The sequence below is a fragment of the Brassica napus genome, chromosome C7, assembly GCF_020379485.1.
Source record: "Brassica napus cultivar Da-Ae chromosome C7, Da-Ae, whole genome shotgun sequence".
NCBI classification, from domain to species: Eukaryota; Viridiplantae; Streptophyta; class Magnoliopsida; order Brassicales; family Brassicaceae; genus Brassica; species Brassica napus.
The window spans coordinates 35754391-35825625 of record NC_063450.1 but is presented as its reverse complement, the minus strand read 5'-3'; the positions used below and the strand labels follow the sequence as shown (position 1 = coordinate 35825625).

General features: G+C 38.4%; 6 protein-coding genes and 1 long non-coding RNA gene across 13 annotated transcripts in view; 4 read left to right on the top strand and 3 right to left on the bottom strand.

Moving 5' to 3' along the window:
- Positions 1-12245: 12245 nt before the first annotated feature.
- On the bottom strand, positions 12246-16100 carry BNAC07G48790D (protein ESMERALDA 1). 3 transcript variants are annotated; one of them, XM_022706422.2, is made up of 11 exons: positions 15918-16064; positions 15407-15885; positions 15106-15175; positions 14903-14970; positions 14726-14814; positions 14438-14635; positions 14094-14298; positions 13800-13967; positions 13430-13597; positions 13159-13349; positions 12246-12984 (listed from the first exon to the last, which is right to left on the bottom strand). In XM_022706422.2, the coding sequence occupies exons 2-11, from the start codon at positions 15773-15775 to the stop codon at positions 12816-12818; spliced, it is 1695 nt and encodes a 564-aa protein (XP_022562143.2). In that variant the 5' UTR covers positions 15776-15885; positions 15918-16064; the 3' UTR covers positions 12246-12815. The 3 variants fall into 3 exon arrangements, with proteins under 3 accessions (XP_022562143.2, XP_048618225.1, XP_013652926.2); XM_048762268.1 differs by having other exon boundaries at positions 14726-14789; positions 15102-15175; positions 15407-16100; XM_013797472.3 differs by having other exon boundaries at positions 15407-16100.
- Positions 16101-28142: 12042 nt separating this feature from the next.
- Positions 28143-30492, top strand: LOC125590583. The gene is made up of 6 exons (XM_048764199.1): positions 28143-28518; positions 28605-28799; positions 28882-29210; positions 29319-29438; positions 29507-29615; positions 30395-30492. Exons 1-6 carry the CDS (start codon positions 28143-28145, stop codon positions 30490-30492), a joined length of 1227 nt encoding a protein of 408 aa, XP_048620156.1.
- Positions 30493-31114: 622 nt separating this feature from the next.
- On the bottom strand, positions 31115-31678 carry LOC125590582. The gene has a single exon (XM_048764198.1). It carries the CDS (start codon positions 31676-31678, stop codon positions 31115-31117), a length of 564 nt encoding a protein of 187 aa, XP_048620155.1.
- Positions 31679-53141: 21463 nt separating this feature from the next.
- On the top strand, positions 53142-54051 carry LOC111207695. The gene is made up of 3 exons (XR_002659930.2): positions 53142-53384; positions 53511-53628; positions 53756-54051. It is a non-coding gene; the product is annotated as an uncharacterized LOC111207695 (long non-coding RNA).
- Positions 54052-54326: 275 nt separating this feature from the next.
- On the top strand, positions 54327-55578 carry LOC106404658. Of its 5 annotated transcripts, XR_002661682.2 has the most exons (5): positions 54327-54576; positions 54703-54820; positions 54948-55148; positions 55418-55491; positions 55567-55578. XR_002661682.2 is itself a non-coding variant. In XM_022710673.2 (4 exons), exons 2-4 carry the CDS (start codon positions 54653-54655, stop codon positions 55418-55420), a joined length of 372 nt encoding a protein of 123 aa, XP_022566394.2. In that variant the 5' UTR covers positions 54327-54576; position 54652; the 3' UTR covers positions 55421-55552. The 5 variants fall into 5 exon arrangements, 1 of the variants encoding a protein (XP_022566394.2); XR_001281060.3 differs by having other exon boundaries at positions 54948-55491; XM_022710673.2 differs by lacking the exon at positions 55567-55578 and having other exon boundaries at positions 54652-54820; positions 55418-55552.
- A 3038-nt stretch (positions 55579-58616) lies between these two features.
- LOC106358681 (glutathione S-transferase T2-like) lies at positions 58617-59216 on the top strand. Its single transcript, XM_013798498.2, has one exon. It carries the CDS (start codon positions 58617-58619, stop codon positions 59214-59216), a length of 600 nt encoding a protein of 199 aa, XP_013653952.2.
- An 8920-nt stretch (positions 59217-68136) lies between these two features.
- Positions 68137-71235, bottom strand: part of LOC106404902 (subtilisin-like protease SBT4.2) — a 3119-nt gene continuing 20 nt past the window's right edge. Inside the window, exons 1-9 of the mRNA XM_013845549.3 lie at positions 71057-71235; positions 70868-70959; positions 70527-70773; positions 69961-70444; positions 69766-69860; positions 69417-69626; positions 69218-69329; positions 68917-69121; positions 68137-68828 (exon numbers count right to left, since the gene is read on the bottom strand). The exon at positions 71057-71235 is cut by the window's right edge and continues 20 nt beyond it. Of these exons, the coding sequence (XP_013701003.2) occupies positions 68296-68828; positions 68917-69121; positions 69218-69329; positions 69417-69626; positions 69766-69860; positions 69961-70444; positions 70527-70773; positions 70868-70959; positions 71057-71157 (2079 nt within the window). The 5' untranslated portion in view covers positions 71158-71235 and the 3' untranslated portion in view covers positions 68137-68295. The remainder of the gene's footprint in view (positions 68829-68916; positions 69122-69217; positions 69330-69416; positions 69627-69765; positions 69861-69960; positions 70445-70526; positions 70774-70867; positions 70960-71056) is intronic.

The window sequence follows — 71235 nt, the reverse complement described above, 5'->3', positions numbered from 1 at the left end:
CCAGGACCGAGCGAAGAAAACACTCTACTGCCACCTGCCTCAGATTGGCCTGACTGCTCTACTTTCAGAGGCTGCAGTTGAGTTCCTACCCCCTGCTACCGCACTAGTAGACAAGCCATCCTTCTTCACGCCAAAATATCAGACCAAAGGCAAGGCCGTGGTTGATGAAGAAGGAGAAGATGAGGCTGCACAAGCCATTCCAGATGATTCACAACCCCATCAGCTACTCCCATCAGACTCCAGCCAATATAAGCTGCAAGAGCTTCCACCGAACGCCACTTCGCGCCAGCAACAACATTGGAGAGATCAGAGCATAAAGACAAACAACGACATGCTACACAAGATCTGGGCTGCCATTTCACGTATCAGGCCGTGTCGTTGCCAAAAGGATGATGTAGTTCATCGGGACAACTCTCCATCCAGCTCTGGTTCGGGTTCGAGTGGTACACACAGGGTAAGAAAGAGGTCCAAGAGACCCAACGATGTAGGAACATCTGGAGCAGGAGACGAGGAGTAGGAGCTATCACCGGCCAGTATTGCCATTTGATTTCCGTTCGCGCTATTTTATTTTCTTTTTTATTCTAACGTTTTATGGTCTTATTTTCTGTTAATTTTGAACTTAGTTTTTTTTTCTTAATTATGAGTTCGTATTTCTTTTACATGGTTTCTTCGTTTTATTTGGTTGTGTTTTGAGTAGTTTTTAATTCGTATTCAGCTTTGCCTTGCTAGATAAACCAAATAACTAATATCCGAGGAAAGAAGTTATATCAAGTGTTCCTCAGAATTTCCTCGGTATTTCTTAAAAAAAAAAAAAAAAAAAAGTCAATGGTAGTCTGTTTCCGAGTCATCATCATCAGATAAATCTGAATTTGGATCTTGGTGAAACTCTCCAATCACTGGTTCATCCTCTACGTGAACGACGGCTTCCTCTCCAAAGTCGGTTAAATCGACTACAAGGCCAACTCCAGCTAAATCTTCTGCTGCACTTAAGTTGCCAGATGTGCTTGGTTGTAGTGGGTCTTCCAGCTCAGAACTTCCCTAAACTCGGCCTCTCGGGTTGAGTCTTGTAACAGTAACCCATGGATCATCTCTGTTCCTCACCCGGGGGTACTTGATATAACAAACATGTAACATTTAAAAAAATTATAAATTAATACACATGATGATGAATCATTCTGAATAATTAACATTTAAATACCTGATCGGCCTGAGAAGCAAGAATGAAAGGATCATAATATTGCAGCTTTCACCTCGAATTTACTGATGTAACACCAAATGCATCTGTTCTCACACCTCGATCTTGAGTGTTGTCGTGCCAATCAAAATAGAAAATAGTACAGTGCAATCCAACCATGCCCAAATACTTGATTTCCAAAATCTCATGTATGTGTCCGTAGTATACATCATCTCCTGATGCAGAACAAACGCCAGCATCATAAGTCGTACTCGAACGTCTCCTCTTCTGAGTTGTGAATGCATATCCTCGAGTACAAAATATCGGATATGACTTCACAACAAAGTTTGGTCCAACGACCATCTCACGTATCCAATCGTCAAATGTTTCACCTCTGGCCAAACCAACAGACACCTATTAATAGCACATATATATATGTTATATCAATAAATGTGAATTAGTATAAATATGTGATAAAATATATTTTAATTTGTTTAAAGCACTCACATAAGTAAACATCCATCCAGTAAATTCTCTCTGCTTCATTTCTTCTAGTTCATCCTCTGTGGCGTATCTATACTCGAACCGCTTTTCTGCCATGAAAATCCTGTATATGATGACAATAATGTAATTAATTAATATTTTAATTTCAACATGAAGTTCTGAACGAGCACATATATCGACTAAATCCAGTCTTGACTTCAAATTATCCTTTGTTTTACCTTGAACATTAAGGATCGTGTTCATGAGATTGTCAAAAAAGTTCTTCTCAATATGCATGACATCTAAATTATGCCTTAGCAGATGATCCTCCCAGTATGGCAGATCCCAGAAAATACTTTTTTTGTGCCAGTTATGTAGTTCTCCAACAGCATCTACCGGAAAACGCTCATGTCCACAGACGTCTGGCGTCCTTTCTGCACCAAAATCTCTTAGTTGTATCTTCAAATCTTTCCCACAAATTTCCGGAGGTGGACTGTCAAACACCCTCTTGTTCTTCGTAAACAAATTTCTACTCCTACGATATGGATGATCAGGTGGTAGGAATCTCCTGTGACAGTCAAACCAACACGTTTTCCTTCCGTGTTTTAGTTGGAAAGCATCAGTGTTATCTTGACAATATGGACATGATAGCCTTCCATGCGTTGTCCATCCAGACAACATACCATATGCTGGAAAATCACTTATTGTCCACATTAGTACTGCCCGCATTTGAAAGTTTTCTTTACACTAAACATCGTATGTTTCAGCACCTTGAGCCCATAGTTGTTGCAACTCATATATTAGTGGCTGAAGAAACACATCAAGTGATCTCTTAGGATGCTCTGGTCCGGGAACGAGAATCGAGAGAAACAAAAACTCTCGTCGCAAGCACAAGTTTGGGGGTAGGTTGTATGGTGTAAGAATGACGGGCCATAGAGAATACTGTCTTCCACTCTTGCCAAACGGACTGAAACCATCAGTACATAATCCAAGGTAGACATTTCTTCTCTCATACGCAAAGTCGGGATACTTTGATTGGAAATGCTTCCACGCTTTTGCATCTGAAGGATGTCTGATCTCACCATCTGTTGAGTGCTCCGCATGCCATCTCATTGGTTGCGCTGTCCGTTCAGACAGATACAACCTCTGCAACCTTTCCGTCAAAGGTAAATACCACATCCTTTTATATGGCACTGGAACTCTTCCACTCGTATCTTTATAACGAGGCTTTCCACAAAATTTGCATGTAACCCGCTGTTCATCCGCCCTCCAATAAATCATGCAGTTGTCGCTGCATACATCTATTACCTGATACGATAAACCAAGACCAGCTACGAGTTTCTGAACCTCGTAGTATGAACCAGGAGCTACATTATCCTCGGGTAGAATACCTTTTACAAAATCAGCAATCGCATCCACACAGTCTTCAGCCAAATTATAATATGTTTTAATGCCCATCAATCTTGTAGCAGATGATAAAGCTGAATGACCATCTCTGCAACCTTCGTACAATGGTTGCTTTCCAGCATCCAACATATCATAAAATCTCCTAGCTTTCTGCATTGGGTAAATCTTCCCCTCTAAAATGATCATTTACCATCTGCTCAGTACCTACACCATAATCTACATCTGTTCTAATTGGTTCTTCTAATCTAACCGTTGGCTGAGGTTCGCTAGTACTACCATGTTCATAATCAGTTTCCCCATGATGATACCAAATTTTGTAACTTCGTGTAAACCCACTCAAATATAGATGAGTCCAAACATCCCACTCTTTAATAACCTTTCTATTTTTACAATTAGAGCAAGGACATCTTAACATACCTGTTTTTTCTTCCGGTTGTCGGTGAACTAACCCCATGAATTCGGTTATACCTCGTTGGTATTCTTCCGTAAGCAATCTCGTGTTCGGATCCAAATAAGGTCGATCGATCCAAGAACGAAAATAATTTGAAGAAGACATATTTTTTATGAATCAAATTCGTGTGTAAATAGAGTAAGAGAGAGGATAAAGATATGGAGTGAATGAAGAGGAAGAGGAGTGCTTGTATTTATAGTTTAAATCCTGCCGACAGACCGAGGAAATTCCGACGGAATTCCGACGGAAAAGGCTAGTTCGTCAGAATTTCCTCGGAATTTTGTAAAATCCCCAACGGCTATAATATTTCCTCGGAATTCATCGGTTTTTTCTGAGGAACCCATTTTCCCTCGGAATTTCCTCGGAATATTCCGACGGATAGATATTTCCTTGGAATTCCGTCGGTATATTCCGAGGAAATTTCGAGGAAACCCAATTTTGCGCTTCCTCGGAATTTCCTCGGAAATTCCTCGGGATATTCCGAGGATTTTATTTTCCGTCGGAATGTCCGTCAGAATACCTTTGTTTTCTTGTAGTGCATGTGGGCCAGCCTCTAAGGCCCAAAGTGGACAATATCATACTAATCAGATAATATAGAGTTGGACATGGACTTAACAATTCCAACAATTGAAAGGTTCGATCACGTTCATTAGAAAAACAGGGGCGATAAGAGCACTCAAAGATATCTACTGTATTCCAAGTCTTAAACACAATATCATAAGTCTTGGACAAGCAACCGAGATGGGTTGTGAGGTTAATATGAAAGAAGACTTACTGATGCGGAAAGATCCCCATAGAAGGCTATTAGTACAAGTCGCAAGGCAACCAAACCGATTATACAAGACGCCAATGGAGGTTGAATATCCGAAGTGTCTTCAAATACAAGAAACTCATGTTACATGGACGTGGCATGCACGGTTAGGACATGTGAACTTCGGAGTCATGAAGAATATGGTAGACAAGGAGAAGGTAGTAGGGATGCCTCAGGTGATACACGAGAAAGATGTGTGCAGCGCCTGCTTAGTTGGGAAGCAAACTCGGAAGTCTTTCCCGCCTAAAGCAAAGTATTGAGCATCACACGCATTGGAGTTGGTACCTGTTCTCAGTTGTGCGGTTGTTTCTCGCGTATTTTTAAGTTGTTCTATTCAATATTAGTTGCTCCTCTTCTTCCTTAGATTTCAGCTGATGTTAGGAATTATAACTCCTTGGGTTGGATCAGAATTTAGTCGTCTTTGATGTTGTCTTTCTCGTTGTTGGCTTACCGTCAATAGTTCTGTTCGTCTTGGTTTTTAAGATATAGTTTTCTGTGATTTGACTTCTATATATGCTCTTTTTCATAGCTCGAGGACAGCACCAGTGTATTGTTGACTTTGTTGGTGTTTGATCAAGCGTCTTTGTGTTATGGGGATAACTTTGTTTCAGATTTTATCTTTCTATCCTTTTTTTACTTTTATTTGTTCTGGCCAAGACACTCTACGGTACGGTACTATAAGGTAAGTTAGTCTTCTGTCTTGTTCTCTTTTCAGCTCCAGACCTTTATTGAGTTAGTATTACTATGACATATTTTTTTTTCTCAGTGATTGTGAAGATTTTAGATTTAAATTTGGTTATTTGTGATTTTAATAGTTTAATAAGAAATATAGTTTGTAAATGAAATAATAGAAAATAGTAAAAATAATAAAATAGTGACAGTTCATGATACTTTTAGTTGTGCACAATTCAAAAATGCACTATTTTAGATAGTGCACAATTCGAAAATGATGAATTAAATTGCAATAATATTAAAAAAGAAGGATCTAAGATACCAGAATGAAATATGAGAACATGTGTCAAAATTCTTCTATGCCAAGAAGTCTACTTTATATATAAAGATTTTTTCAGAGATATACTCTATTAAAATAAATATATTTAAAGTTACCATAATAATATAAACAAGGGAAAATTTTATGTTTACCATTTTCATTGTACCACTTTTATATTTATCACCACTAAAATGTTTTCAAAAATATCTTTTTCATTAAGTGACAAAAGACTCTTATATCCTTGTTATCTATATATATATATAATAAATCATTATTTAACTAAATAAAAAATATAAAACATATATATTTATATATTTATATATTTATTTGAATCCTAAATTTCGCATTCCAAAAACCCTACCCCACCCCTCAACTCTAAACCCTAAGTCTAGATTAGTTAACCCTAGAGGTGTAAGTGTCTTTTACCCTTCATTAAAAGTGAGGGTAAAAGTGATTAGTGTAAACATGAAAGTGGTACTATGAATATGGTATTTGTGGCAATTTGCCTATAAAAAACTAAGAGTGAAAAAGTATATTACAAAATGATGATGAAAACGTTAATATCTTATGAGGAATTTTTATGTTTACCACTTTCTTGGTACCATTATTCATGTTTACCAGTACTAAAGAGACATTTTCAAAATACATTCTTCATTAAATGCAAAAACTTTTATACTCTTGTTCTTCATATATATAATAAATAATTATTTAAATAAATAAAAGATGAAAAAATAACTTTTTCTATGTTTTCGAATTATACTTTTTCAAATTCGAATTTGTTATAATTTTTTTTTGAATTTTTTTTTTTTTTGAATTTGTTTTTTTTTTGAAAATTTCTTTTTGAAAATCAAAAATTATTTTTGAAATTTTGTTTGATTTTTTTTAAATATTTTTTTATATATTTATTAGAATCCTAAATTTCACATTTCAAAAACCCTACTTCACCCGTCAATTCTAAACCCTAAATCTAGATTAGTTAACTCTAGGGTTATAAATGTTTTTTACCTTTCATTAAAAATGAGGTTAAAGTGGTTAGTGTGAACATGAAAAGGGATAGTATGAATGTGGTATTTTTAGCAATTTCCCATATCTTAGTTAGTTATAGCCAGGCATTTGTGGCCTCGTGATAATGAGCTCATGGTTGTGAGTTCCACCACCTAGTTTCAAGTCCCGGCCACCGTCGATAAAAATAGGGTGAAAAAGGCGGCCTCTAGATGCCTTCGGCGGGTTCCCCAACTCAACTCCAGTGGACGGTCATTAAACGCTAGTCGGGTCTCTTTCGAGGGCATTCGGATACAAGGATCATCAAAAAAACCAAAATCTTACTTATAGTTTCTAAGACAGTTATGATTATAAGTGAAAAATACAGATATATAAAAGACCTAACCTTTTAAAATAATGTTCAATTAATATTTTAAATAAATAATGAATATCTTAGTTAAACATGATAACTTTTAACTAATGATAAAATATTTTGTATGTTAAAATATTGGTTTAGAGAAGCAAATGATGATCATCTCAAAAAGCATAACATACATCTAATTTTAAAACCAAATATAAAGTATATATTTCACAACCAAATAAGAAAATATTTTACAACTTAAATATTTTTTACAAAAATATCAAATTACAAAATTTACAAATAATTATTCAAATCGAAATAAGATAAATAAAAAGTCTTTGAAAAAAATGAGTTTTTTATTTCTTTTCACTGGATCTAAAATGGTATGCAATTCTTAATTATTATAGAATATTTTTTACATTATAAAATGGTTCTCCTTATTATAATTTGAGATTATGCAACAAGAACCTACAAATGAAAAGATGTATGTAGTAAAATAAATAGAGTTAAGAGTTAAAAAGATAACTTTTCATTTAAATAAACGGTAATAACCTGAAAAATATAACCAAAACGAAATGCTAGCCCTAATAATATTTGTTTCTTTTTTATTTTTTTTATCTTTTCAATTCTAAGATTCACAGAAATTTTGAACCTCTGATTTCCTTATAAAAAACAAACAAAAAACCTGATAATTATAAATAAATTATTAAATTAGAGAGGATTTATAAATTTATAATTGCTAAATGAGACGAAATAGGCTGTTTGTGATGTGATGTTTAAAATGAACCAAAATTTTGTTATTAATTTGTTTACTAAAAATAAAATAAAACTTATTTTGCTAGATTTCACGTTGTGTACTAATACCAAAATACACATTTTCTGTATTTCTATAGGTTTTGATTCTCCCGAGGAGTCGGCACTCTAAGTTGGTAAAGGAGATAAGTTGCTATGAAACCGTAGAGCTTCAAAGACAAGGGATGTGGAGTCAATGGTTGCACATGAGGTTGATTCCCTGGATATGACGACCAAGACGAATCGGTTTGATCCCTTGAACATGACGCACCAAAAGAGATCGAAAAGATCAATGGATATTCACACCAGTGAAAGAAAGTGAGAATCCCTCTCAAGGTTCCAAAATAATACTCAGAGATTATTTTATTTCAATAGAGATTACAACTTATTTATAGGAAACTAAATTTGTTGAGCAAGCCAGATAATTAATACATAGGAAATCACAAAACATTATATGGAAGAGAGAGAAGGTTCTTGGAACAAGCATTATTTGCATTGCAGAAGAGAAAAACTTTCCATGCAATTTAGTTTTTGATTTTCCTCACTTTTCTTGAACATTAAAGGAACCATTTGTTTTTGAACTTTCTTCTTGTAACTTTATAAAAATGGGTTGGACATGTTAACATCATGGTTTGATTTCTGAATGTCTTCCATGTTCTTTACTTCATAATCAGCCCAAGTTTACATCATATCTAAACTATTAAAACATTTTGTATTTAACCATGAATTTTTCTCAAAAATTACCATATCTCATGCTACTGCATTTAACACAAATTATTAATTTAAATTACAACAATTATCTAATCAAAACCTTAACATTTACGTGAGCTATCTTATATACATTATATATGAGACATTAATTTGTTTAAGACACCAAATGTGTCTAATGTTATTGAGTCAGACCGGTTTAATAAAATAATTCAATTATGGTTACAATCTTCTCCAAATCGGTCAAATGTTAGTGAGTCAAACCAAAAAAATATATTACACTAAAATGTTTAGGATAGTACTAACTACTAACCAACGATTCTTTTATGTAAATCTTAACAATTCAAGAGTATAACAACTACAATTATTTGACTATAAACAGGTTAGTTCGGTTTACACCTATATAATGTTCTGGTCTTTCTAAATGTCAGTTAGATACGATCCAAATAACCAATTAGAAACTAATAATATAACCGTAATCATTCAGAGTAAACCATGTGGTTAATGAACATTTATTATATTCCAATTTTATCAAGTTTTACATATACACTAGGATAAGACCTGCGCCTTGCGCAGGGTAAATTCATACAAAAATTATTTAAGAAATATCGTATAGAAAATAAAATTTATATTATTGCTCGAATTAATATTTTTGACCTTTAAAAAAATTTTAAAAAACTTTTTTGTTAACTACATAATTTGTTTACTAATGAACGGTCCCATTTTTAAAAATATTTTAGGTCGAAAAATTATTTATCAAATAAAAACCTAACGTTTAGGTCGAAGAATCTCATGCCTACTATTTGGTTACAATGGAACTATGACAGCTCGGTTTTATATCATGATTTAGCAATTTGAAAGTTAATTATGGTTATGAGAGGTTTACGTTCACGTGTCAATCCTATCTATCTTCAATAGTTTTCTCAGTTTTCTGTCATTTTGGTTATTTGCTCGATATAAATATTAATTTTTGAGTCTATTCTCATTTCTTTATTTTATTTTGGCCTGAGATTTAGAAAGTGTTTAAGATTCAAAATTATTAAAGAGATACATACTTAAGTTAAGATCTGCACCTTGTGCAAAAAAAATATTTTATACTTTTTACTTATTTTATATTTTTGTGCATATTATGAAATAATAAAATAATAATTATATATTAAATAACTAAGAAATCAATTACTATTATTTAATAAATTGGTCTGCATATATAAATCAAATGACCGCTCTTGTATATTCGCAATCATTTTAGAATAAATAAATCTAAACAATTAATCTTATCTATCGTATATGATATATAATTAAATTTAAACGATATGAAATATATTAACATAAACACCTATTAAAATAAAATTATTTGGTTATATGATTTTATTATCATTGTATCTTATTATATAAAAAATTTAAACATTGATCACAAAAGTTTATGTGAGGCTTTTAATAGATTTAGTAATTTATACTCATTTTAAAAAATTCAAAATACAACATATACAAAAAAAATCTACATTTTTAATATATGATTAATGTAATTGTGTAATTTATTTTAATAATAAAGAATTAAACAAAAATGATAAAAAGTATACAGATTATTAGCAAATCTTCATTATTTAAAATCATTATTTATTATATATATCATAATCACATAAGGTACTTCTGTAGGTTTTATTTAAGGAAATAATATATAATAAATTTCAATTTGATAAATGAATGGTACATAATGGACATACTATATAATATAACATTCTTTAGCAATTTAATTTTATACTAACAAAATTCTCAATTGATTTTCAAGTCGCCACGTCAACAAATTAACATTCCAGTTACGTGACAACCTAGCACGAAATATTTTTAATTATTAACTACAAGTTCTAAACTTTTTAAATGTTTCCCTATTAATATATAGGGGATGTTAAACCATTGATCATTAATTTTTTACATAATAATTTTAATATTTTTAATAATTTTGTCGTTTTTAAAAATTCAAAATATAACTTATACGAAAAAATCTATATTTTAGTTTTATAGCTAATTTGATTGTTTAATTTATTTTAATAATATAAAATTAAACTAAAACAATGGACGGGATATAAATTGTTATCAAATCTTTATTATTATAATCATTAATTTTTTATATATATATTAGTCATGTTTGGTAATTCCGTAGACTTTATTTAAGGAAAGAAAAGAAAATAGTAATTGTACACTTTAATTAATTTTATGATTAGTTTAATGAAAAGTATAATATATACTTAATTGGACCAACATATTTTTTAAGGATTCTGAATTTCATTCTGGTGATGACACGTGGCTACACTTAAAGGTTGTAATGTTTCTCAATTAATATATAAGGGATACGATCTCCCAATATCTTAAAATTCCAAGCATATTCCAAAATATATATATTTTAATCATATTTTCGGATTTTGTTTTAATAAAAATATATTCCAATTTTAAAAACAAAATTCCTATAATAATAATGATGTCAGCAAGTAGGGAAAGTGTTTGCTATTATATATAGATTACCGGAATGTGAAGTCAGACAACCTTGGGGGTTGGGTTTGGACTTTGGAGCTCAGCCTATATATGTATGTATGTATGTCTGAAAATGAAAGCTTTCATTGATCCACTAATTGTCAATGTTGACTTGCATTTTTCTTCCTCTGCAATACTGTGTGAGAGAGACACTCGATGCTGACATTGCAATGTTTTTAGAATCATTTTACATTTTTCAGTGAATTTAGCATATATGTGGGTTTATTATCAGAAAAAGTGGGCTACAGTGAGAGAAATCTATATATCTATCTATATATATATATATATATATATAAAGTTAATTTTTTCTCTTCTAGTGACAAGTGGCAGAGATGTTTGATGACATGTGTTCCCATATATTTTTTGTTTTTACATTTTAGATCATTCTTTTACAATATTACAATTTGACTTAAATACTTTTTAATTGTGCACTACAATCTTTCTCACACTAACCATTAATATATTGTTTTTTGTATGTTTCTTCTAATGGATTTGGTAAAACAAAAACTTCGGTTCAATTGAGCCGTTTAAAAAAGGTAATTGAAAGATCTATTGCGGATGATGGCGACGGATCTTACGGGCTTCGATCGTTGATGGTTCTTCATTTGATGGTGATGGAGTTCTTGCTGTAAAATATGGTTACTTCGAAAGACAACATGAAATTCTGTAGAATGTTAATCTCTTTGACTCTATTATTTTCAATAGAGCAATATAAAAGTTGTCTTGTCTCAGTGCCTCCTACTGGAATATTAAAAAGAAAGTGGCAATCGTTTCCAATTCAGTTTGTAGCGGAGTGTTTTTGGATTAATACGAAGTTTATCTCCCTTGAGATTCAACTATTCCAGAAGCAATGAGATTTTTATATGAAAAATTTTTAGTCATCCTCACGAAAAATAGATGTGTGTTAGTTTACTACTGGTGTGTCCCTTTTCTATATTTGTTTCAATAGTTCTCATTGTTTAGAATTTTTTGTCTAGAACGCTTAATAATACAATCGACAACAAAAAAAATATGGAGAAAATATCTCTACCAGAAACATAAGATTGACCCATATTTTTGTTATTTAATAACATGAATGTACTATTGTACGAGTTTCAAAAAAAAGTGCTATTGATCTATAATGGTATGTAAAACTGTCTTTTGAGACAGACCAGGATGACGAACGCTGCCTAAAGACAACTACGCACAAAGCATTTATAACTTCGACAATAACTCTTTAATTGTGACTCGATTGTTTCTTTCTGCACCTAAAGAGATGAGTCCCCCCGTTTTATTTTGCTGGTGCAATTACGTCAGGACCGAGATAATGTCCAATTTCTCAAATTAACATGTTAAACGTCTTCGACAATTAGAGAAAAAAAAACTGTATCCAATGGTCAATTGTTTCTCAAATCTTTCTTCTACATCTGTTTATGATTTCTAGATACTTCTTATGACTTCCTCAACGTTTAATTACTGTGAACTCAAATCTGTAATCACTGTAACACTTTACTGAACTTTATCTAAAGAAAGAACCACAGCGACCAAGAAGAAACAAATTGGGAGTAAAAGAAAGAATTAAATCAATATTGGGAATTTATTTCCTAAACAATATTCTCCTCGCAAGAATATGATGTAGACAAATAAAACCCTGTGACAAAAGAATTTCAATAAACCCAAAAAAAGGACACGATGGTCTCTCTAACCAAACCAATGTACAAAACTTTCAAGGCAGCTTTCTGCTCTCCTCCTGCCTGTGACTATAAATCTCCTAACACCAAAGACTCTCACTTCTGCGTTTACACAATGTACAAAACGCAAACGCTTCAAATCACAAAACACCCAAGAAAACAATATCCAATCGCTGTCTAATCTTTTCCCACCAGCAGCAGTCAGGGATTGAACTAAACCTTCATTTTCTCTCCTGTTAGTGCATCAGCTTCAATGTGTCAAAACGTATCAAACAATGTTGTGGCTGTTACTCCTTCGCCACCCTTCCCGGAGATAAATAGACGATTTTGCAGCCCCTCCAGCTGCTTCCCCCTAAAACTATGGGCCGGCCAAGTCCCCAAGTCCACTCTGATTTGAAAGAATAAGAATTACAAGGAATGAACACCACTCTACCGGCAATTAAATGAACGTGTATTCTCAGGACGCAGAAGGTGGCCTAGTATCTGGGGTCGTTGTTTTGTTCCTACGGGACATGCAGTCAGGGCAAGGGAATGTGTAAATGGAGTCATTAGGTCTTTTAAGCTCAAACCCTTTTGAGTCACTATGAGATCTCATGTTCAGCATCTGACGTTTAAAACTCCGCCATCTGCCGGGACAAAACACAACAAGAACAGCGTTTCAGCATTAAAGGGATAATAATGCGACAGACTTTAACGTTTGCAGAAGAATATAAGAGCAAAACTGGTATGGTGAATGAAAAACGAAACAATGCAAATATAGAAACGTGGAGCTTGAAGGAGTAGAAGAAAGAGGTGAGTACCCAATGTTGGGATTGTCAAAGATGATTGCTAACTTTCGCTTGTCTGGTCTAATAGTTTTGGAATGCCCTCCGAACAAGTATCTTCGATGACCCATGAGAAAGTGAGGAAAGTTTCCACCTTGTGTGGTCACAAATACCTCACTGTGGAGACAGACCGTGTAATCTATTGCAGCCATTCTGGAAGAGAAGTTCTAAACACAGAGCTCAAGTCAGATAACTAATTGACCACGCAACTAATACTTTGGAACAAACAGCGGGGAAAAAGACAGACCTTATATGGAGCAAGTTCCTCCTCTGAGGCAAGCATCTCCTTTGTTTGTAAATTCGGGAACATCTCTAGTAGCGGGGCCATCGTTCTATTCGCATTATATATCTGACCAGATGCAAGGTATATATATGTGCTTTTGTTGAAACCCATTCCTCTAAGCATTAAACCCACCTGAAGGGTTTACAAGAAAAGTATAAACCAAACAGAACAAGTCACCCTACTGCTCACCCAACAGAACAAGTCACAATTAACACTATTGCTCAAAAGGATTTGTGGAACTATTCTGATGATGATTAATATTTGAAGATCCAAGAATGCTAATATATTGTAGATAGTAGGAGCAGTGTCCAGAAACAAACGAATAGATGAATACCTCTAAAGGAGTTAACGGGCATTTCCCATTTTGCCTGATAGCGCCAGGTCGAATAACACGGCCTGGTTTTGTGAATTTTCCTTTCCATCCTCGTTCTCTTGCTGCAATCATATCTTGTTTTTCTTGCTTGCCACCATCAAATACACAACAGGAGAAAGCTACCATGTCCTGCAACATGAATAAATGGCTTATTATATCTCTCACCTTAGACAAAAAGCTCATTCAGATTTTTTTATAGTCATGATAAAGACCAGTTGGGATTCTTGAGAAGTCTCTCCTTTACATGGAACAAACCTCTTCAAAGCGCAGATGTACAGATACGTACTTTGCTCCGTGGTTTGCGCTTTGCTCCTTCATTCTCTTCACCAGTGTTTCTCCTAGGGTTAGTATGGGTTCTGCAAACCTCAGAGCTTCGTAATTCGCCAAACATCTAAGTCTCTGGACAGGTTTAGGAGCATCAAACGAAAGTCTATTTGCAAATGGGGATATTCGTATAACCCTGCGCCATTAAAAGACGACAATTCTTCAATGACAGATGCTATACAAACCAAAACATATGGTTTACTGTCCTGTTAAGAACAATGCGTAACCAACACTAGCATGTGAAAACGATCTTCTAAAGAACAACTGCAACTTACTTCTCCTCAAGTAGCTTCGGCAAGATCGAGTCCCGATAATATTGAATAGGTGACCAAGCTTTGACTCTGAAGTTGTAGACATTTGTCATGTTATAGTCAAATCGCTCCATTAGATATTCAGGAATTGTGTCAACCACCCGCACATCATTTGCTAAGGTACTGACAAAGAACTCTTCATCGTAGATATCCCCAAATTTACTGAAAGAAATACCTCTGTTAGAAATCAGTCTTACAAAAGATAGGTTTTGCTTGAACAAACAACGTCAAGACAAGAAAGCACTATATAACCTTGGATCTCTCCATATGCTGTGATAGTGAAAGTTAGGAATCACTAGAGTTGCATTAAGATAGCCTGCGACAGCAACCGCATTGCATATCTGAGAAAAGTCAACAACTTTGACATTTTAACAAGATTGCTAGACATGATTGAGCGAAATGCATTCATGAAAAGATCAACAAACCTACCGATGTCCGTTGCTGATTCAAGCCCCCGTTTGCCTCCACATATATGTAACCGTTCGAGTCCGGCAAGGCTACAATTGTAAACAAAAATCAGATTATGATCCAACGAACAGGCTAACTCTGACAATAAATGATTCAAAAACTCTACAGCTTACTGCAAGCAAGAAGATTTATGAAGACATTAGAAAAAACAATGAAGTACCTACCTCCAGTGGACTTGTTCACGTACGGCTTCCACTCCACACCTTTATAGGAATGCTTCCAAATGGTTGATATCTGAGATGTATACCAATAACAACATTGATGATACATGAATAAGAATAGCATGTTGTAGTTGGTTTTTCTATCTAACCAATCAAATATTAAAACTCCCAATGCAGAATTGAAACCATATAACATGCTGGCACAAGCAGCACCAACCTATAACTAAAGAGTAAACCTTTTTTGTTCAATGGATTCAAAGGATGTGCCTTTCGAAAACCACGAGGAAGAGCCAGAGGAACTAACCGCATCAGCCGTGGAGTTATCAGCGTCCATCTCAGGGCGGAGCTTGGCGTAAAGCTGGGGGCTTTTGTAGACGGATCCAGGCGGAGACCGATGCCTTATGATGGGACCAACGTCGAACGAAACAGTTCCCATGTAAATCAGCATACACGAGATGTAGATTAGAGGAGCGAATAGGAAAACCCCCTGACGCCGGAGGAGAACCGATACGATGAGCCACGAGAGGCGATGAGCGAGGGTCCGATTTGGCTGAACAACGGTGGGAAAGCGACCGGAGGCTTTTGACCGACGGTAACGAGGAGAGCGGCGAGGAGACCCCGGAGGGGAGGGTGTAGTGTGGCCGCTTCCCGGCAGCCGATTTTTCGCTAGCATTTGAGGAAAAATCGACAGATCTCAATATCCTAATTTTCGTCAGAAGATTACATAATAAGTCCCCTGGCAGCTGCGGCGGAGATAAGGTCGCGAATCGTAGAGATTCGGCGAAGATTTGTCCCTCACGGCGAAGGCTGCGGCGGAGCACGGTTGCGAAATTTGAACTAAATCGCCGGAAGAGAGAGAGAGAGAGTCTCTGTGGAGGTCTTTGGCCTTCTCTTTTACGGTGGAGGCTTGATCACATGCGCCTTTTCCTCTCTCTCTCTCTCTCTCTCTCTCTCTCTCTCTCTCGTTTTATATTTCCCTTTAGATTTCAAATTTTATTTCTTTAATTGGAAAATTTGTAAAAGGATATTATGTTAAATATTCGGGATGAAAACAGGCTTTTGAGCTAAATTTCATTATTTTAAAATATTCTAAAAAAATATTTTATTTTATTTTAGTACTAAAGTAAATTCATTTTAGTTTTTAGGATGTTGTGAGTTGTGTGTCCTTGTTCTACTTTTGGTTATTCGCATAAGATATGGAAAACATCCAACAAGAAATCTGTTCTTGTCATGTTTTGGATTATGGGAAAATAAGTTGCCCAAAAAAAAAGGATTGTGGGAAAATATAAAATCTGATTTTATCTGATTCATATTTTCGTATATCTGTTACCATTTTCTAGATACAGAAAGGGTGTGATTAGAAAGAGCTGTGATTTTATTTTTGCTATAGAAATAGTGCTGTGACTTTTTTTGGTTTTGGTTCTAGATTTTCAATTTGTAAAAAATTTTAAATTTGGACTGTAATAATTTGTCTATGCAAAGCAATTATAAAGACATAAATTTAAAGAAATGCTATGAACTAAAAAAAATTGTGAGTTTTAAAAAAATATAAATCAAAATTACCGTACATTTAGAGCTGTGGGTATAATTGTAGCCGTGGAAAGCACCTAAGCAAATAGCCGATCACACCCACAGTTAACGTTTTGTCTAGCTATATTTGTGGACGACTCCTTTCAAAGAAAAAATAAACTACGAATATCCAGAATAATCTGCACGGTATTTTTGTTTTTGTCAACCATATCTTCTTTATATTTTCGTTTGAAATTATCAACATTTTATATCGTAGAAAACAAATAAATTTTTTTATGTATTTATAAATATATATTTTTAAATTAAAACATCAATAGTAAATGACACGATAGTTTAAAGTATTTAATTCAAAAACTAAACAATTCAGATGACAAAGCCAACACGACAAGCAATGTTGATTCCATGTTCTCTGTTTGAGCTAATATTTCTTCCCTAAACGGCACGTGCTCTGGTAAGGTGTAATTGTTTTCACAATAATATTATAATTTTAAAAAAGCATGATTGCTTCTTAATACACCACAGAAGTTCCGTATATTTTAGTCAACAAAACTTTTAAAATGCTCCGATTAAAATAGTTGACTTGTGAGTTTGATGTAGATTGGATGACATAATCCTCACATACTTATACAAATAATATATTAAAATACGTTGAAATTTGAATACGTTTAGAGCTTAAAATGTTGTATAACTGAATGAGGGAAGTTGTGTAATTCTACAAAAAAAAAATTATCTGGTGGAATATTTAACAAGTAATAATTACAAAATAGTTAGCAGTGTTAACTAATAACGTGAGTTTGGTCGGAGTTAACCTGTGGCTGCGTTTGCATGTGCAACTGAGATGGAGAGAGGGAGTGGTTGGCAACAGCGACAATTATTTATATATACAGGATATATGAGAAGATTCCAAATTTAATGAAATACTATATGCCATTTTCTAATGTTTTGATGAGATCTTAAAATTGAGAAATATGTCATGACACGTCAATAACTTAACCACAAGCTCGAATGTATAAGGTATGATATATAGATCCAAAGAATATGTATGTTTGAAAATCATCTGAATATTTTCCAAAACTCTAGATACATAATCTGTCTTGATATCTCAATCATTTAACTGATGACCACAAAACGATTAGCCAATAGATTAAGACAAGTTATAAAGCCAGAATTCATAGAGTCAATGATGAGAAAGTAAGGAAAGTTTCAATATATAATTTTTTGTTCAGTCACATTGTGACACCCGTCACTTTCGAGATATAATAATAAATAAAAGCGGAAATAAAATAATAATACAACTCAAATAATAATAATAATCTCCATCATAATATAAAAGTCAATACGATAGCATAAGGCCAAAAGGCCCGATAACGATAACATCCGAAATATAAAATACGACATAAACCAAAAGTTTGAAATGGGAAATAAACATAAGCGATAGATAGCAGCTCAAATGCCCAAAAGCGATAAAACGAAAAGAGTGATAGAAGTCCAAAGCCCGATAGTAGTAAAAGCCCAAAAGCCCCAAATAGCACCAAGAAGCCCAAGTCTGATAGGATCACTCCTGCTCATTGATCTCACCTAAAAGGGGAAAAGAGTGAGGGGTGAGCGACAGGGGAATCGCCCAATGAGGTATGGGATGCTATCCCGAAGTCCGGGAACACGGACATAACATTTCGAATAATTATAATTTAAATCTAATACATGTCAAACACGGTACCTAAAGTACCCAAGCAACAAACAATGGTCCTAGCGAGGTGTACACTCGCTGCCCACTAACAGGCCAAATGAAACACGCCGACCTAAGTGCTCGGTAACACCGCCCTTAGACGATTTATCTACCTCTCCAGAATACGGTCCAGACGGTCGACTGAATCTGGCCGTACCCTTACAAACAATCTGACATACAGGAACACCTTCCTGTAGCCGCCCCAAACATATCCATAACTAAGAATTATATCAAGTGAATCAATCATTGTTGAACCATCTACCACCCTAGTTCCGGTTTAAGCAAAGAACCTAATAACCAAACAAGCAATGACAGACTCGATTCAAGCAGACGGAACATATTAGAAATAAATTATATTTATTCGGAATCCTAAGCCGTGAACGAGAAGTTCGAAATAGACACTCACCTTAGCAAGGAAGAGGAGTGGTATCTATGAACTCCAACTGCTCAAATGGACTCCAAATCTGAAATCAGATCGAAATTCCGAGTCAGAACGCCTTTCGAACGGTTTAAAACGGGTATTTACGGGAAAGTCAACCCGCTGGTCAAAGATCAATTATTTAATTAATTATTTAATTAATTAATTAATCTGGTTTATCTTAACCGATTTCCAATTGATTTTAACCGACCGGTTTAACCTAACCGAATTGAAATCAATTTAAACCGGCTAACCAACCGGTTAACCGAGTCAACCGAGTTGACTCACTGAGTTGACTCGGCCGAGTTGACCGAGTCACCGGTGTCGGTCACCGGCGGCCGCGGCGGATGTCTATGACCGTTTCACGCGCGCGCGCATGGTGATCTTCTGGAGGCGCGTGAGGGCTCGTCCGGGCTCCAATCGCGACGCGGTTGGTGTCTATGGCTTCGTCTTGACGAGAGGAACACGATGATGGTCTTGAAGGCACGAAATTCTCAACGGTTAGGAAGTTATGGGCGATTTACTAAACGGAACCGAAACTGAACTTAAATCATGGGATTTTCGCGGTGGTTACCTGCGATTAACGGTGGTGGCGAGCTCAACACAGTCACGGGGTGCAGAGGCTATAACGAACTCCGGTGATGACCTCAACCTCTCCAAATCCTTCTTCTCACCTCCCCCTCTCTTCTTTTCTCTTCCCTTCTCTTCTCTACTCTTCTCTTCTCTCTGATTTTTTTTTTTCTTTTAATTGCAGGTGACATAGTGGAGAAGGTGGGTTTAATAGATGTGTTAATGGGTGGAGTTGGTGGAGTGGAGAAGTTAGGTCGTGACAATTCTCCCCCACTAATAAGGAATTCGTCCCGAATTCGAGTCAAGAACTTACTGCCCAACATCATCCCGAAAAAGTTCTGGATAATCAATCCTCATGTGCGGCTCAGACTCCCAGGTCTCCTCCAGAATCCCGTTTCTCTCCCAACGAACTTTGACCAACATGGTCATCATACCATTATCTGCTCTCACTTGGCGATCCAATATCTCCACTGGCTGACACGGCGCACGCAAATTTCTATCAAGGTCACTGGGCGGCTGTTGCAAAATGAGCTTTGGTTCTCTCACGACTTTCCTTAAAACCGAAACATGAAACACGTCATGGAAGTCTGATAACTCTTCCGATAAATCCAATCGGTAAGCAACTGCTCCAATTCGCTCCAAAATCGGGTATGGTCCCATATATCTTGGTTTAAGCTTCTTCAGCTTCCGAGTCTTAGATCCTCCTTGAAATGTCCTCATTTTCAGGTATACAAGGTCGCCAACCTGGAACTCCAAATCCTTACGCCGCTTATCTGCATAACTCTTCTGACGGTCATGGGCTTCCTTAAGCCGAACCTTGAGCATCTCAACTTGCTCTACCGTCTCTTGAACCATAGCTGGTTCTATCTCACGCCGCTCCCCCACTTCTGTCCAACAAAGTGGTGTGCGACAAGGCCTACCATATAGAGCCTCATATGGTGCCATCCCAATACTCGAATGATAGCTGTTGTTGTAGGCAAACTCGGCTAGAGGTAGATACTTCACCCAACTACCCTCCCAATCTAAGACGCAAGCCCTGAGCATATCCTCTAAGGTCTGAATAGTCCTCTCTGATTGACTGTTTGTCTGCGGGTGATAAGCCGTACTCATATGCACTTTCGTCCCAAGCGCCTTCTGGAAGGCTCTCCAAAATTTGGACGTAAACTTTGTATCTCGATCTGATACAATGCTGACAGGAATTCCATGCAATCTCATAATCTCGCTGATGTAAGTCTGTGCTAACTGATCAGCTATGTCCGTCTTCTTAATAGTTAGAAAATGGGCTGACTTGGTAAGTCTATCCACGATTACCCATATTGCATTCTTTCCTCCTAAGGTGGTCGGCAACCCCGTCACAAAATCCATAGTTACCATGTCCCATTTCCACTCTGGCAATGACAGGTTCTGCAATAACCCGCTAGGCACCTGATGCTCGGCCTTGACCATCTGACACGTCTGACACTGCGATATAAATGAAGCAACATCCCTCTTCATGCCAGGCCAATGATAATAACGCTTGAGATCCTTGTACATCTTGGTGTTTCCTGGATGGATAGAGAAACGCGAGTGGTGTGCCTGCTGCAAGATTTCCTTTTTTAACAACTCGTCATTAGGCACACAAACCATGTTCCGATACATGAACATCCCACTCGAAGCTGTATGATATCCAATACTCTCAATCTCGATCTGCTTACACAAAGCTTCATCAGCATCCTGAGCTTTGCGTATTTTACTCAGCAAATCTGCCTGCTCTACAGCCTCGAGACAAACGGTGTCTTCGTCCACAGTAGTAGCACACAATCTGAGGCTAGAGAGCATCCCAGTAAGCTCACGAACCTCTTTGGTTCTTGAAACATCGCTTCTGCGCCTACTCAAAGCATCTGCCACCTGATTAGCTTTTCCCGGATGATAAGTAATCTCCAAGTTGTAGTCTGCTAACAACTCCATCCATCTACGCTGCCTCAAATTCAAATCCGTCTGAGTAAATATGTACTTCAGACTCTGGTGGTCTGTGAAAATCTTCACCTTCTCTCCATACAAATATGACCTCCAGATCTTTATGGCAAAAACGACTCCTGCTAACTCCAAATCATGCGTAGGATAGTTGACCTCGTGAGGCCTCAACTGGCGTGATGCATATGCAATGACCTTACCCTCCTGCATCAATACACATCCCAATCCGGTTCCTGACGCATCAGTGTAGACCTCATATGGTATCCCTGGCCTCGGAAGTACCAAAACGGGCGTCTGTGTCAGTTGTCGCTTCAACTTAGCGAAACTCCTCGAGCAATCGCCTGACCAATCAAACTTAACATCTTTGCCCGTAAGCTTCGTCATTGGCTTCGCAATGCTAGAAAAATCTTTGACGTACTTCCTGTAGTACCCTGCCAAACCAAGAAAACTGCGAACCTCAGTCGCACTTTTGGGTGCTGGCCATTCGGAAATTGCAGCAATCTTTTCTGAATCCACAGCAACTCCTTCTTCTGAAACCACATGACCAAGAAATCCAATCTTCCTCTGCCAGAAGCTGCACTTACTCAACTTAGCAAACAGCCGATGCTCTCTAAGCTTCCCCAACACAATCCGTAAGTGCTCGGCATGCTCTTCTCTACTTCGAGAATAAACAAGGATATCGTCTATGAAAACAATCACACACTTATCCAAATGTTCGCGAAACACATCATTCATAAGCTTCATGAATGCTGCCGGTGCGTTCGTTAAACCAAATGGCATCACCACGAACTCATAATGTCCATAACGTGTACGGAAGGCCGTCTTCTGCACATCCCGATCAGCTATTGCAATCTGGTGGTATCCTGAGGTCAAGTCAATCTTAGAAAACCATGAAGCTCCCTGCAACTGATCCAACAACTCGTCGATGCGCGGAAGCGGATACTTATTCTTGATGGTGAGTTTGTTCAAACCTATGTAGTCGATACAGAGTCTAAAACTTCCATCCTTCTTCTTCACAAACAACACTGGTGCTCCCCACAGTGAAGTACTTGGTCTGATAAAACCCTTACTTGATAGTTCCTCCAGCTGCTTCTTCAACTCAGCCATCTCAGGTGGTGCTAGACGGTAAGGGGCTCGTGAAACCGGTGCTGCTCCTGGTTCCACCTCAATCGTAAGAACATCACTTCTAGCTGGTGGTGGCCCGTTTAAGGCCTCAAAAACATCTTCATACTCAGCAACCACTGGAATATCCTGCAGCTCAAGCTGTTGCCCATCATCCTTAACCATTGAAATGGTCGCCAAAAATCCCTCTGCTCCATTCTCCAATAATTCCTCAGCACGCAGCATATATACAATAGGAACTAATCGATGTGTTTGAATCCCTTGGAAAGTGATCTTCTCTTCGGCTCTAGGAACATTAACTCTTGCCTCGGGGCAATCCAAAATCACTCGATGTCGCGTCAACCAATCCATCCCAAGTATGACATCATAGAAACTCATCTCCATCTCCGTTAAATCTGCGAACAAATCTACTCCTCCAAGCATAACTGGTACGTCGCGATGAATACCAACTGTTCCCAATCTCTCTGTGCCGGCAGTCTGGATTTCCTTAGTCTTTGGTTCGAAGACTCCCCGAAAACACCAAGACTTAACTAAACGCGGACTCACAAAACTATGAGAAGCTCCCGTGTCGAATAACGTATGAGCTGACTCACCTCCAACCAAAACCGATCCCGCTATCGGCTCGGCTCCCTGGTGATCTCCAACTGTAAATACACGTGGAGCGATGGCTAGACGCTTTGGTGGTGGTGGAAGCGCCGCATTACTCCTCTTCGGGCAATCTCTGAAGATATGACCAGACTGGTTACAACCGTAACAAATCACGTTGGCCACTGCTGGGGCTGCAACCTGTCTGACTGGAGGCGTATCCACTGGCTTATCGTGACAATATCTCGAAGTGTGTCCCCACTGACCACAAACAAAACACTTGAAGCACTTTCCGCTATGACGGCGACGGCAACGGAAACAATCATGTGATTCAGACTGGTCCCCTGTTCTCTTCTGGGACTCGGGAGCTTTTCCAGACTTAACCTGAATTGCTTTCGTAAATTTCCGCTCTTCTTCCAGTCCTGCCTCCTGCTCAGAAGCTTTCTCCACCAAATCTCCCAATCTATGGTAAGTGACGACACGACACCTGTTACGAATATCGACCCGCATCCCATCCAAAAACTTCCTGATCAGGTCCTCCTCTGAAATTCCAGTCCCAGCAAATCTGCGAAGTTGGTTAAACTTCTGCTCATACTCCCTGACAGACATCTCACCCTGGCTTACATGATCAAAGTCTCTTTTCTGCTTATCCATAGCTTCCTTCGGGAAGTACTTCCTATCGAACTCGCGGATGAAATCTTCAAAGGTAAGCCTCTCTCGTCCAACATGGTTCAAACGAATTCCTTCCCACCACACTAGTGCATCTCCACGCAAATACTGCATAGTCAATCTAAGAGACATCTCCGGTGGACATTCAATAATCTCCAACTTCCGTACCAGATTTAGCTTCCAATCATATGCAGCTATAGCATCCACTGTCCCGCTAAAATGCTCCATATCCATATTCCTCATCTGGCATGTCAGCCTGTAAAACCTCTCATCATAAAATGGGTAAACATGTGGTCGAGGTGGTGGTGGCGGTAGATCCTGAGCACCCTGAGCAAACTGCTGAGCGGGAAACTGCTGAACTGGAGCCATCTGACGAGCAACCTCCTGAGCAATCTGCTGAACTGCCTCCTGAGCAGCCTGTCTAGCTGCATCCAAAACCATCTGCCTCATGGCCTCCTGATCAATCGGTGGAGCAACAGGCTGGGGAACTGCACGCTGCTCATGTTCAGCTCCTGCCTCTCTAGCATCTCTGTCGATCTGGGCACGGTTGGCTCTTTTCTTTGGCGGCATCTGAAATGGGGCACAAATAAGTCAACTTCCGATGAGCAATGAATTCTTTAATTAAAGGAGTAATATCGGACGAAACGGTGCTATTGGTTTTAATTTTTAAAATTCCCAAATCTCCACTAAGACTTCCAAAACCGTATAAAACCAAATTAAAACCGAGTCTCCACGAATCGCCATCCCGGGTCGGAGCCGGGACGGAACCCGCTCTGATACCAAAATGTGACACCCGTCACTTTCGAGATATAATAATAAATAAAAGCGGAAATAAAATAATAATACAACTCAAATAATAATAATAATCTCCATCATAATATAAAAGTCAATACGATAGCATAAGGCCAAAAGGCCCGATAACGATAACATCCGAAATATAAAATACGACATAAACCAAAAGTTTGAAATGGGAAATAAACATAAGCGATAGATAGCAGCTCAAATGCCCAAAAGCGATAAAACGAAAAGAGTGATAGAAGTCCAAAGCCCGATAGTAGTAAAAGCCCAAAAGCCCCAAATAGCACCAAGAAGCCCAAGTCTGATAGGATCACTCCTGCTCATTGATCTCACCTAAAAGGGGGAAAAAGTGAGGGGTGAGCGACAGGGGAATCGCCCAATGAGGTATGGGATGCTATCCCGAAGTCCGGGAACACGGACATAACATTTCGAATAATTATAATTTAAATCTAATACATGTCAAACACGGTACCTAAAGTACCCAAGCAACAAACAATGGTCCTAGCGAGGTGTACACTCGCTGCCCACTAACAGGCCAAATGAAACACGCCGACCTAAGTGCTCGGTAACACCGCCCTTAGACGATTTATCTACCTCTCCAGAATACGGTCCAGACGGTCGACTGAATCTGGCCGTACCCTTACAAACAATCTGACATACAGGAACACCTTCCTGTAGCCGCCCCAAACATATCCATAACTAAGAATTATATCAAGTGAATCAATCATTGTTGAACCATCTACCACCCTAGTTCCGGTTTAAGCAAAGAACCTAATAACCAAACAAGCAATGACAGACTCGATTCAAGCAGACGGAACATATTAGAAATAAATTATATTTATTCGGAATCCTAAGCCGTGAACGAGAAGTTCGGAATAGACACTCACCTTAGCAAGGAAGAGGAGTGGTATCTATGAACTCCAACTGCTCAAATGGACTCCAAATCTGAAATCAGATCGAAATTCCGAGTCAGAACGCCTTTCGAACGGTTTAAAACGGGTATTTACGGAAAAGTCAACCCGCTGGTCAAAGATCAATTATTTAATTAATTATTTAATTAATTAATTAATCCGGTTTATCTTAACCGATTTCCAATTGATTTTAACCGACCGGTTTAACCTAACCGAATTAAAATCAATTTAAACCGGTTAACCAACCGGTTAACCGAGTCAACCGAGTTGACTCGCTGAGTTGACTCGGCCGAGTTGACCGAGTCACCGGTGTCGGTCACCGGCGGCGGCGGCGGAGCTGCGGCGGCGTCTTACCGGAAAATTGGCCGGCGGCGACGGCGGAGGACGGCGGAGCTGCGGTGGCGGCGGCGGCGCGTGCGTTTCACGCGCGCGCGCAGGGTGATCTTCTGGAGGCGCGTGAGGGCTCGTCCGGGCTCCAATCGCGGCGCGGTTGGTGGCTATGGCTTCGTCGTGACGAGAAGAACACGATGATGGTCTTGAAGGCACCAAATTCTCAAGGGTTAGGAAGTTATGGGCGATTTACTAAACGGAACCGAAACTGAACTTAAATCATGGGATTTTCGCGGTGGTTACCTGCGATTAACGGTGGTAGCAAGCTCAACACGGTCACGGGGTGCAGAGGCTATAACGAACTCCGGTGACGACCTCAACCTCTCCAAATCCTTCTTCTCACCTCCCCCCTCTCTTCTTTTCTCTTCCCTTCTCTTCTCTACTCTTCTCTTCTTTCTGATTTTTTTTTTTTTTTAATTGCATGTGACATAGTGGAGAAGGTGGGTTTAATAGATGTGTTAATGGGTGGAGTTGGTGGAGTGGAGAAGTTAGGTCGTGACACACATTTTATCAGAAAAAAATGATTCTTACCACGAACACAAAAGCCAACAAGAGACCCACTTAGCATTTTCATAACTCGTGTAAATTTAGGATATTCTACATATGAATTGTTTCTGATGGTTCAACAGTATGAGAAACATCCTTTCAAAAAAAAACAGTATGAGAAACATTGACAGTGGAGTTTTTTTTTGGATGAAATCAATAGTATTGGGATAATGATGCAACAATCTAAAATAAGGAATCCCGTATATAATGTATTCGTTCTCGCCCGAATCTGACCAAGACCGGTAATAATTTCCCAGCATCGAACGAAATAGTGCACATACAAAGCAGCATACACGAATGTAGATTAGAGGAGCCAAGAAGAATGTTTAATCGGAATTTGGCAAGTACCGAAGGTATGCTTAAATTTGATGGTAGATATTTGATAGAGAGAGAACAGATTAAAAGAAGAGATGATAAGACTTTATAGCTTGTGTCAAATCGGTAAGAGAAGATTAAAGTATAATAAACCTTAGTTTTACCTCTCTGTGTGTATCAAAATTAAAACTTTATTTTTACAAAATTTGAAGACCCACCAAGGAGTGAGGACTTCAAGAGTGAATATCCGAGTTTTGTTGGAAGTCAGATTTCTAACCAAACTTGGATAGGAGTTCGATGTTGTCTATTCATGTTATATTTTCATTTCTTTGTTAGTAACTGTTATTTTGTCTATCCTTCTTCTATAGCCAATTAGTCATATGCTCCACATTTGGAATCCAACAAGAAGTTTTTGCGCAATCCATTGTTTTTCGCCAGCAGAAGCATATTGATGTACATTTAAAAAGGTCATTGCCTCAGACCCCCAAGAGATAATACGAATTATAGGGCCTCATTTTCATGAAATGTTATGTATCATACTGATTATAGCTATACAACATTAAATTATATCTGTCCTTGTCCCAAGTTTGACACCCTAAGTTAATTTTAGTTTTATTTGCTTTCCAAATAAGATTTTAGGAAAACAAAATTTTTTTTTTATCTCGTCAAGTTTGCAAATCAAAAATATGTATCTCCAAACATGAAATTTAAATATATAAATAAATAAAAATACAAATGTCAGTTAATTTTAAATATATTCTCTATTCAATTCGAAAATTAAGGATTTAAATATACTTTCTACAAGTTCCTGTAGAACCTAAAATCTACACTAAGGATTTGATAGTGATCGGAAGTTTGATTTAGGGAAGACAAATGATGTAGGCAACGATATCTTTAGAACACAACGGTGTAAACAATTTTGAGTAGGTAAAAATGGACTTTATTGATGAATAAGATCGAATACAATGAGTTGAACTAGATCGAATGATACAAATGAGATCGGTAAAGAAATGATCTAAGATTGGGATGAAAATAAGGTCGATTTATATGTGTAGCTCTCTCTAGGGTTTTCAACGTGTCCTTCTTCATGTCTTAGTCCGACGTCGTCGCGATTCTCGGGAAATGGGATACCACGCGCATCAGCTTGATTTGACTGGTCGGCCATTGTTTAAATCGTGTGGCTGAGATCGAAGGTTTGTGGCTGGCTTCAATTAACTACTTCGGGAACTGTTTTTTCTTCCTTTTTTTGTATATATACCGATTCTACAGAGTGCATCGTCTTCTCTAATAGCAGTTCTTCTTTCTCGTACTCTCTCCTTTGCGACATTTCTTCTCGATTCGAACCTATGCCAGTCGAGAAATTTAGTCCCCACCTTAAGACAATTCTCGAGGCGAAACACATCGAGGCTATCTACGAACTCTGGGGGTCGATTATGCCGTCGAAATTGAACTTCCTGAAGACGGTGAAACTCCGGAGACCGTGAGACCGGGGTACTGTGGAGCCTATATGTCGCAATTCGAGGACGACGGCTTATCATTTCCTCTTCCTCGTTTTCTTCTTGAGGCGTTGGCGGAGCTTAAGATGGCGTTTACCCAGATGGCGCCCAACTTTTTTCGCTATTACTTGGCCTCCTGGGTCCGAGCTCAGGAGGAAGGTCTTGAGTTCGGCCTCAGGGAGTTGAAGCAATTGTTCGCTATAAAGCGGAACAATGGCTTTCCTAGCACGATGATTCTTGCTCCTCGCTCTGGTCGTGTTATTATTGAAGGCATTCCCAATAAAGATGAACGATGGAGAGAAACGTTCTTTGTTTTTAAGGTTAACCCGGAGTCGGTCGGGGATTTTGACTTTGAGAGGATCCCTAGGGAATGGTCTGACGACATTGGTAATTTTTTTTTGCGAATAATGTCTGCTCCTGATCGTCTTTTAGCCTTTTCCCTTTTAAAAGTCTCCTCTCTTTTTTATCTGTAGAGCCCTTCGGCCCTGCGCCCATGACTCCTGAGCTTTGTGGGTTAATGGCTACTTTGAGACGTGGCAGTCCTCGATGGCTCGCTTTTACTCATGACCGAATTCGAACCGATTATGCTCTCCCGCCGGGTGTGAACCGTGCTGCTCATGTTGCCTTGGTAGCTCCCGTTCGGCCCAAGAAAGGTCGTGGCAACAAGAGTAAGTTCTCCTTCTCTTGACAAGATTTTAAGATACTTCATTAGCGCGATTCTAAATCCTTCTAGGTTCATTTTGTTTTTAGGGAAGAAGGAGAAGGAGGTGTTGCTCGATCGTTCTGATGAGTCTTCTGAGGTTGGGTCGTTAGAGCGAGCTCAGAAAGTTCAGCGCGGGCCGGTTCTTAGATCGAGGTCGCATGTTCAGTCTCCTGGCCTTCTGGCTAGGCCGGTGTCGATTGTTATCCCTGCCGGTGGGACTCGTAAGGCATCGGATAACTCGGCGAGTTCTGCTGGCGATCGAGCTCTTAACGACGAGGTCGATTCATTGACTCACCGGCGTCGACATCGGGTCTTGGAGGAGATTAGCACTGTGACTTCGGGGTCATCGAGCTCGGGACTTCCTCCACCGTTACGCGTTTCTAGTGAAGGTACTTCGCGGATTAACCCTAGCATCCATCTTTCGAGCGTGCCTGAAGCCTCTTCGTGGACGTTTTCATATGATAACGATATTCATATCCTTTAGAACCCCGATTCCCTCGCTGCAATCTGGCGTAAGATCAGAGCGGAAGGATGCGAGCTCCCTTCTCTGGAGCGTATGCGACAGCGTGATGCCTATGTTCCGATGGCAGTTGCGAATCCCAAGGTACGTTATCTTTCTTCGGTGCTTTATTGAATGGGATGACGATCTCTGATGTTATCGTTTTTGCTTAGGCTATGGAGGCGAGCAACGAATACGCCGCTTTGATGGAGGGGCGATTGGCTAATTTTCCATGTAAGGAAGAGATTGCGGGTCATCTTCCCACGATCCAACAACTTCGAGGTGAGTTGGAAGTTGCTTGGGAGGCGGAGAGGCAGCGCAAAGCGGAGATTCGGGTTTGCACTACTTGTAGTATTTCTTTAAGTTGTAGGCGTTCCATGGTCTCATTTCCGGAAGGCCAGTTTTGCATTTTCCTAGCTCCTAGACTCCGGTTCGGATTTCTTTGGTTACTTTGTATGGTCCTTCCCATCTTGTTCCTAGTTTTCCTGCTCCCGGTTCTTTCGTTCCGTCGAACACTTTTCGGAGAACTAGGTCACCTACGGAGAAAGCGCGGTTTCTTACGTTGGAGTCGTAATAATGTGCCACGGCTTGTTGGTAATTTTGCATGCGTATTGCTGCTTTTTCTAGTCGTTCCTCGATCATATCTAACTAGTGGATTAATAGCTCTTCGTTGAGTTCGGCGTCTTCTGGACATATTCCTCGTCGTTGGCTAGAGACCTCGATTTCGACGGGGATTACGGCTTCGATTCTGTAAGACAGCGAGAACGGTGTTTCTGGGGTTGCTGTGTGGGGGGGTCGTTCTGTAGGCCTATAGGACGCCGTGCAGTTCTTCGCTCCACCTCTCTTTCTTGAGGTCGAGGCTTTTCTTGAGGTCGAGGCTTTTCTTGAGGTTGTTCATTATAGTTTTATTTGCAGCTTCGGCATGACCGTTGCATTTTGGGTATCGGGGGCTCGCGGCCTTAATCTTGATTTTCCACTTTACGCAAAAATCGTTGAATATTTTTGAAATGATTTGTGGTCCATTATCGGTTACTATCTCGTATGGTAAACCGTGTCGACAGATGATGTTTTCCAAAATGAAGCTGGTTACCGTGGTAGAGGTGATGTTGGAGAATGCTTCCGCTTCGATCCACTTGGTGAAATAGTCGGTTCATACTAGAAGGAATCACAATTGGGCCGGCCCAGAAGGTACTCGCGGGCCTACTACGTCCATGGACCATTTCATAAAAGGATATGGTGAAGATATGGTAGATAGTTTTTGAGTTGGTTGATGTATCATCGGTGCGTGCCTTTGGCATTTGTCGCATTTTAGCGCGAATTGTTCGCTATCATCGGCGATCGTTGGCCAAAAGTAGCCTAGCTTCTTTATCCTGATTGCTAGGGACCGTCCGCCAGAATGGCTTCCGCACGATCCCCCGTGAGTTTACTTCAGGATTGTGAATGCGTCCTTAATTGATACGCCTAACAGATATGGCTCGTCTAGGCTTCTTTTGTATAGTTTTTCCTCCATAATACAATAGCGCGAGCTCCGGGCTTTTATTTTTCGAGCTTCCCATCTTTCGGCGGGGAGCCATTCCCGATGTTAACGCTTTTTTTCTGGGTAACTTTCGTCCAGAGGGATGACGCTCGATAGATCCTTGCATGATCTCTAACTGAGAGGTCGCGTGCGAGTGGGATATTCTCCTCCTTTTGTGGCATCTTTCGGAATTCGGACATGTAACAGGCTCGAGCTTGTTTTTGGCTTTCGAGTATGGTTTTCTCGCCAGTTGGACATAAAAACTTCACACATTGGTGATAAAACGAGGGGACCGCCTCATTTGGTGCAACCAGGGGCGCCCTACGATGGCATCAAAAGGCATAGGATGATCGACTACGGTGAATTCTGTTTTCAGTTTCAGATCGTAAACTCTGGTGGTTAATAATATGATCCCGAGCGAACTGACCGACTTTCCTCCGAAGCTAGCGAGGGGAGTTGTTTCTTGTCTAATCATTGGGATCGGTTGCTCGAGCGACTGTAACGTTTTTTGTAAGATGACGTCGACAGCGCTTCCGGTGTCAACGAGGATTTTCGAGAAGACGGCGCCTTCGACTTCCAATGCGATCACCAAGGCATCGTCGTGGGGAATATCGAGCTTTATAGTTTCGTGCTCGTGGAAAGTCACGATTTCTCCTTTTGGTATTGTATCCTCGAAGGCGATGATGGTGGAGCTATTAATCGCTTCTCGCGAAGCGCATGATCGTTTGTCAGGAATATTGACCTTTCTTGATGCGATCGGCCTCATCGATCTGAAGAGGTCGAGATCGATTGATTCGATGCAGTTGGATCTTATTGGGGAGGGATCCATAGTCGCGCTTAGGAAACTTAGATCAGTTTTTTAGCAAAGATGTTTTTCGTTTATCTACGACACAGTCGGCGCCAAAATGTAGAACCTAAAATCTACACTAAGTATTTGATAATGATCGGGAGTTTGATCTAGGGAAGACAAATGATGTAGGCAACGATATCTTTAGAAGACAAAGATGTAAACATTTTCCAGTAGGTAAAAATAGACTTTATTGATGAATAAGATCGAATACAGTGAGTTGAACTAGATCGAATGATACAAATGAGATCGGTCAAGAAAGGATCTAAGATTGGGATGAAAACAAGGTCGATGTATGTGTGTAACTCTCTCTAGGGTTTTCAACATGTCCTTCTTCATGTCTGTTCTCCTTCCTTTATAGTAAGTCGACCTCGTGACCTTCGTAACTGCTCCGCGATCTTCGTCTCTTGTTCCGCGATCTTCGGGACTTCGATGGCTCCGCCTCGAGCTCGCACGCTTGCTATGGGCTTTAGTTCCTCACGGTCCATATCTTTGGGCACGGCCCATTAATGTATTGACCGAAATTGGGTCCAACATACATGTACAAGTGGTTCAATCTAAGTGGAAATATATTTCATATGTGGAGATGATATACTTATGAAAGCCTACTTGAAAATATCATTTTAGTCATGACTTTGGTGTACACATGGATATCATAAGCTGTGGATATTACAAATCGGTGTACATGTGGATACGTACACGTGGATAATGAGGTTTATGTGTACATGTGGACACTAATGTTGGACATACATATGTTTCAATTTACAAATACAAAAACAAGATCTAACAAAGAAATATAAAATGTTGATAAAAACATTCCTAAACACATTTACATAGTCATAGCACAAAATAGTAGCATAGACAAATTTCTGAAATAATGCAATCACTGCATTTGTCTAAAACAAGTTTTTTCTCTGATTGCACTAACCTAGTAGAGAAAGAGGAAAATTAGTTGCTTAAATCTTATTTAGAATGGAAAGGTTTGTAAAGCATTTGTACGGTCAGTGGGAGGATTTGTGAAACATATGTACATTTGTTTAGTGTACATATGTACATGTGTTTAATTGTGATTATACATATTTTGTAGTTTTGCTTTGTATCAGCTTGGCTTGTACGCTCATTTTCTATATATATATACAAAATAAAAGTAAGGAGAAGATGAAACCAGACGTATTGATCAAGCTTCTAACTTCAGTACATTAGGATGATCAAGCCTTCTCGTTACAATGATTGCTCTAGCCTTCTCATTAAGATGATCAAGCCTTTTCATTATAGCCAAAGATAATCATATACTAGTTAACCAAAAGAAGTCACATCGTTCAGATTGTTAAACAAGATTTATATGTACAGTAAGATTACTATCCATATGTACACTGTTTATTTGCTGTCAGAGTGTACACATTTATAATATCCACATAAACTAAAGAGTCACGAAAAGTAAAACTGAGACAAAATAGGGTTCGTCGACCGATCCATTGCCTTCTCTTCTGCAGACACACCTATCTCATTGTTCAAATCATATTTCAGTGGCTTTGTAACTTCCAACAATCGGATGAACCATCAAAGCTATCATCTCCTCTGTTTCTGAGATGAATCTCCACCACGTTAATGCAACAGATGAATCTGCCACTAAGATTCTTCTTCTCCACCGTCTCCAGCATCATCTTCACATCCAACCTTCCTCTCAAGTTACCATGTATAGCAAAACCATGATCAGATTTCAACAAAAGTGAAACATGAGTCATCATTAACTCATGTTTAGTTTTTCAATTTGAGTTTGAAGAGAATCTTTCAAATTAACAACAAAAAAGCTGTAGAAATTACAGATAAGAACCTGACCTAGCAAGATAACACCAGCCAGACTTATAGTTTTCAAAGAAAATATAGATCTGTGTTGTTAAATTTTTATCTCTTAGCAAAACCTCTTCCATAACTAAAGAATCAGCGGAAAAAGAAATATGCAGAAGATTGGCTATGAGAAAATGACGAACCTTGGAAGATTCGAGACGAATGTAAAATGTCATCTTATTCTTCTTGTCTTGTGTCAACTCAACCTTTTGTATAAATTATTAAAGCCTCAAGCTTCTTACAAATTGAGGAAGAGAGAGAGAGAGAGAGAGAGAGAGAGAGAGAGAGAGAGAGAGAGAGAGAGAGAGAGAGAGAGAGAGAGAGAGAGAGAGAGAGAGAGAGAGAGAGAGAGAGAGAGAGAGAGAGAGAGAGAGAGAGAGAGAGAGAGAGAGAGAGAGAGAGAGAGTTTGAATTATTCATGTTTGCTACAGTTAATTCATATATTTATCATTTACAATATAATAATTACAAATTAATAATGTAATTTTAATTAACTTAAAAACTAAAATAACATAACTTTTAATAATTTTTATTTTATTTATATACCTATCTTATTTTTTTTAAATAATACTAAAATTAATATTACTTAAAACAATTAAAATAGTTGATTATAATGAAAAATATGTTTTTTTAATGTATCCAAATGAAATGAAAGTAGTCTCTATTTATAGATCATAAAAAAATCATAAATTTTAATATAAAAAAATTCTATTATAGAATAAATGAGTTTGAATTATTGGGTGGAAATAAAAATTTTAAATGAGTTTGAATTATTCATGTTATATTTTCATTTCTTTGTTAGTAACAGTTATTTTGTCTATATATCCTTTGTCTATGTCAATTAGTCACATGCTTCTTTTTTTTTTGAAAGAATGTTAAATTTATTCAAATCAAAAAAGGCTTTTGTACAACTAGTGCATCTTTAGTCTAATACGAGAGATAGTTTTTTGAAACATTCATAAATCACAGCAGTCTAGTCTCTAGTAGAAAACCAGACCACCATTGTTTTGTTGAAAGTTGTTCCTCCTCGTCCACGTAAAGAACTGATTCGGTTCCGTACTTGCTTGTCGATGAACTTGATAAGAAGACTTGGGGGACGATTGACCGTGCCATGCCTTCTCCCGTTTCGCTCAAGCCAAATGGTATGCACAGAGAGTTGGAATACATATCGCAGAAGAAACTTGGTATCTCCTGAGATGGTATTTGTAGATAACAAAGCATGAACCTGACCCCAAATGTTTGAGTAGCTCTGCCTCAAAAGTTTCTTAGTGAGGTTTCTCCAAATGACCTCTGAGAAAGGACAGGTGAAATATAGATGATTTCGGGACTCAACAGCAGCATTGCAGAGCAAGCACTGAGCATTCGCCTGAGGGTTCCACTGCAGCAATCTATCTCCTGTTGCCAGTCGGTTATGTACTGCAATCCAAGCCATGACCGAGTATTTAGGAGTTGATCCAGAGAACCAGATGCCCTTATACCACGGGACCTTTACTTGCTGCACACGCGTAAGAGTCCAAGTCTGGTTCGTGTCGAAACCAGGTCTGAACACATCTCCTTTTCCTTTCCACAAAACCACATCGTCTTCTTCAAGAAGTCCCTTTAATCTCAGCTTCAGAATCTCCTTATCTATGGTGATGAGGTGTTCTGCTCTATATCGGGGGCTCCTATAGTTTTGAACTACAAATTCCACAGAGGCATTGATATTAATACCAGGTTCGATGCATCCTTGCATATTTGTGAGCTCGATTATCCTCCCCAGGGGGGACCACTCGTCGAACCAAAAGGAGGTGGTAGCACCACTCCTTATTTCAACTTTAACAAAATATCTGGCCAGCGCTCTGTATTTCAACAGCTTCTTCCAAATCCAAGAGCCAAGAGAACTTGCCTCATTTATGCTCCAGAATGAGCCCTTTCTTATCAAATATCTTTTAACCCATTGGACCCATAAAGTAGACTGAGACACAACTCGCCAGATAAGTTTTAAGCAACATACTCTGTTTGTTTCTGATAGTGATCGTAGTCCCAGCCCACCTTCTTCCTTTGACTGCAGACCTTGTCCCAAGATATCTTAGCTTTTGTCGTGGACATAGCCGGTCCAGACCATAAGAAAGGTGAACAGAGTTGATCGATCTCCTTGATGCATTGTTTTGGAAGCCTGTATACCGACATCCAAAAGTTGGTGATACTATGTATCACAGAACCAATGAGTTGTAAGCGACCTGCAAAGGAGAGCTGCCTTGCCGTCCAAGAAGTAATCCGTTTTTTTACTCGGTTTATCAATGGAGAGTAGTCACTTGAGGTCATATGCTTAGTTAGAAGCGGTACCCCGAGATACCGAACCAGAAGAGTTCCCACTTCAAACAGGAATTGCTCAAGAATAGCCTCTCTTTCTTCACACACACCGGCCAAGAACAGAGTGGATTTTTCAAGACTTATACGTAAGCCTGATATGCGTGCAAACTCTTTGAACACTTCAAGAATCCCTTCTACCGAACCTTTTTTCCCATCTGAGAACACCAGGAGGTCATCAGCAAAGCAAAGGTGAGTCAGCTGAACCTCTTGACAATAAGGGTGATATCCTATCTTCTTCTCCTCTGCGGCTTTATTCAACAATTTAGTTAGCACCTCCATGCAAATTACAAACAGGTACGGGGATAGGGAGCATCCTTGACGAAGCCCTCTGGAGCTATTAAAATATCCAGCCAATTCCCCATTTATCTGAACCGAAAAGGATGCCAGTTCAATACAATTCTTCACCCAAAGAATAAACTTATCCGGAAGCTTTATAGCAGCTAGAATAGACAGCAAAAAAGACCATTGAACCGAGTCAAATGCCTTAGAGATGTCAATCTTTACTGCACATCGAGAAGATATCAATGGTTTGTGGTAGCTTTTCACCAGCTCAGACGCAAGTAATACGTTGTCCATGAGGAGGCGATCTTTGACAAATGCTGATTGATTGGTGGAGATGAACTTAGGGAGAATTTTTTTTAATCGGTTGGCCAGAATCTTCGAAAGCACCTTGTATAAGACATTACAACATGAGATAGGTCGATAGTCACCCATTTTCGTTGCTTCATCTCTCTTCGGTATAAGAGCTAAGATGGTAGAATTTATGCCTTTTGGAAGGAAACCTGTGGTGAAAAATGACTGAACTGCTACCACAAAGTCATTGCCAATAACCGGCCAAGCTGATTTATAGAACTCGCAAGTAAACCCATCCGGACCTGGTAATTTATTTGCCGCCATTGCAAATAAAACATTCTTTATCTCCTCCTCTGATACCTCCTTGTCTAAGATCCTCATATCTCCTTCATCGCATTCGAACCCCAACAATAAATTTAGCTCTGCTTCAGTAATTCCCACAAAATCATCCGGTATGTGAGCTAAAAATTGAGAGAAATGTTCCACTGCTACCACTTTAATTTCCTCTTGAGTTCGTGCTATAGTACTGTCTTCTCTCTGGATCTCTCTGATCCCATTTCGCACTTCCCTTACTTTAGCAGCACGATGGAACTGCTTGTTATTCCCATCACCGATATCCAACCAATGGACCTTTGCCTTTTGACTGAGAATTTTCTCCTCCAAAGTAGAGAGAACGTTCCATCTATCGTACGCTATTGATTCCTCTCTCATGTTTACTTGTGTTGGATAGAGCATAGTAGTATTTTGTCGATCACAAAGTATCTCCCAGGCGTTCTTTGTTTTCTTCACAATATCTCCAATATGCTCATTTTTTAACCTCCTCAGAAGCGGTTTCAAAAGCTTTAACTTCTTTGAGAGGCGATGCATGGCCGAGGTTGAGTTGAAAAGAGGTTCCGTAGTAGACCAGAACTCTTGAACCGAAGGCAAAAACTCTGGAAAATCAGCTACTGCATTTACGAATTTGAATGGTTTTCGAATTTTGTCATCCCTTCTTGTATCACAATCCTACAACGCATATGGTCAGAGTATCCTCCCGCCTCAAAAACGCAATATGCCTCAGGGAATTTCAGCAACCATGAATCATTCATCAACGTTCGATCCAGTTTCTTGCATATCAAGTCATTATCCCTCTTGTTGCTCCAAGTAAACTTAGGACCTTGATAAGTCATATCTATGAGTGAGCAATAGTTGGCCACACCTTGAAAGTCTCTCATACCATTAGACACCAACGTCATGTCCTCATTTCCAGAGTGTTCTTCATCATCCAGAATTTCATTAAAATCTCCAAACACCAGCCACGGCTTATTCCTTATCATTGGGGAATCCTGATGCGATTTCAGATCCTCCCAAAGCTCTTTCCTTGCCTCTGCTGTGTTGGCAGTATAAACGAAGGAACAGAATATTTCTTCAGTCATCCCGTCTAGTAAGATAGCACATGTGATAACTTGACTACTTTTAAAACACGGAGTCATTCTAACCTTCGGACTCCACACCATCCAAATCCTCCCCAGCCTATTATTCTCATAATTTGATAGGAAGGACCAATCTCCGAATACCGACTCCACTATACGACTTGCCTTTCCTTCTTTTACTCTCGTCTCCAGTAGACAGCCAAACTGGAACGATCCTCGTCTGATCCATTCTCGAACAACAGAGTGTTTAGTTTTTTTGTTGAATCCTCTGATGTTCCAGAAGAAACCAGACATCAATGATGTTTGCGAGTTGACTTTTTGCTCGAAGCCGAAGGAGCCTCCTTGGCTTTCTGAGCATTTGAGACCGATAAGAACTTGTGTTTATCTTTAGAATCTCTGAGTCGGGATTGCCTCATGATAACCACGTTCTGTTCCCTCACTTTTTGTTTGAGTAGTAGTCAACATAGCATCCTCGAATACAGATTCTGCCTCCTCCACTGACTCAACTCGACCATTCTCCTCCATTTCCTCTCCTTCCTCCTCTGTTTGTGATAGTACTGAGAACCTTGACGTAGTCATGAGTTGCTCGATGTCAGGTGTGTTCCTTGGCGATCTACTAGATTTCCCTGGAGACACTCCAGACCATTCCATTTCCTTTAAAGCAATCATCTCATCTTCTCGTAACATCGTGTTTTCCTCCGTTTTTGTCATCGGAAAGATTAGCTATTACTACTTCCGTGCTCACACTCGTCTCAACATCTGATTGAATAGGTTGAACCACAGCAAGAGCTTCTTCCTCCTGCGAAATAGTTTGCTCTTCAACATTCACAACCTCACTAGGTATAACCACAATTTCCCCCTCTTCTACCTCTGTGTTTGTTTGTGCTTCTGGAATCTTCCTTGGGGCCAAACATGCCTTTTCCAAATGCCCCCACTTTGTGCAATTTGAACACCTCGAGGGAAGCCAAGGATAGATGTATTCTACGAGAGTTTCTGTACCATTAATGTTGAAATTCATCGCTCGAGGTAGTTCTTTTGTGAGATCCGCATTCACAAAAATCTTTGGCATTTTCAAATTGATACATTGTGCAGTTTCCGGGTGAAGTCTAGTCGGGACTCTCACTGGACTTGCTATCAGACTTAAACCCTTCCAAGATACCATGTTCATTGGGACATTTTTGAGGTGCACCCATAGCGGTACCGATTTTTCCTCTGGTTGATCTTCCTCTACAAAAGGTGACCATTTAGACATAACCACTGGAGTACCAGCCAAATTCCACATACCCCGTCTTAAGATATGTTTCCGTGTGGACATGTTTGAAACCCTAAACTTCATGGTATTTGAATTTATGGTATACACCTCTACCATCTGAGATTTATCTCCCGTGGTCCAAATCTTGTTGACAATGGCGTGGACTTTAGCGATGTGAGGCGCCTTGTCCAAAAACTTACCCATCAGAAACTCATCCCATAAAGGAGACGCATCTTTCACTTCATCGGGTACTGTTATTGATCCCATTCCATCCTTCGTCTCTACGTTAACATCATACCTCACTAAACCCTTATGTTCCCCTTGAACCGCACGCACCCAGTTGCCTTTAGGAGCAACCGGAGTCGTTATAGGCTGAGAACCCTCCTCCGACGTGTCGGAAATAGCAGGGACCACCATCGGAAACCCTCTGGCGGCGCCGGAAAGCTTCCTTGGGGAAGAAAACACCTTGTAACCCTAATCGCCAAAAATTTCGCTTCAGAGCCAAAAAAGGAAACTTATAGTTATCAGTAAGTAAATGATTAGTCACATGCTTCAGATTTGAATTCCAACAAGAAGCCTTTTACTAACACATTTAGAAATCAATTTTGAAATAGTAAAGGTATCATTCACAATCATAATCAGTTTTCACTCTTACGTTTCAAATAAAAGAATCAGCTTATGACTACGTATCATTCACACTCGGAATCAGTTTCCACTCTTACGCATTAAATCAAATTTCATTATCTCTTACGTTTCAAATTTGCAGAATCAGTTTCCATACACCACGATTCATCATTATAGTACTCCCCTTTCAGCTTCCCACTACAAGAAAACAGCAAGGATTCTGAGGGAAAAAATAGTCGGAATTTCGTCGGAATATCGTTATTCCGACGACATACCGACGAAACAAGTCGTTGGAAATAATTCCTCGGAATTTCTTCTTTTCTCGGAAATCCCTCGGAATTTTCCGACGGAATTCCGAGGAAACAAACTTCCGAGTAAATTCCGAGGATCACTAGTTTGTCGGAAATGTCCTCGGAATATACCGAGAGAGAACTTCGTCGGGATATTTCCTCGGATGTTCATCGATCGATGCGTTTTTGGACATATATACATCGATCGATAGGAATATACCGACGGACATATTCCGAACGTTTTTTTGTAAACAGATCGATCGATGGATTTATGTCCAAAAACGCATCGATCGATCGAGTAAAAAATATAATTAATTTCCTCGGAATGTGAAAAATATTAATTTTTTTAAAAAAATAAAATTTCTGAAATTTAAATTCGAAAATATGAAATTAAAATTAAAATTGAAATCATATTAATTAATATTCAAATTTTCACAAATAAAAATAAAACATTCCGAGTTTTTGGAAAAAAAAAAACTACGGGTCTGGCACGTCCGGGAACACCTCGTTCGGGTACATCCTCTGCATCATCTCCATCATTTGCTCGTTCAGCCTCCTCTGTGCCTCATAGCCCGCCTGTTGAGCCGCCATCTGGGTCTCCAACAAAGATATACGATCATCTTTGTCCTTCAACTGAGCCGTAAGTACTTCTGGATCAACAAAGGGCGGTGGTGCAGAAGAAGGAGGAACCGACCGGGTGCGACGACCCAAACCGACCAAACGTCCCTTCTTCTTTGGAACCGACTGAATAGAAAATAGCCAAATTTACAAATTTAAACCAAGAAATAAATGAATTGAACTTTAAAAAAAAAAGAACTTACGGATTCAACGATTTCGTTGATTCGAAACCGGGACAAGTTGGTCGAAGCCGTCGAAGCGTCATCCTCGGTTTGAAGCTGAGACACTTCGTCTACCACCTGAGTTTGGACCAGGTCGACCACGTCCCTCACAAGACCGTCATCAATCTGGCCGGTCTTCTTGTTGGTATACGCCCTCCTCATTAGGGCGAGATCATCAACCGGCTCGCCATCATTTTCTTCCGCCTTGAAAAAAAACATAAATTAAAGAAACATTAGAAATTAGAAGAAATGCACAATAAATTAAAATTCTGAAACTCAAATAATTGAAGAAAAAGCGTTTGAACTTACCATGCGATCTCCCAGAGTGGCAATAGATTGAGCACCCAAGTTATGCTTGTAGATGCCCTTCCCTTTACGGTCGCTCCTACGGTTGGTGGAGTTGGTGGAAGAAGTTTCTTTCGTCTCTTCCTTATCCCAATGCGCACACAACTCCTTCCAGACCGTGTCGTTCATCGACTTTGGGACCTTTTAATAAAAAAAAAAAAATAGTTTAATAAATTAAAAAATAGTTTAATAAATTAAATCGAATCTTATTGATTTCCCACTTCTTCTTTCACTCGTGGATCTGCTTCCCATAGTTGTCCATAACTTTATGGACGAAGTGGTGATAGATAAAGAGCGTCTCATCGGAATTCCAGTTGAACTCTTGCTGAAAAAAAAAACAATTAGTAGAAAATTTATATTAAAGAATAAAAATATAAGTAAAAAATTAGAATACTTACCGCAAACTGACGAAACCACAGAACCTGCTTGTCGGTAGGGAAGTGAGTGAAAGTCGGATGTCCACTGTCGAGGGCCGAGTACATCATACGGTTGATCCATGCGCTGATCCCGTTCCCGGATCGGTTGAACCTAATAAAAAGAATAAACGGTTAATAATGAATCCAAATTTAAAGAAAAAAAAATTTAATTACCATGTTTGACCCCGTCCATGTGGATACGGAGTGAGATACGGAAGATGGTCACGACCGGGCTGTTGAACCAACTCCGCAACACGCATCACTCCCGGAGGACCCGGAGGAACAGGAGCGGATGCAGCAGCGGGAGCGAGAGGAGCAGGAGCGGGTGCAGCAGAGGGAGATGTATGGTTGGAGCTGTGGGGCGAAGGGGAATCCTGAAAATGGCTGGAATCCCGAGACTGGCTCCCCGTACCACCACGACCACGACGCTGTCGAGGCCGGGTCTGATCATCATGAGACCTGTAAATTAAAAAAATATATTTAATAAATAGAGAAATATATAAATTAATTTTTTTTTAAAAAAAATCCCAAATAATTTAATCACAAAAAAAGATTTATATATATTAAAAATATTTAATAAATATATAAAAATAGTTCTAATAAACAAAAAATAGTTTTAATAAATAAAAATAGTTTAATAATTACAAAAAATAGTTTTAATAATATATATATATATATATAAAAATATTTTTAAATCCCAAATATTAGTTTTTAATCACAAAAAAGTTTTATAGATATTTAAAATGTTTTGTAAAATCCAAAAAATCGAATTTATATACAAAATTTTTTTTGTAAAATCCAAAAAATCGAATTTATATAGAAAAATCGATTTGTAAAATACAAAAATCGATTTTATATACAAAAATCGATTTTATAAATACAAAAAAATAAAAAAAATTATAAAAAATTCTAAATCAATTCAACAAAACAAATTATTCAACCAAATCATAATTCTAAACCTATTATACAACCAAATCACAATCCTAACCAATCACCCTAACAAAAATCTATCAAAACTACACAAAAACCTAACAAATAGAACCTGAGAGTGGGATAGGGTCCTTACATGATTTGTGTAAGAGAAGGGGGAGATCGCCGGAGATATCGTCGGATTTCAGGGGGAAATCGCCGGAGAGAAGAGAGGAGTCGCGCAGAGGAAGAAGAGAGAAATGGGGAAGAAGAAGGGGCTCGTGGTTATAAAACCTAGGGTCCGATGGACATTATCCGTCGGAATTCCGTCGGAATTCTAATTTCAATTTTCGCGAAATATTTGCCCGGTAAAATGAAAATATTCCGAGGAAATTCCCGCGGATAGTAAAATATCCGTCGGAATTTCCTCGGAATATTCCGAGGAAATACCGAGGAACTAGTGTTTGGGGTTTCAAAACATCAATTTTTTTTTGCCGTATTTCATTTCTTATACAATTGTAATGCATACCATTGAGGATTCTTTGTATAGATGAGCATAAACCATGAAATAACAAATTTCAAAACTAATTGAAAGTATTCCCTTTACCGTTCATTAAAAGGTATAAGTGTTTCTCTTATGTTGTGGGATTTCGTTCATACAATCGGAAAAGTGTTAATTATACGGTAAGGAACAAATATTTGACTTCATAATGAACGTAAGACACTTAATAAGGGTTATATAGGTGTTATTCAAACCGCAAAACGTTGTTTTCGGTTTAAAAACCCTATTTCCTCGGAATTTCCTCGGATTATTCCGAGGGAACTCCGAGGAAACCCTCTTCTTCCTCGGAATTTCCTCGGAATATTCCGAGGAAATTCCGAGGAACTAGTGTTTGGGGTTTCAATACGTCAATTTTTTTTTATAAACGGATCGATCGATGTATATATATCCAAAAACGCATCGATCGATCACTAAGATGGACCGGACCGTAAGAATGTGATCGATCGATGAGATTATCCCATCGATCGATCGAGAATCTCAAGTGTTCCTCGGAATGTCCTCGGAAAATCTTGTAAGTTTTTTTATAAACGGATCGATCGATGGATATATGTCCAAAAACGCATCGATCGATCACTAAGATGCACCGGACCGTAAGAATGTGATCGATCGATGAGATTATCCCATCGATCGATCGAGAATCTCAAATGTTCCTCGTAATGTCCTCGAAAAATCTTGTAAGTTTTTTTATAAACGGATCGATCGATGGATATATGTCCAAAAACGCATCGATCGATCACTAAGATGGACCGGACCGTAAGAATGTGATCGATCGATGAGATTATCCCATCGATCGATCGAGAATCTCAAATGTTCCTCGGAATGTCCTCGGAAAATCTTGTAAGTTTTTTTATAACGGATCGATCGATGGATATATGTCCAAAAACGCATCGATCGATCACTAAGATGGACCAAAGCGTAAGAATGTGATCGATCGATTTGTTCAAAAACCATCGATCGATCGTCAGAATCAAATCTCAATGTTCCTCGGAATGTCCTCGGAAAATCTTGTAAGTTTTTTTATAACGGATCGATCGATGGATATATGTCCAAAAACGGATCGATCGATCACTAAGATGGACCAAAGCGTAAGAATGTGATCGATCGATCCGTATTTGTTCAAAAACGCATCGATCGATGCGTGTGCGGGAAACAGAATTATAAGGCAAAACCCGACCTTTTTTGGATCTAAACCTCAGAACTCTCATCCCCTCCGATTTCCCCTATAATTCGCCCCCCCCCCCCTTTCTCTCTCTATAATCATCCGATTTGAACAATTTTGGGCTCTATTCCCCTTGATTTTTCGAGCTCTACCTGATTCCTACACTCGTTTTCACCCTAAGACAGGTATACTCCGCGAATCTCCACATTCTGAAATCGTGTTCTTGAGCAATTTTTTGGGTTTTGTGAATTTCTTATTTCCGTGTTGATTCCTTGATCAAATATGCATGAAACAGATGTTTAAACATGGAATAGAACACAATTGTCTGTGATCAACGAGTTTGGAACAGGATTTGAGATGATTTAGGGATTGAGAATTTTTTTCAATTTGGTTTTTTTTATCACAACTCGATTTCGCCTTTCATTTTCATGTTGCTTTGAGTTCTTAATTGATTATAACCATGTTGAGAGCAATGATTCTATTTTGTAGAGAATGAAGCGCACGAAAACATCAGCAAAGAAGAACACACAAGAAGAGGGTTCGTCTCAGCGAGAGAAGCAAAGGCCAAAGAAGTGGGATAAGTCTGATACCACCCACTACAACAACATGAAGAAGGTAGCCGTTCCGGCTACACAACTAGCATGTCCTGAGACGATGACAATATTGGGAATCAAAGCAGACATTGAAGGGCTGTTCCAGAACATGGGTCTAGGCCAACTATGCAACCTCAACGAACCCACTTATCCGGAGTTGGTACGCCAGTTCATAGCATCCGCATACGTCAGCCGTCCCGATGATAGCCATCAGGAAGGTTTTCTGGCATTCGTAGTGCAGAAAGTATACTATGAGGTATCTTTCACAGACCTCTGCGGACTATTTGGATTGAGTGCAGGGGAGAGGACATCTGGTCTTTATTGGACTTCAGAGCTGTTGAACTTCTGGGAAACGATTGGCACAGGGGTTTATAGATCTTCTCAGGCAAAGGAGTCACTTATCCGGAGCCCAGTACTGAGATATGCCACACGCCTCATTGGCTCATTGCTATACGGGACAACCACAGCCGCATCAGTCACGCAATGGGAGTTGTGCCTCCTGTACCAAGGTGTGAGGCATTTGCTACCGGCATTTGGAAACTCTACATTCCCACCTGCTACTGCCTTCAACATGGGAGCGGTGCTGGCCGCAAACTTAGCAGGATACAAGGGGAAAGTAACCAAATCCAAGAGCAATGCATGTGGATTTGGTGCAGTGATTACTCGGATCCTTAGACATGTGGGTGTAGACTGCGAGAACCAGCAGGTAGCACTGGACAGATCGAACAACATTGCTTGGAACTACCTGGATGTCAAAAATCTTGTAAGTAAGGAGTTCATAGCTGGTCCCCACTCGAGGATCGATCGGGATGGTCCTTACGTCTACGTATTCCAGGACCGAGCGAAGAAAACACTCTACTGCCACCTGCCTCAGATCGGCCTGACTGCTCTACTTTCAGAGGCTGCAGTTGAGTTCCTACCCCCTGCTACCGCACTAGTAGACAAGCCATCCTTCTTCACGCCAAAATATCAGACCAAAGGCAAGGCCGTGGTTGATGAAGAAGGAGAAGATGAGGCTGCACAAGCCATTCCAGATGATTCACAACCCCATCAGCTACTCCCATCAGACTCCAGCCAGTACAAGCTGCAAGAGCTTCCACCGAACGCCACTTCGCGCCAGCAACAACATTGGAGAGATCAGAGCATAAAGACAAACAACGACATGCTACACAAGATCTGGGCTGCCATTTCACGTATCAGGCCGTGTCGTTGCCAAAAGGATGATGTAGTTCATCGGGACAACTCTCCATCCAGCTCTGGTTCGGGTTCGAGTGGTACACACAGGGTAAGAAAGAGGTCCAAGAGACCCAACGATGCAGGAACATCTGGAGCAGGAGACGAGGAGTAGGAGCTATCACCGGCCAGTATTGCCATTTGATTTCCGACCGCGCTATTTTATTTTCTTTTCTATTCTAACGTTTTATGGTCTTATTTTCTGTTAATTTTGAACTTAGTTTTTTTTTTTTCTTAATTATGAGTTCGTATTTCTTTTACATGGTTTCTTCGTTTTATTTGGTTGTGTTTTGAGTAGTTTTTAATTCGTATTCAGCTTTGCCTTGCTAGATAAACCAAATAACTAATATCCGAGGAAAGAGGTTATATCAAGTGTTCCTCGGAATTTCCTCGGTATTTCTTAAAAAAAAAAAAAAAAAAATCAATGGTAGTCTGTTTCCGAGTCATCATCACCAGATGAATCTGAATCTGGATCTTGGTGAAACTCTCCAATCACTGGTTCATCCTCTACGTGAACGACGGCTTCCTCTCCAAAGTCGGTTAAATCGACTACAAGGCCAACTCCAGCTAAATCTTCTGCTGCACTTAAGTTGCCGGATGTGCTTGGTTGTAGTGGGTCTTCCAGCTCAGAACTTCCCTGAACTCGGCCTCTCGGGTTGAGTCTTGTAACAGTAACCCATGGATCATCTCTGTTCCTTACCCGGGGGTACTTGATATAACAAACCTGTAACATTTAGAAAAATTATAAATTAATACACATGATGATGAATCATTCTGAATAATTAACATTTAATTACCTGATCGGCCTGAGAAGCAAGAATGAAAGGATCATAATATTGCAGCTTTCGCCTCGAATTTACTGATGTAACACCAAATGCATCTGTTCTCACACCTCGATCTGGAGTGTTGTCGTGCCAATCACAATAGAAAACAGTACAGCGCAATCCAACCATGCCCAAATACTTGATTTCCAAAATCTCATGTATGTGTCCGTAGTATACATCATCTCCTGATGCAGAACAAACGCCAGCATCATAAGTCGTACTCGAACGTCTCCTCTTCTGAGTTGTGAATGCATATCCTCGAGTACAAAATCTCGGATATGACTTCACAACAAAGTTTGGTCCAACGACCATCTCACGTATCCAATCGTCAAATGTTTCACCTCTGGCCAAACCAGCAGACACCTATTAATAGCACATATATATATGTTATATCAATAAATGTGAATTAGTATAAATATGTGATAAAATATATTTTAATTTGTTTAAAGCACTCACATAAGTAAACATCCATCCAGTAAATTCTCTCTGCTTCATTTCTTCTAGTTCGTCCTCTGTGGCGTATCTATACTCGAACCGCTTTTCTGCCATGAAAATCCTGTATATGATGACAATAATGTAATTAATTAAGATTTAAATTTCAACTTGTTAAAATAAAAATTTGTAAGCTCATTTATTTACCTCTCATATTGAAGAACGTCTTCGCAGTTGGTGAGCAAATATGTTTGCAAATGACTGCGCTCCTGCTCAGTAAGTCGACGGTCCTTTGGTTTTCCGCTAAGTCGTCCAACGTCTGTGAAAATGTCTGGAACCGTAACATGATATGTTGCCCGTTCGCCTCTATCATCATGCCGAGCAGGTCTTCTGTTTTTGGTCTGAACTTCTGCTGGAAAGTAGTACTCGGCAAAGTTTGAAGTTTCTTCATTGATCATCTGTGCGACTATAGAACCTTCCACCCTACTTAAATTTTTCACCATCTTCTTCAAATGGAACATATACCGCTCATACAGATACATCCATCTATACTGCACAGGACCACCAAGTTCCAATTCTCTTGCCAGGTGAATAACAAGATGCTCCATAACATCAAAAAATGAGGGAGGAAATATCTTCTCAAGGTTGCACTGAATCACGGCTATGTTAGTCTTCAAATTTTCAATACCTTCAAGAGTCACTGATCTCGTGCATAAATCGCGGAAGAAACCACTTATCCCTGCAATTGCTTCATGAACATTTCGTGGTAATAGTTCCTTGAAGGCGAACGGAAGGAGGCGCTGCATCATTACATGGCAATCGTGGCTTTTCAAGCCAGTAAACTTTCCTTCCTTTCTGTCGATACAGTTACGCAAATTTGATGCGTAACCGTCTGGAAATTCCACATCGTTTGAAATCCAATCAAAGAACGCATCTTTTCCCGCTGCATCAAGTCGGTATATGGGAAAAGGAGCCCTACCATTCTCATCAACATGAAGTTCTGAACGAGCACATATATCGACTAAATCCAGTCTTGACTTCAAATTATCCTTTGTTTTACCTTGAACATTAAGGATCGTGTTCATGAGATTGTCAAAAAAGTTCTTCTCAATATGCATGACATCTAAATTATGCCTTAGCAGATGATCCTCCCAGTATGGCAGATCCCAGAAAATACTTTTTTGTGCCAGTTATGTAGTTCTCCAACAGCATCTACCGGAAAACGCTCATGTCCACCGACGTCTGGCGTCCTTTCTGCACCAAAATCTCTTAGTTGTATCTTCAAATCTTTCCCACAAATTTCCGGAGGTGGACTGTCAAACACCCTCTTGTTCTTCGTAAACAAATTCCTACTCCTACGATATGGATGATCAGGTGGTAGGAATCTCCTGTGACAGTCAAACCAACACGTTTTCCTTCCGTGTTTTAGTTGGAAAGCATCAGTGTTATCTTGACAATATGGACATGATAGCCTTCCATGCGTTGTCCATCCAGACAACATACCATATGCTGGAAAATCACTTATTGTCCACATTAGTACTGCCCGCATTTGAAAGTTTTCTTTACACGAAACATCGTATGTTTCAGCACCTTGAGCCCATAGTTGTTGCAACTCATATATTAGTGGCTGAAGAAACACATCAAGTGATCTCTTAGGATGCTCTGGTCCGGGAACGAGAATCGAGAGAAACAAAAACTCTCGTCGCAAGCACAAGTTTGGGGGTAGGTTGTATGGTGTAAGAATGACGGGCCATAGAGAATACTGTCTTCCACTCTTGCCAAACGGACTGAAACCATCAGTACATAATCCAAGGTAGACATTTCTTCTCTCATACGCAAAGTCGGGATACTTTGATTGGAAATGCTTCCACGCTTTTGCATCTGAAGGATGTCTGATCTCACCATCTGTTGAGTGCTCCGCATGCCATCTCATTGGTTGCGCTGTGCGTTCAGACAGATACAACCTCTGCAACCTTTCCGTCAAAGGTAAATACCACATCCTTTTATATGGCACTGGAACTCTTCCACTCGTATCTTTATAACGAGGCTTTCCACAAAATTTGCATGTAACCCGCTGTTCATCCGCCCTCCAATAAATCATGCAGTTGTCGCTGCATACATCTATTACCTGATACGATAAACCAAGACCAGCTACGAGTTTCTGAACCTCGTAGTATGAACCAGGAGCTACATTATCCTCGGGTAGAATACCTTTTACAAAATCAGCAATCGCATCCACACAGTCTTCAGCCAAATTATAATCTGTTTTAATGCCCATCAATCTTGTAGCAGATGATAAAGCTGAATGACCATCTCTGCAACCTTCGTACAATGGTTGCTTTCCAGCATCCAACATATCATAAAATCTCCTAGCTTCTGCATTGGGTAAATCTTCCCCTCTAAAATGATCATTTACCATCTGCTCAGTACCTACACCATAATCTACATCCGTTCTAATTGGTTCTTCTAATCTAACCGCTGGCTGAGGTTCGCTAGTACTACCATGTTCATAATCAGTTTCCCCATGATGATACCAAATTTTGTAACTTCGTGTAAACCCACTCAAATATAGATGAGTCCAAACATCCCACTCTTTAATAACCTTTCTATTTTTACAATTAGAGCAAGGACATCTTAACATACCTGTTTTTTCTTCCGGTTGTCGGTGAACTAACCCCATGAATTCGGTTATACCTCGTTGGTATTCTTCCGTAAGCAATCTCGTGTTCGGATCCAAATGAGGTCGATCGATCCAAGAACGAAAATAATTTGAAGAAGACATATTTTTTATGAATCAAATTCGTGTGTAAATAGAGTAAGAGGGAGGATGAAGATATGGAGTGAATGAAGAGGAAGAGGAGTGCTTGTATTTATAGTTTAAATCCTGCCGACAGACCGAGGAAATTCCGACGTAATTCCGACGGAAAAGGCTAGTTCGTCGGAATTTCCTTGGAATTTTGTAAAATCCCCCAACGGCTCTCCAACGGCTATAATATTTCCTCGGAATTCATCAGTTTTTTCCGAGGAACCCATTTTTCCTCGGAATTTCCTCGGAATATTCCGACGGATTGATATTTCCTCGGAATTCCGTCGGTATATTCCGAGGAAATTCCGAGGAAACCCAATTTTGTGTTTCCTCGGAATTTCCTCGGAAATTCCTCGGGATATTCCGAGAATTTCATTTTCCGTCGGAATGTCCGTCAGAATACCGCTGTTTTCCTGTAGTGTCTGTCTTTTATGACGGTGCATGTGTTCCTTCTCTCACGAGTCTTCCACAGCGGGCATGAGAAGTCTACGTCGAGATGAAGCCTAAAGAAAGCCACGACAACATATGGATGAAACAACACATCGATGAAACAACACATATCTACAAAGAGTCCGAGTCACTCACTACCTTGAGAGTGGGAGAAACAGTGGAAGCGCTGGTGGCGACAAAACTGGAGAGAGAACCAACTTTATTTTTTATTTTTTGAACAAGGACAACCAACTTTAATTTTGTTAAATAACAAATGGATTTCAAAATATTTTGTGAAATAACAAGTTTAATATCGCTAAATTTAATTTTTTTAACACGTTTAAATAATAATAGATTTGTCATTTTAATACAAATAACCTCAAACTCATAGTTGAATACACCTTCTTAGAGTAATCAATTTCAGAATCATTTATATAGTTGATGCAAATTCATTTGTGTCAATCAGTAAATAAATGATACATCAAAGTCTTTTATCTTGCAGTGTGGGGATAATTTAACTTATCATTTCATGTATTATTCATGTTCTTTTTTTTGTACTGTATTACACAATGGAGTATATAATTCAAGTCTCTCACTTTTTAAACCTTTAAACTATGATATGTTTGCCTGATGTTTTTATTCAATTTACTTATTCACCAAATATTTTATTCATAGGTATAAGATCAGTTATGATATTTAATCGTAATAAAATTACTAAATTTGGTTAAACGCGGTTGAAATATAACTCAAGAACTTCTTAGACTCGATTGCCGGTATGGTTTTAAAAATATTGGGTGAGCGTTAATTATTACCCCCGCAATGTCTTTCCGTAATGTTAGAAACTCGACGTGTAATTGATAGAAAAATTTACACTCAAACCCACAATTTATCTTTTCAATTACAAATAAACTCACATTCGACTTGCGAGTCACCTTTTGAAGGTGATTTGTCTAATCTACCTTTTTCCTATTTTCAACCCAAATTGAAACCATTACCGTGGGTATTCCCCCAAAATCTCCATTTTTTCATGTAGAGCTTTTGTACACACTCTCGTCGCCGTCGAACCTGAGCCGGTTTTCACCACCGTCAAGTCGTTTGCTCTGGCGACAATAGCTAATCCGTCAAGCTCTTAGTCTCCGAGATCACCGGATCCACGACTAAGCTCAGCACAAACCCTCTCCAAAATTGCGCTGAAATCACTGTGATTGTGTCGATGAAGATGTTAGGGATTAGATCGGTTGGTTTCTCGTTAGAGCACCCTTATCGGTGGATACTCCCAAAAATTCTTAAAATTTTAAAAATAAATATTTTTATTTAATAAAATAAATTGACTATTAAAAAGACAACATGTAGAAGAAGAAGTTCTAGAGTCAGAAAAAGTATGTTCTTTTTGTCCTAAGATACCCTATCAAAAACACCAATGGAGCTGTTCTTAGATTTGCACAACGGTCTTCCTTTATGGAGCGGTATATTAGATTATTAAAGTTGGTTAAGGCTCTAATACGGTTTAGGCTCAAGCGCAGCTAGCACTGCTGCAGCGGCTGTGGCGGTTAAGGAGATATTCGGGTGGAAGTAAGGGGAGGAAGCATTGGTAGCTGTTGGGAAGGCTTTTATCTTCTGATAAGGTTGTTGAGCCGTCGAGAGCTCCGTTGATTCTGGGGATGGAAACTGTGAAAAAGGCGGCTTTGGAAGCTGGAGCGTTTGGATGTACTATTACTGGAGCTGGACCAACGGCAGTTGCGGTGATTGATGCGGCACAGAAAGGAGAAGAGATCGGAGAGAAGAGAAGATGGTGGAAGCTTTTATGAATTAGGTAGAAACTTGAAAGCTGTTGATTCTATGAAGAAGCTTAATAAGATTGGTTCTAGGCTTGTCAATAACATATGCAGGTGATTTGCTAATGTTTTGACAATTTTCATGGGATTTGGAATAGATGATCTTCTTTGTAAGTTACAGATGATAATAAAAACTCCAACTCTAAACTTTGTATTCCATAAAGATTAATGGGAGAGTGTTCTCTGAGACTATGATCAAATATGGCTTTGTGGGCTTGAAGGCACGTTTTTGGGACTGGATGTTTAATGGTGTAGGGGTATGTGTAACAGTGTTGGAACCGACCAGTAAGTGGCACTGTCACAATCAGGCCTTGTGTATGCACAAACAAAGAGACGGTAACCATTGTCCACGAAAAGCGTCCACAAAAATTGCCCATTAGAAGTGGATATAATTGGCCAGAGTAAAATTGTCAATAAGCTATCTTGAAAACAGCAAATGTCCTCCAGCAACAAGTCCCTCTTTAATTGATTTTAGTTTTAGTTCTGTACATTAAAAAAATGGGATATACTAGGTACAGACGTCATGTGCACGATGAGGTAATCTTATTATATAAAAGAGTGTTTTGCTCTGTCCTCCTTGTTTCACCTAGAAAAATCGAGTTTTGACGTTGCGACACGTGTCGATTAAATGATACGGTGCTTTTAGTTTTCTGTCCATACTTAATATTCTTTGGGCCAACACTGTAATTCGCAAGCCCATTTGTCAGAGACCACTTTATATATTTTCGGATTGTTAAACTCAACGCCTAAATTTGCTTCATCTTCTTTTCAATCTCAAAGTCTAAAACTATCTTCTCCGTTCTCTTAAACAACAATGTAGTCTCTGGAGTTTGGGCGACTCGAATCGACGCGAAGAATCTAGAAGTTGGTCTGCAAACCGTCCACCTCTTCCATAATTTCTCATTCAATGAATCTATTTTTCTTCAAGACGTACGGTGAATCTGCTGTTAAATAGGTGAGCCTTGAATCCATAAACCCCATCATTCTATTCTTCACAATCATCTAGGCACTAGAAACTTACACATAGCAGAATGGCTTACTTCTTTTTCCTCCTTGATGACGTGAAAACCTGACGATGTAGCACCACCGAAGTTCATCTGCTTAGATTTTGGGAGGCAGAGCCGCTTAAGCAAGCACCAGCACTGGCTGAGGAATGTAAAGAGAGGCGGCGAGCTGACATTCTCCTCCTGGACGTAGAGGTAATTTCGGCGAACAAAAAATCAATCGCTTTGTTTTTGAGTATATATGATTTTTACAATTCAAGTTACTCTTATGCAAGCCACCATCAAAGTCCACCGCTTGAATACCTTCGAACATTTTTTCAAGGCCTGTTCGATTTACGCCGAAAGCGGGGTGAGCGGGTTTGACGTGACACCGATCAACCCCAACTACAAACTGTCCAACTCTCCTCCATCAATACGTTTCAGTGACTTGACCGACTTTGACGAAATAACAGAACCGGTGAGCTCGATTCCTCAAGAGCTCTTCCAGTTCTCCGATTACAAACAGCTCCAACACATCTTCCTGGTCACTCTCTCAAACTCTGCTACTCCCGCTTTACAATCTAACTCTGTTTTACATTTCAAATGCTCATATCTTTCACCAAATATTATTGGTGAATTAACCGCCATTAGGAGTACTGTGAAGGCAAATAATGTGTAATGTCTACCATCCGAATCAGCAGCTTTGTCTTAACTTTGCTTATAAAGATCTCTACGATATCACTTATTATATAAAAGAGTGTTTTGCTCTCTCCTCCTTGTGCCACCTAGGATTCCATCTAGGAAGTCGAGCTTTGGCGTTGCGACACGTGTCGATTAAATGATACGATGCGTTTAGTTTCTGTCCATACGTAATATTCTTTGGGCCAACACTGTAATTTGCAAGCCCATTTGTCAGAGACCACTTTACATATTCTCGGATTGTTAAACTCAACGCCTAAATTTGCTTCATCTTCTTTTCAATCTCAAAGCCTAAAACTATCTTCTCCGTTCTCTTAAACAACAATGTAGTCTCTGGAGTTTGGGCGACTCGAATCGACGCGAAGAATCTAGAAGTTGGTATGCAAACCGTCCACCTCTTCCATAATTTCTCATTCATTGAATCTATTTTTCTTCAAGACGTACGGTGAATCTGCTGTTAAATAGGTGAGCCTTGAATCCATAAACCTCATCATTCTATTCTTCACAATCATCTTGGCACTAGAAACTTACACATAGCAGAATGGCTTACTTCTTTCTCCTCCTTGATGACGTGAAAACCTGGCGATGTAGCACCACCGAAGTTCATCTGCTTAGATTTTGGGAGGCAGAGCCGCTTAAGCAAGCACCAGCACCGGCTGAGGAATGTAAAGAGAGGCGGCGAGCTGACATGCTCCTCCTGGACGTAGAGGTAATTTCGGCGAACAAAAAATCAATCGCTTTGTTTTTGAGTATATATGATTTTTACAATTCAAGTTATGCTTATGCAAGCCACCATCAAAGTCCACCGTTTGAATACCTTCGAACATTTTTTCAAGGCCTGTTCGATTTACGCCGAAAGCGGGGTGAGCGGGTTTGACGTGACACCAATCAACCCCAACTACAAACTGTCCAACTCTCCTCCATCAATACGTTTCAGTGACTTGACCGACTTTGACGAAATAACAGAGCCGGTGAGCTCGATTCCTCAAGAGCTGTTCCAGTTCTCCGATTACGAACAGCTCCAACACATCTTCCTGGTCACTCTCTCAAACTCTGCTACTCCCACTTTACAATCTAATTCTGTTTTATATTTTAAATGCTCATTTCTTTCACCAAATATTATTTCTGAATTAACCGCCATTAGGAGTACTGTGAATGACTCCTCATAAGGCAAATAATGTGTAATGTCTGCCATCCGAATCAGCAGTTTTGTCTTAACTTTGCTTATAAAGATCTCTACGATATCATAAATCAAGTAGAACTACTAAGACATGTTACCATTATGTACTTGGTCTGAAATTTGCAGTGATTCCTTGAGCCTGTTCGACTCTCTGCGTGTTTCCTTTTACAAGTTCACACAATTGACTTGCCGAGAAGAATGTGAGCTTATGACAACATTTATTTTTTTTGGCCACACATTGAAATGATAATATCTTTTTTTCTGGCGATCACAAGAAGGCAACATCGGCCCTGGAGATGATATACCTGGAGTTGCGCCCTTCCAGCCAAGATCAATGTCACTGGTGATGACAATGAGAAAGATCCAGCTATTGAAACAGCCAAAGGTGGTCTATCAGGTGGTCTATCGCCACAAACTCCATGTTCCCTACGTATTTCAAGGCACCTTAGAAAGGCACACATTGAATAAGTGGAGGATGCAGTTTTTTAACCACAGCAGCAGTTACTAGAATAATTCTTAAGCATGGTTTATTATTAAAAAAAAACTTCAACTGCTGTTGACAGTCACTCTTAAACTATAAGTACTATCGTATTTGGATTTCCTTATCATATTTGTCCACAAAACTATGAACTCATCGACCTTTAGAATTTAACGGTGCTACAAAAAAATTTCATTTCTTTAACAAATCAACGCCAGTCAAAATTAACCGTGTGTAGATATTATAGTTGCAACGACTCTCCTTTCCCTCATTCTTACCACTTCCACCATAAGTGGCTAACCTAAAAATTTAAATAGTTACACAGAAATAACGGTCTACTCTTCTAAAATCATTCCAAACATACTAAATGCGAATACAAAACATCAAATATATAAATGTAAAGGCCTGTGATGCATGTGTTAAACTTGAAAGCACTAAGAAAGGGAAAAACAAAATTTCTCAACATGGGGAGGCAAAATATCAAACTGTCACTACAGCTTACAAAGAACCTCAGCTTCCAGCGCACCGCACATGCTTCGCTAAACACTACTAAACCTCTATCACCCTAGCGTTCTTACTTACCCTGTAAATTTACGTCCACCATTATATTGTTCCTATTCAAGCTGTGTAAAGTATGATTAGTTGACGTCTCGGGAATCAAGTGGGGGTGTATTCTTATACAAACAAATAGAAATGAAGAAACACAGTAAGCAAACATTTGATAACTCAAGATACTATCAAGATGTTAACCATCTTAGGTAAGTGTGGCAATATTCAACTCCCTTTCTCACCTACCGCCTAAGAGCATAGAACCACCCAAAAAGTATTGCAGCTACGTTCCTATATTTCGGTCGTGGCTGCCGACCAGGCGCAGCATAGGGACTTTATATACCAAAAGTTAACAAGAAGTGGCAGAAAGATAACATAAGAAACTAATGTTAAAGGGAAAAAGATAAACAATAAGGCTCTAAAACCTTATGCACATATTACATAAGAAAATTTACCAATAAGGTTTTGTTCTGCACTCAGTGAAACCTTACAGATATTAAATAAGTAAGACCGCTACCTTTCTCACATGTTGAACAGAGGCATGAATACAGGAAAAGACGGACTATTAATGTCAACGATCTGCATTCATAAAAATTAACATAAAGATAAATATAATAGTACAAGTTTTGTAATGCTCAAACTTCATTCTTATTATTCTTACAATATGATAATTTAGAGCATCATTATCGGGCTTCTTAGCCCGATTCTTATCATTTATTTGGGCCAAATTTAAATCCAAAAATGAGTTAATTAGTGGAATCGATTTTTACGTAAAAAGTTTTTGGTGGTGGTGCTTGTGTCACGTGGCGAGTTGTGATAGGAGATACGAAGCGGTAGAGAGAAGAGGTCATTCGGTCTCGAACCATTCTCTGCGTCTCCCTCTTCTCTCTCTCTCTCTCTCTCTCTCTCTCTCTCTCTCCGTCGAAGGCGATTACACGAGGAGTGAAGCTGCGTCGCAAACCACACGGATTCACCGTTCAATCCAAAGCTCTACCACCGCATCGAATCTCCAGCAGGTTCGTGTTCCTTCTCTGGGTTTTTTTTTTCGATTATCGGTTTGTTTTATGGATCTAATTTTTTTTTGGTTCGATTCCCTTTTGCATGCGTGGTATTTGATCTGGGTTTGCATTGTCTCACTATTCTCTCTCTCTCGCCAGTAGTTTTCGGCCGCCGTCGTCTATTCTCACCGATTCCAGAAGGATCTCGCCGTCGTCTTCCGAATCGAACGATACCAGGTTTGTCTTCTATATCTGTTAATCATCTGTCTCTATGTTAAGGTCTGCGAATTAGAGGAAACGATTTGCTTGGTTTGTTCGAATTGATTGGTTTGTTTCTGAATGTTTGGTTGTATAGTTCGTGTGTATAGAGTTTCTGAATGATTGTCTGTATAGGTTGTGATGGATTGGTTGGCGAGGAATTTGATTGTGAACTGATCTGTGTCTGATTGTAAAGTCCATTGATGCGTGTATTTTAGAATAAATTTTGGATTTAAACTCGATGGATCTGTGTTTGTTTAACATTGTGAATGTATACTTGATTGATTAGTGAAGTGTATTCGGTAAAAGCTGGCATAATATGTTGTTTAAATTACATTGTCTTCATCATTGAATTTACCAGTGTGGAAATTTTAGAAAAAACTGGTGTGGACATTTAAGGGAGACGTTGTTATAACTGTTGTAGTTAGTTTCGAACGAGTAACCAGTCTGTAAGGAGTATATAAGTTTATTGTTTGCTCATTGTAACTTGAGTGTATTTTGTTTCTAACCAAATGAAAATATTTAGTCAGATGATTCATTGTTTTGATGGCTTTTAAGTGTTGTAATAACTATTGATTAGACCATAGTAGTTGATGGTTAGGTCTTTCTTTAAAGCTCTTTATGATCTCTTTCTCCCTTTTTTCTTTATATAACAACAAGAAGCTATAATTCTTGTCATAGTAATCTCTTTATCTCTTATTTCTCTCTTGTTTCTCTTTCTGTCTTTTATAATCCTCTCATTCTCCTCGCTATGGATTCAAGGAATCCTTCGAATCCATGTAGTGACTCCCCTAGTTATAGCCATCTTCTCCACAGTCAAAACTTCCAGTATGGAAGTTATCCTCCGAGTCAAAACTTTGGAGGAGGATCGGAGATACCTCCTTTTAGTTCACAAGCACCAAAGGCTCCAGCTCAACGTGAAAACCCATCAGTTGCCTCTAAGGAGAGAAGATAATGGACTCCAGCTGATGACGAGGTTGTAATAAGTGCGTGGCTCAACACATCTAAGGATGCTGTAGTTGGAAATGAACAAAAATCGGGGATGTTCTGGAAACGTGTAGCGGAGTATTATGCATCTAGCCCACATGCGAAAGCGAGTGGTGAACCTAGAGAGTGGCTCAATCTTAAGCAGAGGTGGCAGAAGATTAATGACTACACCAACAAATTCTGTGGTGCTTACGCGGCTACAGAGAGACACATCAGTTCTGGTCAGAGCGAGACTGATGTCCTCAAGGCGGCTTATGATATTTACTTCGCTAATCATCAATGGAAATTCAATCTGGAGCATGCGTGGTGTTTGTTAAGGTTTGAGCAGAAGTGGCTCAGTCTTAACACTCCTAAACCTAGTGGGAGTGGAAAGCGAAAGGCTGGAGAGGAATGTTCGCAAACATCAAGCGCCACTGTTGGTGATCAAGAGGTGCGTCCAGAGGGTAGCAAGGCTGCTAAAGCTAGAAAGAATAACACTCAAGGACTAAAATCCATTGATGAGATTAAAACCGTAATGGAGTTGAAGAAGGATGATCTCATGAGGAAGGAGAATTTGTCGAAGCTTGCCATTCTAGACACACTCCTAACTAAGCCAGGAACACTAAGTGAGTCTGAGGAAGTTGTGAAGAACAAGCTGCTCGCTCAGCTTTTCTGAAAATGTCTTTTAAAATTATTAAGTATCTGTTTCCTGAAAATGTTCTGTGTTTTAACTTGTGTTTCTGCTGTTTCTGCTTGCTACTTTGATGAATACCTTGTATTTCTGCTGCTTCCATGTCAAAAGTATTCCAGTTTCGTAGTAATGAAAAACATGTTTCTGCTTGCATTATTGTTTTTCTGTTTCCTTGAATGTTTCCTTAAATAATTTAGAGGATTAATGTATTTAAATGAATATTCTTGACAGGTTTATTTTAAAATGGGGAGATATAGTTACAGCCAGCCTTCGTGTTCGTCAGAGTATGGTGGGGAGTACTCTAGTAATAATGCTTCTGAGTTCAGCGAGACTGAAGACCTCATTCATCTTGACCAACAAGAGTTGAGCTTGAAATATGGTGACACGGCACCGTACCCTCCACAACCGGAGGTGGAGTTTGGATTCCCCCAAGTTTGCTACTGTGGTAGTGCACCGCAGATGGCTACATCATACACAAGGCTTGATCCAGGGAGGAGATACTATACCTGCGAGCATGTGGATGATGGAGAATGCCATGTGTATAAGTGGTGGGACGTCGCAGTGATGGAGGAGATGAGGGCGAGGGATAAACACGTACTACAATTGGAGGAAAAGGTAGACTGTCTGAACCTTATGAGTGACTATGATTCAGATGAGAGGGTGCTTAGGCTAGAGCAGTTAGTTTGTGACTTGGCTAAGAAGAAATCTAGTTTTATAAATGGCTTTGAGGTATTCATTGGAGTAATGGTCGTCGTTTTAGTTCTACTAGGGGTGGTGATCGCATTTAAGTGATTCTCGGTGCTTGGCGAAGAAGTAATCTAGTTGTTTGTGGTGTTATTGTTTTTGTTTGAATGATGTATGCAAAAATGACTTATGTAGTGTAATAACTTATGTATGGTAAATGGCTTTGACTTATGTTTCTTCTTATGTGTTGTAATAACTGGTGATGATCATATTTATAACTTGAAATGAATCTCAAAATGTACCATAGTGTCTAAACTTAATGTTTTTATAAACAAAACAAAATTCAAAAAACAAAACAAAATTCCAATGGGATCCGTGAAGCTTGAAAACAAAACCAACTTCACTGCTTGGTCCGTGAAGTTGAAAACAAGACACAAGATACACTTATCAATGCTCGTGAATAACATTCAGATGTGTAAGAGAACAAGACACACATCAATGCTCGTGAATAACATTCACAAGATACACTTATTTGATCCTATAAATATGATAGATCGTTGGAAATTTCAAGACATCCTTTCTCTTATCAAAATCTTCTCCTCTTTCATCAACATTTCATTTTAAACAAAAAATCTTATGGCATCTTCTTCTCATTATCACTACCACAATGATGATGATGATGATGAAATTGATTCCTTAGTTGAAGATTTTGTTGGAAACTTTGATGTTATTCAAGAACCAAAAGAGTGGAAGCAACATATTTATATGGAGAGGTTCCGAGAAGACGGCCACCAGAAGCTCTGGAATGATTACTTTAGCGAGACTCCAACTTACAATCCCGAGTTATTCCGCCGACGGTTCCAAATGAACAAATCTTTGTTCCTGCGTATTGTGCAACGTCTCGAAACCAACATACCGTATTTTCAACAAGGAACAGATTGTACCGGACGGTCTAGTCTAACACCCCTACAAAAATGTACCGCAGCAATACGACAGTTAGCATATGGCGGTGCAGCTGATTCACTTGATGAGTATGTCCGACTTGCTGAAACGACAGCTCGGAAATCTTTGCACAAATTTACCGCCGGAATAATCGGCTTATTTGGTGATGAATACCTACGCCAACCCACACAAGAGGATCTGCAAAGACTTCTCAATATCGGAGAACAACGTGGGTTTCCGGGGATGATTGGCAGCATCGACTGTATGCATTGGGAGTGGAAGAATTGCCCCACTGCTTGGAAAGGAATGTATTCCCGAGGAACCGAAAAACCAACAATTGTTTTGGAGGCGGTAGCTTCAAGTGACCTCTGGATATGGCACGCGTTTTTTGGAGCTCCAGGTACTATGAACGATCTTAATATTCTTGATCGATCCCCCGTTTTTGATGACATTATTAACGGAATTGCGCCAGAAGTGAACTTCTATTTTAATGGTAATCCATATCATTTGGCATATTATCTCACTGATGGTATTTATCCTAAATGGGCGACTTTTATTCAATCTATCCGACTTCCACAAAGTGAGAAACATTCGTTATTTGCTAAAACCCAAGAAGCTGTTCGAAAAGATGTCGAGCGTGCCTTCAGAGTTCTGCAATCTAGATTTGCCGCAGTGAAAAATCCATCCAAGTTATGGGATAAAGGCAAAATAGCAAATATTATGAAAGCATGCATCATACTCCATAATATGATTGTCGAGGATGAACGATCAACATACACTCAGTATAACGTGAGAGAATTTCAAGAAAGCGAGGAAGAGGATACATTCACCGTTACTCCGAATTCAAATCTCGGCACTGCAATGGATCGTCGATCGAGCGTCCGTAACAGACAAGCTCATGAACAATTAAAATTCGATTTAATTGAAAATATTTGGGCTAAATTTCGACATCTTCCAAATAACCAATGATTTTAAAGTTTCTATGAATTGAATAAAATGTGTGATTTATGAATTTTTTTTTTATGTATGGAATGTAATAAAATGTTTGTAATTTTGATTAAATAAATTTTTTTTCCTCTTTTTAATGTATTGAATATAAATGGATATATCTTAATTACTACTTATTAATAAAAAAAATATTTTATACCTAAGAACCTTCAAAAGGTTCCATTGATAATGTTGTATTTTACTTGAGTATCTTAGAAAACTTCTTAGACTAAAAATATTAATTAAATATTCTAAGATGGTTGATAAGAGTTGGCATTGATAATGTTGCTCTTAGAGAACATACCTCTAAACCCATTGGGCCAGACTTTTAAATAGACATTTACAATCCAAACGAGAAAATACCTTAAAACAAACATAAATCCTATACTTAAGGGCCCAAATGCCTATCAAGTCTAATGCACATGTCAACCCAAACAACATTTCACATTTGTTTATATACGGGAATTTTAATGTTCAAGAGAATTTTTTTTACAAAATACTAACTCTTATCCCATAGACAAATATAATAATCCAAACACACACTTCACGTACTTTTGCTTCCTTTCCTCAAACGTCCAACACTAAAAATAATCTTGAAGTTCCAACACAATTTTAAAATATATTTGACAATTTAAACAAAACATTTTACTATATATGCAGTAATCAAATTCACCACTTTGTATATCAGCCTCAGAGTTCTACAAACTCACAAGCGACAAACCCAAATCCTCTGGTTGTCCTTTGACAAAACCTTCTTGCGCATAATTTTTTCAAAAAAAACACACAACATTTACCCGATCATTGCTTCCAAATCCTAACCCAAAACACAAACAACAACAACTTACAACAAATAGATGTTATAAGGAGCAAGATGACCATACGAAGACTATTCGATTAATTATCACACTGCCAACCAAATATACATACAAAAATGCTTTAAACAATTATATATTAAAAAAATATACATGACATCTTGCGCGTAGTGCAGACCGACCCTAGTTTATAAAATATATATGTTATGTATTTGAGGAAAATGGGTATTTTATTTCTCAAATATTTGAAATCAGCATTTTTAATACTCAAGTATTACTCGCGCAGAATTATTCTCCAACTAATAGTTGACTACGCAAAATTCAAAACAAAATAGTCAACCATTAACTGATAATAACGGTTTCCGTCAACTTTTTAACGGTTGAATATTTGAATCATAATTTTGCGCACTCAAAAGATTAGTTGGAGAATAAATATGCGCATATAATACTTGAGTATTTAATTTGCCGATTGAAAATACTTGAGGAATTAAAAACTCACCTTTTATATTCTTTATAAGATTGAAAGTCACGAACATTAATTTTCTTTAAGAAAAGCATAATTAAAAATATTTTCAAGTTAAATAAAATCATTATACTAGATATTTACTTTCTGAAAGCGGTTGTTGAGTTTTTACAATGCCATATAAAACAATACAAAATAATTATAGTTACATCTTATTATTGATGTACTTCATGTTTATAAAATCATTTTAGATGATTTATAAAATAATTCCTAGTTAAAAAAAAATCTCAATTTGAACCAATTTATAAGATATTTAATACCAGAAAAAAATATATTTTTAGTTTTTAAAAGCATATAAAATGATATAAGATAACTACATTTGCACTGTATTTTTAATTTACAATATATAATTGTCTATAGAAGTTTATATAATTGTCTAAAGTATAGATTCAGTGTACAAAATATGAATGTATAAGCAATACGAAATCATCCATAAGTGATTTTATAAACATGAAGTACATCAACTGTGTGATGAAATCATGCAACTATAGTTATTTGTATTATTTCATACGTCATTGTAAAAAAATTTAAAAAAAATTCAGAAGGTAAAAAATTTGTATATAGCTATATCTAACTTGAGAATATTTTAAATTATGAATTAAAAAAAAGATTGTTCCTTTTAATTTCTCAAATATTTTCAATCAGCAAACTAAATACTTAAGTACTAGGTAGTAACCCGCGTCTTGTGCGGACTGAAATTATTAATTTCGTGATTTTTAAGATAAGAAGACATTAAGTCTGTTTAATTTGGATACCGGTTCGGTTAAGGTTGGTTTTTTCGGGTTTTAATCTCCTATTATATAATTATCATTCTAAATTCATATAACTTGAAACCAAACTAATAATAATAGTATTTAATTTCGCTTGTTCGGTTTTTTTGTTTTTATTTGTTCATAAACCAAAGACTATTATTATTTGTTTCACTTCATGTTATATGAATTTTAGATAATCCTCATGTCAACCAATCGTTTCATATTATAATTTTTAAACGTATACAAAATCAAATCAAATCTAGATAATCGTCGAAGAAAAAAATATAAAGATAAATCATTCCATTACAATTTGGTCAATGGTGAAAGAAAGCATTAAAAAGAAAGAATATTTGAACTTCCTATAGAATTAGAATCCTCACTTGAGGTGAATATTTATTGATATAGGTGCTCACTTCAACGTACACATGTGTATGTAAAAATATATAAAGGTGGTTGATAAATATATAAAAATACCGTTAATTATTATTAAAATATATTTTTGTTCAATATAACAAATGAAAGATACAATTCTTCAAATAAATTTAATTAAAAATAAATAGGCCTATACATTAGTGAATATTTTGTATCATATAAATAAAATCAGATTGTATATACAAACAATAAAATTAATATATATACAAATTGGGCCAGCTGGATTTTATTCTTTCGTATATTGTGTTTTATATTGGCTCAATCAATTTTTAACATTAATACTTTATGGATCAACATATATATTACAATTTAGCATGCGTAAAAACCAAAAACCTAAAACCTAAGATTCTAAGATACGGTAAAATATTCAAGATCTAAAATTAATATTAAGTAAAATACATTTGAAAGCGCATGATTTTTTCAGTTTGAGAATCTAATTTGACTTTTATTTTTTAAAAATATGACGCATGTCTCTGTGAATAAGAAACTAATGAAGCAAAAATAATCTGAGAAACTCAAAACTTGTTATACAAGCCAACCTTACATCGGATACAAAGGCCATCACAAAAAGGTAGATTGATGAGAGGTTCAGAAGAAAGAAGCACAAACATATAACATAAAATCATTTATAATCAAGAGTAGGTTACAGAGAATCTTATTTTCAGATGCTAAATAGAAGCATCATTCGTGTCCAACAAATACAAGACGAATAGAGAGAAAGAAGGTGGAGGTAAACCGGGGCTTCTACCTCTAGTGGTAAAGGGCTTACAGCTGTGAGTACCGCCACCTGGGTTCGAATCCCGGCCACTAGGGAATTAACATTTCGGCATCGCCAGGGATAGAGGACCGATACGTGGCAACATATGACTAGTCTGGATCAATTCTGTGGGGCCAGGATAGCTCTGTATAATTTAAAAAGAAGAAAGAAGGTGGAGGTGCGGGGAATTAGACATCATTCTTTGCAACATCCATCTCCGTCATTGTCTTTAAATGCATTCAACCCTATTTCTTCATCTTCAACAACAAGTTGAGTTTCATATTCTCTACCTATGCCTCGACGTAGCGGAAGGCGGAAGCTTATTCCTTATCACCATATCAGGAAGAAACGATTTGTAATTTAAGAACGAAGAAGAAAAAGAAAAGAGATGAAATCGATTTGTAGGAGTGGATTCTTAAAACAAGGTTGTATACGTTGTTAAAGGTTAACGGAGAATGACGAAAAATTAATAATTGACCAAACATGTATCCAATATGGTTCAAACTTCTCTATTGTTTATGATTTATTTAACTTAATGAAAAGTTTGTATTCTATTTGGAGAATTTGAAAAAGTTTGGTATTTATTTACCAGTTTTCTCCTTAAGTATTATATGCGCATATTTATTCGTAAACTAATCACTGAATGTGTAAAATTATGATTCGAATATTCAATCATTAAAAAATTAACGAAACCGTTATTTTTCCGTCCATCTGTTAATGGTTGATTATTTTGTTCCCAATTTCACGCAGTCAACTATTATTTGGAGAATAATTCTGCGTGAACAATATTTGAGTATTAAAACTGCCAATTTCAAATATGGGGAATAAAATACGTATTTTCCCTATGTATTTGTTATACTTTTTACAATATAAAAATCTTATCATACAATACAAACATTAGTCTCTAAATTCATGGACCATGATATGTAAAAGGGTAACACCAAAAGACATTTTAATTTTTGTTTTACAGTAAACCAGGTATTGCCGTACATATATATATTTACATTTTTTTATGAAAGGCTTTGTATCTATATACTCTTACCAAATTTGTATGATAGATTTGATATGCAAAAATGTGACAATATAAATCAATAATCTATTGCACAAGTGGAAATTTAACACATATTTTGTTCACGTTAGGAAGACTCACTTCAATGCTATGGGTTGGTATAACAGCAACAGCTATCATGTATAGTTGTATACCATTGCTCTTGAAGTTTGAATCGCTTAAACAGAGAACTCAAAGTTTATTATAAGAAAGAAAAGAGAGAAATAGTACAAGAGAATTGGACGAAAAACAATGTGGGGAGATATTTTATACCAGTCACAAACGGCACCCAACTAAACAATGGTATGGACTAGCCCACCATTCAGACAGAAAAAATAAAAGATCAGTAGTCGAAGTAAAAGACCAAGTCCAACTATAGAAAGACATTGGTCTGAAATGAAATGCTTAAAGATTGGCCAGAAGTAATTAATAGCAGTAAAGTTTTCGAGGATTGCAGACAAGAAAGAAGCATACCGACAATGGCTGTGAAGAAGTGGCTGACGTATATGTAAGTGCAAAACCTTTGTAGGTGAAATAGCTAGAGAAGGGTAAATGAAAGCTGTAATAGAAAGTCTACAACAATATCCCACAAATGTGTTATGAGGACATAAGAAAGAGTCAGAAGCAGGACTTACTGTTCCCATGTAAGCTCTAAAGAACGGAATAGCTGAAATAACCCAAACCCTGTCAAGAAGTTTCAGTAGTCTGTAAATATCCTTCTTATTTCTCAAGTGACGGAGACAAGCGCCATATATACAAGTATGTACTTTAACCTAAATCCCGTTATACAATCTGGGTTACACAATTCATTTATTGGCCTAAAACGGCCCAATATCCTCCTTCAAGGTGGAGTGTTGAAGTTGCAAATATCCAGCTTTAGTAGAAACGCCTCAAACTCACGACGACCCATAGTTTTTGTCATGATGTTTGCAAGTTAAGATTTAGTCGATACATGTTTTGTAGCATTTGTACCTCGAATGATTTCGTCACGAATGAAATGACAATCGTTGGTACGAACATGATAAATTGGGTTCGCTGCCAGGTTGATAGCTGAAAAGCTGTCTGAGTGTAGCACTATCGGAGCATTGCATATAATACCCATTTCTGGAAGTATCTCTCGAAACCACAACAATTCGCTTAATGTGTCAGCCATTTCACGGTATTCTGCTGGATATTCAGCGAGAAATGACATCATATTTCTTTGTCTTCCAAGATACAGGAGAACCTGGATAAACCATCCTGTGAGCGACTGATGAGTAATTGGACATGAGGCCCAGTCCGCATCACACCAAGCTGAAAGTGTTAACTCTGTGTTGACGCAAAGAAGTATGCATGGACTATGACTGTTTTTAAGGTAGCACACAACCCGAAAAGCTGCATCCCAGTAATCTTCTTGTGAATAGCGTGTTTCATAATTGTAATAAAAAAGGGCAAGTTCAAGTAAGGAGTTACTGAAGTTAGGAAGTTAACTGGTGATAGTTCAAGAAAGGATAATTAGTGTTTCCGTCACATTGTTTTCATTAACTGTCACATACAGAATCCGTTCTTGATTACTGAAAGAACCTGAGTTTTAACTCAAATAACCTGTGAGTTCTAACATCGACTTAAAATGAAAACACATGCTTTTATTGAAACACAATATAATGAGCACACAATATAACATATGTTTAATTGAAACACAATATATATAAGGGCAAATCTCCAAAATAGCACATTTCTAATTTTATATCACAAAAATAGCACTCAAAAACTAAAATGACCAAAATAGCATCTTTCTAAGTTTATCCTTTGAAAATTTTAATTTTTTTATTTTTCAAAATTTGAAATCTTATCCCCAAAACCTCATTTCTAAACCCTAAACCCTAAACTATAAACCCTAAACCCTAAACTCTAAACCCTAAACTCTAAACTCTGAACCCTAAACCCTAAACCCTAAATCTTAAACCCCACCCTTTAACTCTAAACCCTAAGTTTGTGACTTTTGATAAAACATTAAGTGCTATTTTTGTGACTTTTGACCTTGAGTGCTAGTTTGAGAACAAAAACTTGATTTAGTGCTATTTTTGTCTTTTTCTCTATATATAACCCATGATTTTATATATTGCTGGGTTTTGGGTCAAAGCGTAATTAAGTATACACTACGATAGGACTTCTTACATTGTGTGATCCGTCCGACCAAACCAGAGACGCAGACACATGACCATAAATATCAAGATCCCCAAGACTGTTGAAAGGGATTGTAACGGTGAAAGATTTCTTCTCCCCTGATGTGTCGAAAGAGAGCGTTTCTGGATCAACGTTGATGTTGAGTTTAGGATCCCCAGACAATTTTGCCTTGTAAGTAGATCCGTCTTTCCCAACATTTGTGACCGTTCTTGAAAATATGACACCTGAAGTTGACCAAGGTGGATATAGGGTTGTCATTGAAGGGTAGTTGAGATCTCTCACGGTGACCTTTGATTCCTCGGAACAAGTAAAGGCTCCACCGGCGAGAATACTAATGCCATCGGCTGAGTAGTCCAAAGAGCAGAGCATGTTTAAGTAATCCTCTTTGGATATTTCATAAACAAGCCCTGGATTAACTGCCACTGTAGGGTTAACATGTCCAGATCCGTATGCAAACTCAGCTTCTGCATTTTTCGATGCATTCATTGGCCAAGCTGCAACAAAACAAAAAAGGCTCACATTACTATACATTCTTTCTTTCTTGAGGGAAATAAATATATTGGTTTGATATTTGATAATTACCAGTAGTCATGATAGCAGATTTGACAGCAGAAGGAGACCAATCAGGATGGAATGTTTTGATGTAAGCCGCCACACCTCCGACATGAGGGCAAGCCATAGATGTTCCGGACATGAAATAGTAATCCATGCTTTGTCCAGGAACTGCGGTTGGAGACATCGGTGAATATGCTGCCAATATATTCACCCCTGGAGCCGTAATATCAGGCTGCATGTATATTATATATAAACCTTTTAATGTCAAGACTTTGATCATTAATTGCTCCCAATTATGTGAACATTGTTAATTAGGAGTGGTACGTACCTTCATGATATCTTTAAAGAGTGTGTTTGGACCACGAGAAGAGAAGGAAGCAACGAACGGAGCATCGTTGTCCTTAACTGTCTTACTCCTCAATATAGTTCCTCGAGGATCTCTAGATTCCGTAACATTTAAACCAAAAAAATGTGGTTAACGAATCTAAACCAAATAATGTTTTAATTATATGGAAAGAGTTTCTTACGGTGAGGTGAGCACGTAAGATTTGAATGCCTCGTAATTGGTATCATCTAAAACTGCGACCGGAATTGGATCAGGACCAGGAATGTCAAAATGATTTATATGAAGGATGGTTCCAACTGCACCCGCTTCTCTAGATTCCGTAACATTGTTCCAGGTATCGCACACAACGATCTTTCCCTGCACCGTGTTCAGGCAACCACTAGCGCATCCCCTTGAAAATACAATACAAGAACATCAAACTATATTCATAGCGTGACGTTTTCATCTGTTTCTTATACCACGAGCTAGGTCAATAGGAATATTCTTGAGCGACAAGTTAGCTCTCAAGCCGTGGGTCACAAGTTAGTTACCTTGCTTCCTCCTCTGTACAGTTATTTGAAGCAGTTTTCCCGTACGCCAAAGGATACATTTGTCCCTCTAAGTCAAAGTCATTGATCGATTTTCCCTGTATGGTTAATTACTTAAATCAAAAGACTGACTGGTGACAACAATCATACTCCTCACAGATTAACTAAAACAAAACAAGTTAAATAAAAACTTCTTACAGGTAAGGCTATGGCATCTCCGTTAACAACAGTAGTAACAAATTTTCGATCAGTGTAACCGGCAGCCACGGATATGATCCAGGGTGCAACGTTTTGTCCAGTTTCAAGATAAGGGCCAGCGTTCCCAAAAGCAGCTGTGGTAACAATCCCTCTGGTCATTGCATGAAATGATCCAATAGCGATAGGATCAACATCGACATCGACAACAACACCTCCAAGGGAAATGGTTATAACATCAACCCCATCGGCAATAGCATCGTCAAATGCAGCTAACACTGATACGGCATTGCAACCTACTGGCTCACAAGCTCGGTAAATAGCTATTCTACCTAAAGGCACACCTCCTCTGGCAGTTCCTTTGGCTAACCCGTTCATACTCACTCCTTCTACTATGTTTCCGGCGGCAGTTGAAGCCGTGTGTGACCCGTGTGAATCGATGTCCCTTGCTGAGTCTTGCACATAATATCGTGCTCCAATCACTTTCCTGTACAATTTAGATTAGGTTTAGTTAACTTCCATATGTTTTAATCGTACATGGAGAAGAAAAATTGAAAATTGTTGTTTACGTATTGCATGTGAAATTAGTTCCTCCAGCACAAACTCCTTTCCATTTTTTCGGTATTGGGCCAATGCCTTCGTCTGAAAAGCTCTTGGATTCAGGCCAGATTCCGTGGTCAATTACGCCAACTATTATATCAGTCTCGATGTTAGGGACATGCTTGCTCTTGTCACCAAGTCCCATGAACTCGTAAGATCTTGTCGTAAGAGGCTTATAAAGGGTGTCTGGGAAAACCGAAACCACACCTTCCATGCCTTCACATCACACATAAAATCATCAGCATTGAAATATATAGCCATAATAGTGAGTTACCTAATCTTTTTAGTTATATTAGTTTATATATCTCACCAGCAAGCTTGTCTCTTTCAGATTCAGTGAGTTTGGCTGCAAAACCGTTGAAACTTCTTCCATAGCTTCTGACCAAAGAATCTTCTACGGAACTTCGATCGGAACAAAAAGATAAAACCAGTGAGATACGATGACATAAGCAACAAGAAACAAAGCTGAGAGAGGTTTGAGTCCTATATGTCTTAGTACCTTAATTCGATAACTTCTTGAAGGATATTCTGATGGTGAGACATAGGAGAGTAAGAAGCTTTTTCAGGAAGAGCTCCCATGTAAGCAATATACACCTGCATGCGTCAAAAACAAAATGCTATGACGATGAATACACTAAAACAAAGGCAAACATAGATAACGAGACATATATATAACAG

What these genes read in the sequence shown, in the direction of transcription:
- LOC125590582 (XM_048764198.1), bottom strand. Translation starts at nt 31,678, where the DNA reads ATGGATCCCTCCCCAATAAGATCCAACTGCATCGAATCAATCGATCTC.
- LOC106404658 (XM_022710673.2), top strand. Translation starts at nt 54,653, where the DNA reads ATGGCTTACTTCTTTCTCCTCCTTGATGACGTGAAAACCTGGCGATGT. An exon ending in TGCTCCTCCTGGACGTAGAG is followed by an intron (nt 54,821 to 54,947) that starts GTAATTTCGGCG and finishes CATTTTTTCAAG; the next exon opens with GCCTGTTCGATTTACGCCGA.
- LOC125590583 (XM_048764199.1), top strand. Translation starts at nt 28,143, where the DNA reads ATGTCGCAATTCGAGGACGACGGCTTATCATTTCCTCTTCCTCGTTTT. An exon ending in GAAAGGTCGTGGCAACAAGA is followed by an intron (nt 28,800 to 28,881) that starts GTAAGTTCTCCT and finishes TTTTGTTTTTAG; the next exon opens with GGAAGAAGGAGAAGGAGGTG. An exon ending in CACGATCCAACAACTTCGAG is followed by an intron (nt 29,616 to 30,394) that starts GTGAGTTGGAAG and finishes CCGTGTCGACAG; the next exon opens with ATGATGTTTTCCAAAATGAA.
- BNAC07G48790D (XM_013797472.3), bottom strand. Translation starts at nt 15,775, where the DNA reads ATGCTAGCGAAAAATCGGCTGCCGGGAAGCGGCCACACTACACCCTCC. An exon ending in TGAATCAGCAACGGACATCG is followed by an intron (nt 14,815 to 14,902) that starts GTAGGTTTGTTG and finishes GACTTTTCTCAG; the next exon opens with ATATGCAATGCGGTTGCTGT. An exon ending in GCCCGTTAACTCCTTTAGAG is followed by an intron (nt 13,598 to 13,799) that starts GTATTCATCTAT and finishes TAAACCCTTCAG; the next exon opens with GTGGGTTTAATGCTTAGAGG.
- LOC106358681 (XM_013798498.2), top strand. Translation starts at nt 58,617, where the DNA reads ATGTTCTGGAAACGTGTAGCGGAGTATTATGCATCTAGCCCACATGCG.